Source organism: Anolis sagrei, chromosome Y (genome assembly GCF_037176765.1).
Source record: "Anolis sagrei isolate rAnoSag1 chromosome Y, rAnoSag1.mat, whole genome shotgun sequence".
In the NCBI taxonomy this organism is placed as follows: domain Eukaryota; kingdom Metazoa; phylum Chordata; class Lepidosauria; order Squamata; family Dactyloidae; genus Anolis; species Anolis sagrei.
Genome location: NC_090035.1, coordinates 69,418,067 through 69,490,155, shown reverse-complemented (window position 1 = coordinate 69,490,155; position 72,089 = coordinate 69,418,067). Strand labels below are relative to the sequence as shown.

At 42.0% G+C, this 72,089-nt stretch overlaps 2 protein-coding genes and 1 long non-coding RNA gene across 3 annotated transcripts; all 3 read right to left on the bottom strand.

Moving 5' to 3' along the window:
• Window positions 1-1,448: 1,448 nt before the first annotated feature.
• Window positions 1,449-11,475, bottom strand: LOC137095043 (uncharacterized). The gene is made up of 3 exons (XR_010908771.1): window positions 11,326-11,475; window positions 4,246-4,386; window positions 1,449-1,749 (listed from the first exon to the last, which is right to left on the bottom strand). It is a non-coding gene; the product is annotated as an uncharacterized lncRNA (long non-coding RNA).
• Window positions 11,476-29,026: 17,551 nt separating this feature from the next.
• On the bottom strand, window positions 29,027-49,003 carry LOC137095091 (phospholipase A2 inhibitor and Ly6/PLAUR domain-containing protein-like). Its single transcript, XM_067461325.1, has 6 exons — window positions 48,848-49,003; window positions 42,831-42,948; window positions 39,825-39,911; window positions 37,208-37,363; window positions 33,267-33,407; window positions 29,027-29,309 (listed from the first exon to the last, which is right to left on the bottom strand). The coding sequence occupies exons 2-6, from the start codon at window positions 42,874-42,876 to the stop codon at window positions 29,083-29,085; spliced, it is 657 nt and encodes a 218-aa protein (XP_067317426.1). The 5' UTR covers window positions 42,877-42,948; window positions 48,848-49,003; the 3' UTR covers window positions 29,027-29,082.
• An 8,888-nt stretch (window positions 49,004-57,891) lies between these two features.
• Window positions 57,892-64,265, bottom strand: LOC137095546 (phospholipase A2 inhibitor and Ly6/PLAUR domain-containing protein-like). The gene is made up of 4 exons (XM_067462328.1): window positions 64,247-64,265; window positions 61,910-62,059; window positions 59,980-60,120; window positions 57,892-58,279 (listed from the first exon to the last, which is right to left on the bottom strand). Exons 1-4 carry the CDS (start codon window positions 64,254-64,256, stop codon window positions 58,056-58,058), a joined length of 525 nt encoding a protein of 174 aa, XP_067318429.1. The 5' UTR covers window positions 64,257-64,265; the 3' UTR covers window positions 57,892-58,055.
• Between the last annotated feature and the right edge of the window lie 7,824 nt (window positions 64,266-72,089).

The window sequence follows — 72,089 nt, the reverse complement described above, 5'->3', positions numbered from 1 at the left end:
CAGTTTTGTAATGTTAGAAGTTCTCTTATATAGCTATTTTCTGCTGGTGCTGTTCCAATTGTCTTTGTAAATGACTGACAGGTGTTTTTCCTGGTAAAACATGCAGACTCCCATCTGTTGACTTTGCTTCTTAACAGATATTGGTTTCCTACATTACATCATTATTCATATATGTAAGTTAAACTGAGATGATCCTGATCCTGTTTTATTGCTCTGTTTCCATGATATCTCCTGTGACATTTATGTTCCGATCCACCTTATTGATCTATTTGCTTTTTAATCAATTTGTATGTTGGCCTCCTTCCCCCCCCCCCCTCCAAAATTTGGGTTACTGTTGTTTGATGCTTGTTATTATGGTTATGCTCTTTTGAGTCATTTTAATTTGTAACTTGCTGTTGTTTTGCTTTTAACTGTATGTTGCCTGGGCTTGGCCCCATGTAAGCTGCCCCGAGTCCCCTTGGGGAGATGGAGGCAGGGTAGAAAAATAAACTACTACTACTACTACTACTACTACTTCTTCTTCTTCCTTAATTTAACTTAAAAGAGCATTGTCTTTGATGATGTAAACATGTTGTTTTCCACCAAGTCAGCAATGTCAACAGTTAGTCATTGTCACAGTTCTCATCAGCAACTTCTGGTTACAGTTCAGCAGTGTAGTTGTTTTTCATACCTCAATATTTTAGAATTCCATTTTCAGCCCAATTAGGCCCCAATCATAGAATCATAGAATCTTAGAGTTGGATGAGACATCGTGGGACATCCAGTCCAACCCCCTGCCAAGAAGCAGGAAAACTGCATTCAAAGCACCCCCGACAGATGGCCATCTAGCCTCTGTTTAAAAGCCTCTAAAGAAAAAGCTTCCACTACACTCCGGGGCAGAGAGTTCCACTGCTCAACAGCTCTCACAGTTAGGAAGCTCTTCTTCATGTTCAGGTGGCATCCCCTTTCCTGTAGTTTGAAGCCATTGTTCCGCATCCTAGTTTTCAGGGCAGGAGAAAACAAGCTCCCTATGACTTCCCCTCACATATTTATACGTGGCCATCATGTCTCCTCTCAGCCTTCTCTTCTGCAGGCTGAACATGCCCAGGTCTTTACGCTGCTCCTCATAGGGCTTGTTCTCCAGACCCTTGATCATTTTAGTTGCCCCCCTCTGGACACATTCCAGCTTGTCAACATCTCCCTTTAATTGTGGTGCATGAAATTGGACACAGTGTGATTCCAGGTTTACCCATCAAGGCACACAGCACCACAACATACATTTACATGGCTTCTCTTCTTGTGAATCCATCCAGCATGGTTACCCCCACCCCTTACAAATTGTACCAAATGGTAAACCAAGTCTACTTCCAACCCAGCCGACACAAATTTATGCAACATACTTCATTTTCTTAATTGCAAATGTGGTACAAGATCCTTTTAATATTGAAACAGATGAGCACAATTATGTGTTTTGATTATTCTTTTTTATTTAGGTTGTTTGCCCTTCCCAGTTCTGAGGTGGAGTATCTCAACTCTTCTGGCACTGAGATCAAGAAAGGAATTTGGTGAACAAGATTCCAATCAGACTAGGCAGGAGGACGACAAAAGTGGTGCTCCCTAGACCCAGACTCGCACTATTTGAGGCCGGCTTCATGCTGATAGTATGAACCAGGAAATTGTTCCAGCTATAATAGACATAAGAACCTGGCATAAAAACAGCTACTGCAGGAGAAGCACATCCTCGAGCTGTAAAAGGCACTGGGACACCAGCTGTGAAAAAATAATAGACAAACATACATGTTATGCCACACCTGCGTTGCATCCCAACAAACAAAGGGTATATATCAAGCAGTAGAGCATCTCCATCCTATGTCCCCAGTGTCTGCAAGTGAATAGAGCCAACCTCATGTAGTGTTCCAGATTTGGATTGATTTGCTTAAATCCATATGTATACAGCCTCCCCTCATGTGAAAGGGCATGAGGAACAGGACTATGGCAGTGTCTCCCTAAGGAATGGCTTGATTCCAGGGCTGTGGATTGAAGACTCTGGTTAATTATTCGTCATTGCTCCCTTCCAGAGACAAATGCCCATTTTTAGGAGATATCTTCATTACTGGATGTATTTGGGAAATAGGATTAGACATACTGAGTAACCTGTTTACCATTTAAACTAAAACCCAGAGTAGATTCGCATTCTATTCCTATAGAAACCAGTAGCTGGCATGCGTGGAAGGCATTTGGATCCTTGGTGAAGAAAGGGAATTTTCTTGTGTGTCAGGAAACCCTGACATGGAAAATTATGGATGGAGAGGAATCTCTGCTATCCAGGATTTATTTATTTTGGTGTCAGTTATTTATTTGGGTTGTGTTTTGTGGACTTGGGATCTTAGGACATTTAATTCTCATGAGCAAGAATGATTTAACCATGTTGCTCCCCAATGTGAAAAAGACCTGTAACAAAAAGGTCATTTCATACTTTTGTGTGTGGGGTTGTGTAGGTGCTTGTAGAATGAGTCTTGCACAGAGAAGATTTCTGGGTATTGATGGAGCATGTTCAGGGGAAAGTGTTCTGGAAACCAAGCCTTACGGGGAATTGAAGAAGCCGAATATTTTAAGCCTTTGCCACAGATATCCTGGACTCCTGGCTTTTCTATTGATCTCACCACACTCATCTAAATCAGTGTCCTAGGATGCCTGCTATCACATGACAATAATAATAATAATAATAATAATAATAATAATGGATTATTTCTACCCCACCACCATCTCCCTGAAGGGACTCAGGCGGCTAAACAAATACAGCAAAGTGTATATAGACAATACATACATCTAAATGATAAAAATTATAAAATTACAATCATTCACATACATAATTACAATGTAAAACATTAAAATTAATTAAATGCAGTCATAGCAGCAGATAAAAACAAGTTGTTTCGATTGACACAGCCCAGTGCTGACATGATGCCAACAGTAAATCCTTGGACTAATCCTTTATAAATCTATGTAAGATCAAAGGCTTGCTTAAGAAGCTATGTTTTAAGCTGAAACAGAAGGCTTGAAACAAGGGGTAGCTGATCTCTCTAGGGAGGGCATTCTAGAACCAGGGAACCACCACCGAGAAGGCCCTCTCTCTCCTCCCTACCAACCGTACTTGGGATGATGGTGGGACCGAGAGAAGGGCATTCCCAGTGGATCTCAAAGCCATGCCGGTCTCGAAGACAGGTTGGATCCAAATCATATAGGACTTTATAGGTAATCACCTGCACTTTGAATTGGACCCAGAAACTTGTCGGAAGCCAATGGAGATGCTTTAGGAAGGGCATGGTATATAATAATAATAATAATAATAATAATAATAATAATAAACCTTTATTTGTACCCCGCTACCATCTCCCGAAGGATTCGGTGTGGCTTACATGAGGCCGAGCCCAAAAACAACAATAAAACAACAACAACAATAATACAGCAAAATAAAGCAAAAACAAGCAATAACATTAACAACACACAATGGCGCAGTTAAAAACAATGGCCGGCTTCATGCTGATAGTATGGTATGCTCTCTAAAGCTCACCCCAGTTAGTAATTTGGCTGCAAACTTTTGCACTAACTGCAGTTGCCGAGTCGTCTTCAAAGGCAGCCCCAAATAAAGTGCATTACAGTAGTCCATTCTGGATGAACTAAGGCGTGGACCACCATAGCCAAGACAGGCTTTTTGAGGTACGGTCGTTGCTGGGGCACAAGTTTTAATTGTGCGAAGACCCTTCCGGCCACCACCAACACCTAAGCTTCAAGCGTCAGCGATGAATTCAGAAGGACCCCGAGACTGTGGACCTGTGTCCTCAGGGGGAGTGTGACATTGAGTGATTTCTGGTGGAGGCCCCGCTCCCAACTAGGGTAGAAGCATTGTTAGATGCTTCCCTCAAAATATGGGAGTCTTCCTGTGTTGTGCTGGTTCCAATGGAGCCAGAATGGATCCTCTGCAGAAGGGTGACGCATGTGAGGGAGATGCAAGCAAGGTGACAGATTCTCCCCACTGCCCCTCTTTTCTCAGAGAAGCCTGGCCTTTGTCATGAGGCCTATTCCTCTTTTGCCATCAAGTCTCATTCTTCTTAAGAAGATGGCAAAAATTTCCCAGCAGCATAGATGCACATAAGAGAGAGGTGTATGTGAAGTTATAGAATGTGGCATCTCAAATATGTTCAGCACGGAAAGCGTCCAAGGATAAATACAGACCCTGAGTCAAGGTGTTCTATCTAGATTTACCTATGGTATTGGCTCCAGTAATATTGACGCATTGGTTCTCCGATTCAGCACATGTCATCATATTGGGCTTACAAGACGCAGGGTAGACAGCTAGACATGAAGGGCACATCGCTCTCCTAACTGTGGTGTCTTCTTTTGGCACTGTAGCATGGGAAGGTAGAATTGGTGAATAAGCAGATTTCTATGTCAAAACGTATTGTTCCTTCTCCATAAACATTCATGCAACATAGATATTGCTGGAAAACTGGGTTTGTTGTATTGTCGAAGGCTTTCATGGCCAGAATCACTGGCTTGTTGTAGGTTTTTTGGGCTGTATGGCCATGTTCTAGAAGCATTCTCTCTTGACGTTTCACCAGCATCTATGGCAGGTATCCTCAGAGAATGCCTGCCATAGATGCAGGTGAAACGTCAAGAGAGAATGCTTTTAGAACATGGCCATACAGCCCGAAAAACCTACAACAACCCACTGGGTTTGTTGTTTTCCCTACCCCATAATGCCCATCCATCATGCAAACACTTTTACTGAAATTACAAGACAAAGATATTTGTAAGCCTAATATGAAAACAGACATTACACACATTTTTTAAAGTTGTCTATTTTATTTGCTACATGGAATATAATTAGGGGCTTGGTGTGAGTTATACATGAATATTCTCCTACTTTGCAAATATCCAAAGAACCTGTATTACTTCTGGAGTTTCACAGAATTGAGACAGGAGATTCTAGGGCAGTGTTTCTCAACCTTCTGAATGCCGTGACCCCTTAATACAGTTCCTCATGTTGTGGTGACCCCCAACCATAAAATTATTTTTGTTGCTACTTCATAACTGTCATTTTGCTACTGTTATGAATCGTAATGTAAATATCTGATATGCAGGATGTATTTTCATTTACTGGACCAAATTTGGAACAAATACCCAATATACCAAAATTTGAATTATCGTGAGGTTGAGGGGAGGGGAGAGATTGATTTTGTCAATTGGGAGTTGTAGTTGCAGAGATTTGTAGTTATATAAATCAAAGAGCATTTTGAACTCCACCAACGATGGAATTGAACCAATCTTGGCACACAGAACTCCTATGACCAACAGAAAATACTGGAAGGGTTTGGTAGGCATTGGCCTTGAGTTTTGGAGTTGTAGTTCACCTACATTCAGAGAGCACTATGGACTCAAACAATGATGGATCTGGACCAAACTTGGCACAAATACTCAATATGCCCAAATGTGAACACTGGTGGAGTTTGGGGGAAATGGACCTTGAGTTTATAGTTCACCTACAATCAAAGAGGATTCTGATCCCCACCAATGATAGAATTGAACCAAACTTCCCACACAGAATGCCCATGACTTGAAGGAACTCACAGGTGTTGAGCCCCCCTCCAGCCTTGCACAATCTCCTTCAGCTGCACATGCACACCATGCTGCCATGCGCCCAGCACGCTTGCTCTCCCTTCCCCATTTGGAGTCTCAGAAACAGCCCTCTCTTTGGGTGAGAGGTCAGCCAATCACAGTGGAGGAGGGCTTTTGGTGTGAGGATTCATCTTCTGTTTGCAAAAAGGAAGAGGACAGGAGGAGAGTTCCTCTGACCATCAGAAATATATGATTTCTGATGGTCTTTGGTGACCCCTCTGAAACCCTCTCACAACCCCACAGACGTCCCAACCCCAAGATTGAGAAATGCTGTTCTAGGGGCATGGTTCAACTTTTTTACAAATCTTCCTGTGTTTGTGTGTTTCAAATGTGAATAAAAGTCAATTTTTAATTGTACAAAATGCACAAGGTTGTGGATTAACTATAATTGACATAATGCCAGGTTAACCCCATGAAATTCCATCAGTATGTAAAGTTTGTTATGTTGGGCAAGTTTGCTCTAGATCAGTGGTTCTCAAATTCCAGAAATCCTAACAGCTGGTAAACTTGCTGGGAGTTGTAGGATAACAACACCTGGAGATCCAGAAGTTGAGAACCACTGGTTTGCATGGATGTTAATCTCCAATGGATTCTGGTCAAGATTTGAAGAAGCAGAGAACTGGTAAACTATACTGATTTGTATCATTGATATGGATAAATAGAACTCTGCCCTCTAGATGTTATATCAGAGATTGCTTATAGGAAGTATGGATTGATTTTTAAAGTGTTAGAAGAAATAAAAAAGGGATATGTAATATTAAGAGGGGATTTCAATTGAGTTATGGATAGAAAACTGGATAAATCCCACCCCACAAAAGAAAAAATGGTGGAAAGGAATATAATGGTGAATGATGGTTTAACAGGGAAAATAGATGTAACATGAGGCACGCAGCAGGGATGTCCTTTCCCCAATTTTATTTGCAATTGTAATGGTACTATTAGCTGATGTAATAAGAGACAACAGTAGTATAAAAGGAAAAAGGAATAAAAGAGAAATACAAAATAAATTTGTTTGCAGATGACACCCTTTTATCAATGGAACATCCAATAAAACAATGGGAGAAAATAGAGGCTAATTTAACAGAATTTGGATTAATAACAGGGTTACAAATTAATTGGAACAAATCAGAAATGATGATATTTAATTATCAAGAAGAAGAGATAAAAAATATAAAACAGGAGGGGAAAATTAAGATTAACATTAAAGAAACAATTAAATATTTTGGACTAAATATAACTAAAAATTTAAAAACTAAGAAATAAATAACTTAACTAAGTTGAGAAAGGAAATTGATAAGAAATTACTGGAATACAGTAAGCTGAAATTATCATGGTTCGGTAGGATTTTTTTTTTTTGTCATATCAGGAGCGACCTGATAAACTGCAAGTCGCTTCTGGTGTGAGAGAATTGGCCGTCTGCAAGGACGTTGCTCAGGGGACACCCGGATGTTTTGATGTTTTGTCATCCTAGTGGGAGGCTTCTCTCATGTCCCCGCGTGAGGAGCCGGAGCTGATAGAGGGAGCTCATCTGCCTCTCCCGGGATTCAAACCTACGACCTGTTGGTCTTCAGTCCTGCCAGCACAAGGGTTTAACCCACTGCGCCACTGGGGGCTCGATTCGGTAAGATAGCATTAGTAAAAATGAAGATATTACCCAAACTAAATTTTCTATTTAGAATGCTAGCTGTAGAAATTTCAGATCAAGAAATAAAAATCTGGCAAAACATGTTAAATCTGTATTGTAATGGGAACAAAAAGTTAGAATAAATAAAAGTTTATGGTATAAATCACAGAAAGAGGGAGGTCTTGGACTACCAAACCTCAAGTTATATCATTCAAATCAAATGAATTAAAGTACACCTATGCGATGGACTTAAAGGAAAATTGGTTAAAGATGTTTCATAGGTGGTACATAACTCCAGTAAAATTAAATTGCATGTATAAGAATGTATCAAAGAATTGTTGGAAATGTAATGAACATGAAGGGACCTTTTTTCACCTATGGTGGAGTTGCAAAAAATCTCAAAAATATTGGAGAGTTATACACGACGAAATTCAAAGAATTTTTAAAAAGAATTTTCCAAGAAAAGCAGAATATTATTTGCTGGGAATAGTAGATGAGGAGATTAAATTGGATTCTAACGAGGACATTCTGTTTGTATATTTAACAACAGCTGCAAGAATGGTTTTCGCCAAGATGTGGAAACAGGAAGACATTCCAGGAAAATCCCAATGGCAAAACAAAATTAATGAAATGAAAGATATGGACATATTGACTTTTCTTTTGAAAAAGAACACAGGAAAAGTAATAAAGGAGACGAATTGGTCAATGGTTGAAGAATATTTGGATAAACTAGTATAAAAGAACACGAGGTGCAACGGAGGACAGGAAGGGGAACCCAACTCTTTCCTTTTTTTAAGAGTGGGGTTCCTGCAACCTATTTTTCTTTTAAATATACACATAAACATGACTGAAAGTTGACATCTGAGCAGAATCAGAAGGGAGTCCTCCCCCTCCTTTTTTTTTCGGACTTTTTTGGACTTTTTTGGATTTTACTTTTTTTTTGGATATTATTCGGTTCCACTTTTCCCTACCCCTTTTTATCTTTTAACTCTTTACTTTTCCCACTTTTCTATCTTCTTTTATTATTCCCCCTCTTTCGATGTATTCTATAAAACTTAATAAAGATTTAAGAAAAAAAATCAAATGAGATATATAGTAGAAAGTTTAGCAAAACAAAAAGAGTGGCTGGAAGAAGATGATAAAAAATTAGAACTGAAATTAGAATACATTTTATAGGGGTAATAGAGGAAAGGGTAAAAAGAAATGGTATAATAATTTAAACAACCCCTTTTTAAAAAAAATATTTTGGAGATTTGGGGGAGATATAAAAAAATCCTAATGCCAGGTATTTCTCCTATCATGTCAATTTTAATGACAGAAAACTTCCCAGGAAATTTGAAAAAAGAACTTGAAGTACAACTTAATAGTAGAGGTTTAATGAAAGTAAAAGACTGGGACCTGAAGATGGTAAATATGGAAAGGATAAAAGAGGAATTAAGAGACTTAGATTGTTACAAGTATATACAATTGGGTAAATGGTCAAGTGATATAAGGAAAAAGTATAATGGAGGTAGGGAACATACAAAAATAGAAAAGATGATAATTCAAAGGGAGACTAAAGAAGAGAACATAATATTAAAAAGTACAGTAAATTATATCTATCAATTATTATTAATGGACGAACAAGAACAAGATTATTTGAAGGAAGTATAGGAAGTAGATTTGGGGAGAAAAGTGAATAATCAAGAATAGGCAAACGTATGGAGTATGAGATTACTAAAAATATGTCTATAAGAATTAAGGAAAATTACTGCAAAATGATATGGAGGTGGTATTTAACTCCCATTAGATTAAATCAGATTGATAAAAATACTCAAATCAGTGCTGGAGAGGCTGTCAGGAAATAAGGACGTACCTTCATATGTGGTGGCCATGTAAAATTATACAAAAATTTCAGGAAAGTATATTTAAAGAAATAAGAGCAATAATAAAAATAGAGATTGAGATTACACCAAAATTAGCATTATTACTTATACATGATAATATAATTCCTTTACAAGAGGAGAAAGAATTGGTTTCTAATTTGATAACAGCAGCTAAATTGTTAATAGCAAAAAAAAACGGAAAGAAAAAAAGAAATTCAATTAGAAGATTGGTATAGAGAAATTTGAAATATAGCAGTAATGATAAGCTAACTTGCAATATTAAAATTAAAAGGGGAATATATAAACAAACAGACTTTTGGAAAATATGGGGAAAATGTATTCAGTATGTATTTAATGAGGGAAAGGGGTATAAGCCTGTTGTAGTAGAGTCTCCTGGTAATGCTATAACTGATAATAGGAGTAGCAGAGGAGGCAAGAGAGGTGCCCAGAGTTTGGACGAGGAGCAACAAAGAAAGAGAATTAGGAAATATTCATGTCACTTACAGACGAAGACTCTTTTGAGGGCTTTTCAGAAAGTGAAATGGAAGAGGAGGGAAATAAGAGTAGAGGTGTAAAAAGGACTACTCGCGAACAAGAGTCAGATGAGGAGTATCAGAGGAAACAGATCCATGACATACTTACTGCTCCTACTGAAGAGGAGGATTTTATGGGTTTTACAGGAAGTAATGGGTCTGGGAGTTGTGACAAGGAGGAGGATGGGTTGGATTGGACTCGTGTGCAAGAAGTCAGAGATGTATGTACACAACCTATGTCCAGTGATACCTTTGAGGGGTTTTCTGGGGATTGGCAATCTGGTAATACATGGGGAGACCTAAATCTTGATAAGAGATGGAAAAGCTGGCGGGATGGGTGTTGGCGCTCAGCTGTAGAGGCTAAAGCAGGTGACAGTGATGAGGAAAGGGCGGAGGACAGTTCATCAACAGATAATGAGTTGTAAGATAAATGTAAGCGCTGGAGCAATGAAACTTTGCAAAAGGCAAAGTGTTGGATTCGTGCCTGGGTCTTTGTCGCTGCCATTTCTCTTGTTGGTTCCTGGAACTGTATTCTCTGCGTATCGACTAGCTTGGAATATCATGAGTGCTGACTTCCCCTCTTCTTGACTTTGGATTGCTTGGACGATGGTGCTGCTTTTTGGACTTTAACATCTTCTGCTGGACTAATTTCGACTTTGGACTGCATTTGGATGACGGCTTTGCTTTTCTACACCTTGTTTGTTTGCATTTTTTGAACTCTGTGATTTTGAGGCATTTTGCTCAAACTTTTGTTTATCCCAGATTATATACCAGTTTAATCCGGATTATTTGCTAAATTGAGTTTTTACCTTGCAATTTGCTAGAGACTTTCAGTTTTGACCAGAGACACTGAAGTAACTGTCCCTGAGTCCTTTTTGTTGCCTTAATAAACTTTGTTTATAGTTTACCCCTGTGTCTGGCTCTTTAAAGGCGTCTGGATCCCGACAAAGCCAGCAAGAGAAACAATGATATTTTGGAATGGTGAAACAACATGAGTTGGTTGGTCCTAGTGAAGGGGGCACCAACTAAGGGTAAGGGGAAAAGGGGGGAAATGGTATAATAATAATTATAAAGAAATACAATATATATATAAGTGGATAAAAGATGTGTGATAGAGTTATATGTAGTATAAGTTGTAATGGAAATTTAAAAATAATGATAAGAAATAGGATTAAAGATGTTTTTGATGTTTTTTTACTGTTAGATTGTATATAATATGGCATACTCTTTTGTCTAAGATACTGTAAAAAGAGAGAAGAATGTATACTTCTACATTTTGTTGGACAATTTAATAAATAAAATAATAAAAAAATGCCTTGGGTCGGGTCAGCTTATACTCGAGTATATATGATAATCCAGTGTTCAGTATCTGACTCATTGCAGTTTAAATCCTCTATCCGTATCTCAATAAATGTTTGTTTCCATTTATATTGTTTCTGTTCCTCCAGATTCCACCTACTTTTCAGAGCAAGGTTGCCTTAGGAAGAAAAGGGCATTTCTGTAGCAGTAAAAAGGGAAGAATCATTCCTTAAATGATGGTATTGCATTTCTTTGAGCCAACAAGCAGCAAACAAAATACGTTGTAAGTTTGAAAGCATCCTTGCATGATTCACCCCATCCTTTAGCAGATTTTAATTCAACATACCTTCAGGAGGATCCGTATTGCAGTTGTCTGATTTGCAACATTTCGTATTGCTCCTCATAAAAAATCCTTCTTCTGTACTAATAGAGATGCTCCCTGTAGGGCAGTAACTACTGGCTATGCAGCCATCCTGTGTATATGTCATGCTGCTGCCTTTTTCTTGAAAGGAAAGGAATCTTATCAGTACAGTTCCAAAGGGATAGCCGTGTTACTCTGACAAATAACAATCCAGTGCTAATGTATTGTCAAAGGCTTTCATGGCTGGAATCACTGGGTTGTTGTAAGTTTTTCAGCTGTATGGCCATGTTCCAGAAACATTATCTCCTGACATTTTGCCTGCATCTATAGTAGGCACCTCACAACCTCTGAGAATGCCTTCCATAGATGCAGGCGAAACGTCAGGAGAGAATGCTTCTAGAACATGGCCATTCAGTACCAAAAACTTACAATAACCCAATCCAGTGGTACCCTAGTGTTCTTATGGTTCAAGCCTTTAGAGATAATACATGAAAATAAGTGCCACAATTAATATGTTAGTCTTTAAAGCAGTATTTCTGAACTTGGGGGCTGGGACCCCTGGGGGTTGTGAGGGGGATGTCAGAGGGGTTACCAAAGACCATCAGAAAACACATATTTCTGATAGTCTTAGGAGTCCCTTTGGCAGAGAACGTTGAAGATCTCTCCGCCTGTTCTTCTCTTCCTTTTTGGAAACAGACGGAAAATCCTCCCACCAAAAGCTCTCCTCTGCTGTGATTGGCAGACAAGGGGGGAAACCACGTGGGACTGAAAGTGGCCCAGCAGCATCAGGAGGAGGAGCAGAAGCAACTTAGATAATTTGCAATGCTAATTATTAGATAAAAAGTCTTTCTTTTTGTTTTTATTAATGCTTCCATTAGAATATGTATAAAGATGTGGATGAACTACAACTCCCAAAATGATCTGATATGCAGGATGTATTTTCATTCACTGGACCAAATTTGCCACAAATACCCAATATGCCCAAATTTGAATTTGTCATTTGAGAGTTGTAGTTTCTGGGATTTATAGTTCACCTACAGTCAAAGAGTATTCTGAACTCCACCAATGATGGAATGGAACCAAACTTGGCACACAGAACTCCCATGACCAACAAAAAATACTGGGTTTTGTGGGCACTGACCTTGAGTTTTGGACCTGTAGTTCACCTACATCTAGAGAGCACTGTGGACTCAAACAATGATGGATCTGGTCTATACTTGACACAAATACTCAATATGCCCAAATGTGAACACTGGTGGAGTTCGGGGAAAAATACCTTGACATTTGTGAGTTGCCGTTGCTGGGATTTATAGTTCACCTACAATCAAAGAGCATTCTGAACCCCACCAATGATAGAATTGGGCCAAACATCCCGCACAGAATCCCCATGACCAACAGAAAATACTGTGTTTTCTGATGGTCTTTGACAACCCCTCTGACACCCTCTGACAACCCCTTTGACAACCCCTCTGACCCCCAGGGGTCCCGATCCCCAGGTTGAAAAACACTGCAGTAGGAGAACTGTGCCACAATTGGATTGATTTAACAATGGAAGCCATGTGCCCCAAATCTGCAAAATCTGAGCAGGGCAGTTGATGGCTTGTTCTCTCAGAGGTCTCACTTGTAAAGATTTCAGACAACGCAAATTAGGATGGATAAAGGTTTCTGAAAGTTTACAGTTGTCTGATTGTCAACTCGAACTATAGGTACCTACCCATGGACACAATTACTCTTCTTGCATAGCAGGTGCTTGTATCTGTTTTGTTACAGGTACCAGACTCACAGGAACCACATTTACAGATAATACATTTTGCTGCAAAGAGAAAAGTAGAAAACACAGCATGATTTTTCTTTTCTTCTTTTTAATAATGTTATCCCACAATTTCTTTCAAGAACTTCATAAATAGTATGCATTGTTTATGACCATCCCTTTATTCTTTGAACATATGAGAGAGGGTTGATTGCAGCCATTTCCTCCAAAGGAGCTCAATGGTGACATGACTCTCCCTGCTCCACCCCCATCTTACTTCCATATAATCCACCCAACTTCATTGCTATTAGAAATCAGAAATCTTACTGCTTGAGACAGCAACTACTAGAAAATCTATTTATTTTTATTTATTTATTTCACGCATTTCTACCCCGCCCTTCTCAACCCCCGAGGGGGGACTCAGGGCGGCTTACAAAAGGCACAATTCGATGCCAACACAAACAATAAGAGAAAAACGTATCAACAGCCATTATAAAACAATTAAAACCATCAATTATCACAACCAATAAAACCAGTTTAACTCTCAACGTTCGTCAGCTCAGAATTCGAAAATTCATTCCACATTGTCAAATCCTATCCATTCCAGTCATCGTTGTCCTTTGTCTATCTGCCAGATTACCCAAAGGCCTGGTCCCACATCCATGTTTTTAGTTTTAGTTTTAGAGAGGAGGGATGTCGATGACCTAATTTCTCCGGGAAGTGAATTCCACAGGCGAGGGGCCACCACCGAGAAGGCCCTGCTCCTCGTCACCACCAATCTCACTTGTGATAGAGGTGGGGCCGAGAGCAGGGCCTCCCCAGAGGATCTCAAACTTCGAGGCGGGACATAGAAGGAGATGCGTTCGGACAGATACGCTGGGCCGGAACCGTATAGGGTTTTGTAGGTCAAAACCAGCACTTTGAATTGTGCTCGGAACTGGATCGGCAGCCAGTGGAGCTGACATAACAGAGGGGTGGTATGCTCCCTGTATGACGCTCCGGTGAGTAATCTGGCTGCCACCCGCTGGACTAGTTGAAGTCAACCCCACGTAGAGTGCGTTGCAGTAATCTATTCGGGATGTAACAAGAGTGTGGACCAGATCTGACTTCCCAAGGTACGGGCGCAACTGGCGCACAAGTTTTAATCTAGACCTTGTTAACTCCCCCCCCCCCCCCAAAGAGTTCCCCTTTCTGATCCTTATTTGTATTAATGTATGTATGTTAGACACTTCTGAAAGGTATCTCAGAAAGTTGATCAGGTAGAAAATTTTATGCAGTCTCCCTGTGTGCATTATTTTAAAGGCTAATGCCAATACAGCTGTATCCTGAACTTTGGCCACGAGAACAAGGTGGAGCATCAGGAACCACAAAAGGCCTCACATGCATCGAATGTATTCTCCTCTCCACCCACAATATATGGCAGTGTTATTCCATCCTTGTTCTACTACTAGACTTACCGGTACCTATCAATGCCACAAAAATGGAGAAGAACAGTGGATTCATGATTCTGGGAATTGTGATTATAAGTTTTGGACAAAGAGAGGAACACTCTTCTGCCAGGATCCTGGGTCCAGAGACCAGACAACTGAAATGTTAAAGACATTAGAAAACCAAGTTGGAATCAGTATAGAAATACGGAACTCTAACAACAGTACAAGCAGCAGGGATAAAACAATGAAACTGTGATGTTAACTCAGTTTATTTATCTATTACTAGCTGTACCTGCCACGCGTTGCTGTGACCATCCTTCCCTCCCTCTTTCTCTCTTTTCTTTCTCTCCTTCCTTCCGCCCTTTTTCTTTCCCTCCATCTTTCTCTCCTTTCTTCTTTCTCTACCTCCTTCCTTCCTTCCTTCCTTCCTTCCTTCCTCCTTCCTTTGCTCTTTGGTTCCATTCTTCCTTCTCTCTTTACTTCCTTCCCTCCCTCTTTCTCTCCTCCTCTCATTCCTTCCCTCTGTCTTTCCTTCCTTCTCTTTTTTTCTTTTTCTCTCCTTCCTTCTCTACCTCTTTCCTGCGTAGCCCCCTTTTTCTTTCCCTCCCTCTTTTTCCCCTTCCTTCCTTCTCTACCTCTTTCGTTTCTTCCTTCCATCTCTGTTTTTTTCCTTCCTTCCCTCTTTTCCTTCCCTCCTTCCTTCTCTCCCTCTTTCCCTCCCTCCTGCTCTCCTTTCCTTCCTTCCCCCTTTCCCTCCTTCATTCCTTCCCTCTGGACATAGGCCAGAAAAGAGTTGGGCTCCAAGGCAGCGCTTGAGAGAGGTGTGTCCCTGCTCTCTGAAGAAAAGGCACTCCACGGTTAGTAAACCTAGTAAACTGGGCATTTGTATCTGTATTGTCATTTAGATTTTGAGGGTTTTAAAGTCTTTTCTGCTGCTTTTGGGGGGTTTTATGAGTGATGGTCACTCATAAAACCAATGTGAGGTAGACCTCAGTGTTACTACTACTATTAATAACACTTTATGTATATTCCGCCCTTCTCACCCAAAGGGGACTCAGGGTGGAATACAGTACACATATATGGCAAACATTCAATGCCGTTTTGTATAGACAGTACAGAGACAGACAGAACAGAATGAGATGTGTTGTTGTTTCGACTCAATGTCCAGTTTTTTGGTGCCATGGAAGGCTGGGCTTGAATCCATGGAACGTTGGGCACAAATCCAGCCAAGAGGGTGCTGTCGCTCCATCCTCTATGATGAAGAGCCATCAGGACTTCCTCCTTCCTTTTGGTCACCCAGCATTTTCTGATCTTCTTTCTTTATGGCGTCATAAACCACCTCCCCCACTTTTAGTGGTACCTAGTTTCTCTAATTACAGCTAAAGCTGTTTTCGAAAAGGTAAACAGTAAGCTGGGCTGACAGTTGGTAGTTTACACCGACCTGGGGCTTTGAACTTGCAACCTTTTGGTTGTTAGATCTTATAATTGCTGGTGACTTACCAGCTGTGCTAAACCCCTGGCCCAAGTAGGAGAAGTTCTGGTGTGAGAAGCTTAGGTGAGAGAAGCCCCAAGTTGAAGGCCATCGTATGTGAAGGCTGCTGTGTGTAAAAAGCTACTGTGTGAAGCTCTTGTGTAACTTCAGTGTGAGCAGAGGCTCTGTGAGACTGAAGCTATTTATCTTCATAAGAAAGAAGCCCAGCGTGGAAATAAAGAAGGAAGTATAAAGAACTTTGTTTTATGGAAACCTTGTTCTTGCAAATAGTACAACCATATTATTTTGCTATGAAGAAAAGCCTCCTATGGAAGAGATAACATTGGTCTCTGTGTTTTTGTACTTTTTAACACTTTGTGCTACTGGTGCTGGGTCACGCTGCTGCTAATAAGTTACTCTGCTGTACATTTATGGGGAGAACCTTTAGTTAATAAGCCCACTCGCCCAACATATAGAATGGGACTTGAGACTCCATTGATTTTGGTATCCACAGGGGGTCTTGGAACTAAACCCCAATACTGAGTTCCAAAGTACGTACAAATTTTCCTTCATTCCTTCCTGGCCATCTGCAGTGCCATATCAAGCAATACACACACACACTGAAAGGCACCACCCACCATGGTTCCTGGTTGTCTGAACCGATTTATTGCAGAAAAACTTATCCCAATGTCTGCATAGAATCTGAATATTATATCCTTGTTTAGAAGGGAATCCCTGAAGTCTCACAAAGAGTCTTTTATGCCCTCCGACAAGTGACAGGATGACAAATGGGACACAAGTAACAAAGCAAGTTCAGAATGTAATCAAAATGGCCAAAGTTATTTGTGAAAAAGAACATACAAGGGACACCAATTCTACTGAGTATGGCAAGAGTTAGCCCTCTTCTTTCCTCTCCTTGTCCCAGATTAATGGAGAACAAACGTCTTTTGCGCTTTGAATGTAGCTTGCTGAAACCAAAGTTAGCTTAAAAACCCAGGGAAGAAGAAAGAAAACTTGTAGATGTTTGGAAAAGTGTGATGACAAAGAATTGGGACTGGACAATCAAGAAAGTTGGAAAGTAACCCTTTTTCGTATATCTTTCTCTCTGGTGTTTTTTTTTCTTCTTGATGTGCCAAGGATCAAACCTTGGACATTCTTACAAAAAAGTTTCCAGACTATTATTTATGTATTTATTTATTTGTGGTATTTATATGCCGCCCTTCTCAACCTCAAAAGGGGACTCAGGGCGGTTCACAGTGTTGGCATCAATTCAATGCCATCATTGAAAAACAGTAGAATCATAGAATGATAGAATCATAGAGTTGGAAGAGACCTCATGGCCCATCCAGTCCAACCCCCTGCTGATAAGCAAGAAAATTGCATTCAAAGCACCCCCGACAGATAGCCATCCAGCCTCTGTTTAAAAGCTTCCAAAGAAGGAGCCCCTACCACACTCCGGGGCAGAGAGTTCCACTGCTGAACAGCTCTTATAGTCAGGAAGCTCTTCCTAATGTTCAGATGGAATCTCCTTTCTTGTAGTATAAAAGATCACAATTGGCCCTCCCCTAATTAAACATTATTAATCCCATCACATACAATAACATCACATATCACACAAAGGTGTAGCTGCTGTCTGTAAAGAGTCCTGGGTCATTGCACTTTCAACTTTCTCTTTAACTTTGAATGTTCCTATGATGGGCCAAAGGCTTGGTTCCACAGCTAGGTCTTTAGCTGTTTCCTAAACGTCAGGAGGGAGGGGGCTGGCCTGATCTCACTCGGGATGGAGTTCCACAGCCATGGGGTCACCACCAAAAAAGCCCTGTCCCTTGTCCCCATCAGCCACACCTGTGAGGCCGGTGGGGCCGAGAGCAGGACCTCCCCAGAAGATCTTAATCTACGAACTGGTTCATAAAGGGAGATACGTTCAGAAGGGTAATTTGGACTGGAGCTATTTAAGGCTTTATAGGCTAAAGCCAGCACTTTGAATTATGCTCGGTGGTTAATAGGCAGCCAGTGGAGTTGCTGCAGCAGGGGATTTGTATGCTTCCTTGTGCGTCACCTCAGTTAACAATATGGCTGTGACGCGTTGGGACTATTTGCAGCTTCGAACAGTTTTCGAAGGCAACTCCATGTTAGACTATCTCTCCTGGGCAAACATTTTCTCCCACCCCAGCACATTGTCTTCTCTGAGCTTTCCTGTCCTCTCCATATGTGGCCGAGGTACTTTATCTTTGGATCTTATATCCTTCCCTCCAGTGAGCAGTCAGGCTTTATTTTCTGGAGTAAGGACTGATTGGATCTTCTTGCGGTCCCTCAGATTTTCCTCCAGCAACACAGTTCAAAAGCGTCTATCTTCCTTCGCTTCTTTATGGTCCCACTCTCGCATCCATAGGTTACTACAGGGAATACCATTGCTTACCTGTACCTATGTCTCTACTCTTCAGTATTTTATTGAGATTGGTCATTACTCTCCTCCCATGTGTGCCATGGCTAAAACCTTGGATATTCTTACAAGAAAAGGTTGCAGACTATATCTCCTGGGCAAGCATTTCCCCTCCCCCCCCCCTTCCCCAATGACTTGCTAGTTACCTTTAGGTATAGTGGATTTGTAGGAAGGCTGCGAATCAGCTCCGTTCTGTTGGCTTCCTCTCCTGCCCAACACCACTCCTTGCTCATATTTATATGGTCTCAATTAGTTGTTATATATGCAAAAAATACACTTTGACCCCATAGATTGCACAGAGGCTTGTTTTTTAATCTTTTCCCTCCCGGAAGTTGAGCTTTGTGTAACCATCTTTGGCCTGCTATCTATTAGGAAATAAATTGTGAGGAGAAATTATTCATAAGCAAATGGCTCCCCACTAGCTTTCTTTTGGTCTTGTTTGCATTCTGGGTGTGTCAAATTGTTTCTGGCTTAATCTATGGGCTTTGCCGACGATTGTCCTATCTACTCTTGTGACCACGGACTGTTGGTACCTCCAGGTTTCCTTGTTCATTGCTGTCATGTTGAATTTAAATTACGCCGAATCTAGAAAGATAGATCCTTCTAGGGTGCATCTGCGCTGTAAAACGAGTGTCATTTGGCTGCCCCAAGTCCCCTCTTGGGGGGAGAAAGGAGGAGTAAAAGTGCATGAAATAAATACATAAATTTGACACTACTGACACTGTCATGACTAAATGCTAAGCAATAGAGGTGTGCATTTTTTTTCTTTTGTCCTCATAATTCAGATTGAATTTGCTAAATTTGTATTTATGAGGTGATATCCAATACATGGGTGTTGCCCATGCCAAAAAAAAATGAAAATCGAAACTTACCCTGCCCTTTTTGGTTTTGTAAATCTCAGCAGGCTCCTAAAGTCAGTTTCATTTTCAGTGCAAGGAAGTAAAGGAAAGCCCAAGAGGATGCTTTTCCTCTGTAAATTAACAGACCTCCAGCATTAGGAGCAGATAAAAGAGGGAGCAGTGTTTTCTGGAATAGCACAGGGAGGAGCTCTATGCCTGAGAGTTCAAAACACCCAGCCCTAAATGCATCAGCATCAGAAAGCACCAACCAGGATAGTGGAGAGAGAGATTTGTCCCTCCCTAACAGCAGCCAGCCAGAGTTCCCATCTGCAAAGAGGAGGACTGACTGGTACTTCTCTAGTAAGTAAGTAAATCTCTGTGCTGGGAAGAAATCCCTACATCAGTAGTCCCCAACCTTTTACTTTCTTTCTTTCTTTCTTTCTTTCTTTCTTTTTCTTTTTTGAATAGGGGACCACTTTCTGACATTAGTACCAAAAGGGTTATGAATCGGTTTTTGGTCAATGTGAGATTCAGTTTGGTTATTTAGGGTGGTGATTCAGAAAATTGCATTGAATAGACCACATCAGCTCTAGTTTCTGACACAGAACAGATGTCATCCAGTAATGTTTGGCGTAAATCTGCCCACACAAAGCAGGTGAACATAGCATTGAACGAAACATGCAGAATAATCACAGGATGTCTTAAACCTACACCTCTTGATAAACTCTAGAACAGTATTCCACAAACTTTTTGAACAGACGGCCAGGTCACAGTCCCTCAAACTGTTGGAGGGCCAGATTATAATTTGAAAAAACCATGAATGAATTCCTAGGCACACTGCACATACCTTATTTGTAGTGCAAAAACACTTAAAACAGTACAATAATTAAAATGAATATCAACAAGTATAAACATATTCGTATTTCAATGGGAAGTGTGGGCCTGCTTTTGGCTGATGAGATAAGATTGTTGTTGTTGTGCTTTCAAGTCATTTCAGACTTAGGTTGACCCTGAGCGAGGGCCAGGTAAATGACCTTGGAGGGCCCCATCTGGCCCCCAGACCTTCGTTTGAGGACCCCTGCTCTATGCTGTCATATCAAATATCTAGAATGATTTGTATTTAGACTATCCATCTCTCTCAAATAACTAAAGATTGTAATAGCTTTTTCATTTAGAATGGCACACAACTCCTGTTTCTTTAAGACAGTGGTTCTCAACCTGGGGTCCCCAGATGTTTTTGGCCTCCAATTCCCAGAAATCCTAACAGCTGGTAAACTGGCTGGGATTTCTGGGAGTTGTAGGCCAAAAACATCTGGGGACCCCAGGTTGAGAACCACTGCTTTAAGACCTTCTGCCAAAGCTCTTCCCTCTGCGTATCTAGAGCTATAAACTAATATTTTAGGATAGATTTCTCAGGAGTGCACAACAGCTGTGAAATGTAATCATCACCCCCTCCACCTGCACCCCAAAAGAACAGATTCACTGAAAATAGATTCCATCAAGTTATTAAAGTTGGAAAATTCTAGCTAAAGTGGGATTTTCCACCTTTTCACCAGAAAAGGCTTTTAGTACATTAAAGTAATTTACATTAAGAAAAAACCCAGATTACAATATCTTTCAGAAAGTAATCTTTAGAAGGAGAGAGGAATGTATGCAAAAAGGAATAGAATGACGGCTATAATTTCAATGACAGCAAAATGAACAGGAAAGGTGAAATAGCAATACGAGGCTAATTATTATATGTCTGTGTGCTGAATCAGTCTCCACATGTCTGAGCAATGGGGGCGGAGGGAGAAAAAGGCTTGAACAGGTGGGTGCCTTGTGCTGCGACCTGGCAGGACACCTTTGAAATGTCTTTTCACATTTTCTTAGGATTTCTTTGGTGCAATTTATTTATTCATTTATCGTGTCAGTAACAACCAGACAATTGTATTACATTTTTAACATTTTTTTAACAAACAGACAAAACAGAGTTTGCAAGCTTGGTAGTTGATTAAATGTCCTTTGACCAGTATCTGGCCACTTGGAGTGCCTCTGGTGTTGCCGCAAGAAGGTCCTCCATTGTGCATGTGGCAGGGCTCAGGTTGCATTGCAGCAGGTGGTCTGTGGTTTGCTCTTCTCCGCATTCACATGCTGTGGATTCCACTTTGTAGCCCCATTTCTTGAGGTTGGCTCTGCATCTCGTGGTGCCAGAGCGCAGTCTGTTCAGCGCCTTCCAAGTTGCCCAGTTTTCTGTGTGCCCAGGGGGGAGTTTCTCATTTGATATCAGCCATTGATTGAGATTCTGGGTTTGAGCCTGCCACTTTTGGACTCTCGCTTGCTGAAGTTTTCCAGCGAGTGTCTCTGTAGATCTAAGAAAACTATTTGTTGATTTTAGTGGTTGACGTGCTGGCTGATACCCAAACAAGGGATGAGCTGGAGATGTCTCTGCCTTGGTCCTTTCACTATTGGCTGCTACTTCCTGGCGGATGTCAGGTGGTGCAATACCGGCTAGACAGTGTAATTTCTCCAGTGATGTAGGGCGCAGACATCCCGTGATAATGCGGCATGTCTCATTAAGAGCCACATCCACTGTTTTAGCATGGTGAGATGTGTTCCACACTGGGCATGCACACTCAGCAGCAGAATAGCATAGCGCAAGGGCAGGTGTCTTCACTGTATCTGTTTGTGATCCCCAGGTTGTGGCAGTCAGCTTTCGTATGATATTGTTTCTAGCACCCACATTTTGCTTGATGTTCAGCCAGTGCTTCTTGTAGGTAAGAGCATGGTCCAGAGTGACTCCCGGGTATTTGGGTGCGCTGCAATGCTCCAGTGGGATTCCTTCCCAGGTTTGGTGCAATACCTGAACTGGACATGCGAGGGAAGCAGAGACCAGGTGCGTGTTTTCCATATATTTTTTTTGTCGTGTCAGGAGCGACTTGAGAAACTGCAAGTCGCTTCTGCAAGGACTTTGCCCAGGGGACGCCCGGATGATTTGATGTTTTTATCATCCTTGTGGGAGGCTTCTCTCATGTCCCTGCACGAGGAGCTGGAGCTGATAGAGGGAGCTCATCTGCCTCTCCCCGAATTCGAACCTGCAACCTGTCGGTATTCAGTCCTGCCGGCACAGGGGTTTAAACCACTGTGCCACTGGGGGCTCTATGTTTTCCAATGTCACCATAGCTTATAGCAGTGTTTCTCTACTTTCCTAATGCCGCGACCCCTTAACACAGTTCCTCATGTTGTGGTGACCTCCAACCACAAAATTATTTTCATTCTAAATCATAACTGTAATTCTGCTACTGCTATGAATCAATGTAAGTATCTGATATGCAGGATGGATTTTCATTCACTGGACCAATTTGGCACAAATACCCAATATGCCCAAATCTGAATTTGTCATTTGAGAGTTGTAGTTTCTGGGATTTATAGTTCACCTACAGTCAGAGTATTCTGAATGCCGAAATCTGAATACTGGTGGGGTTGTGAGGGATTGATTTTGTAATTTGGGTGTTGTTGTTCCTGGGATTTATAATTAACCTACAATCAAAGAGCATTCTGAACTCCACCAATTATGGAATTTATTTATTTATTTATTATTTACAGTTTTTATTTTCTGCCCTTCTCACCCTGCAAGGGACTCAGGGTGGATTGCAATGTACATATACATGGCAAACATTCAACGTCATAGACACACAAGATATATAGACAGACACATAGAGGCTTATTCATGAGGGTATTCTGGCCACCAGGGGAGCTGTTGCTTCACCGCCCATTTGTGACACTGATGAAGTACTTCCTCATTATTTGCATGCTTGCTGGAGATTTTTATGGCATCATAAATTAGCCTCCCCGCATAAGCAGGGAGGCATAAGTGTAGAATTGAACCAAACTTGGCTTCCAGAACTCCCATGACCAATAGAAAATACTGGAAGGGTTTGGTGAGCATTGACCTTGAGTTTTGGAGTTGTAGTTCACCTACATCCAGAGAGTATTGTGGACTCAAACAATGATAGACTTGACACAAACCCCAATGTGAACACTGGTGGAGGTTGGGGAAAACAGACCCTAACATTTGGGAGTTGTAGTTGTTGGGATTTATTGTTCACCTACAATCAAAGAGCATGCCGAACCTCATCAATGACAGAATTGGGCCAAACTTCCCACACAAAACCCCCACGCCTTGAAGAGACTCAATGGCGTGAGCCTCCCTCCAACCTCGTACACTCTCCTCCACCAGCACATGTGCACCATGCTGCCATGCGCAGAGCTTGTGTGCTCTCCCCTCCCCTCTTGGAATCTCAGAAACAGCCCTCTCCTTGGTTAGAAGGCCAGCCAGTCACAGTGGAGAAGGGCTTTTGGTAGGTTGATTTGCTGTCTGTTTCCAAAAAGGAAGAGAAGGACAGGCGGAGAGATCTTTAGCCTTCTCTGCCAAAGGAGTCCCTAAGATCATCAGAAATATGTTTTCTGATGGTCTTTGGTGACTCCCAGGTTGAGAAATGCTGGCTTATAATTAATAATTGTGAAATGTTGTTACCAGTAATTGCCTGCAAGTTGACATCTACCCATAGTCACCTTATTAATGAGAAACCTCCAAGTCACTCTAGCCTTTGCCCTCTTTTCCTGTACGTTCTCTCCTAATCGCTGCACAAATGATGTACAGAAATATTTCTGGTTTTTAAAACTCCTATTTCTGATTTGGATCTGACATTTCATAACCCTTGGGTGAGTTATACTCATAGGTTGAGATCCCACATTATTTACTTTTTGAATGCTGTAGAAATACAAAGTTGTATACAGGTGGCTTTTTCATGCATCTATGGATTCAACCAAATCAGCTTCATTGGTGTCAAAAGGGCTTTCCTCTCTCTTTTTAACTGTCTTTTGCAATGTTATATTAGCAATCCTCAGTTTAAAAAAAGTCAGGATTTGACATACTGTGAGATATGAACCAAGAGCTACTAGGGGTGTGCACAACTTCATTTTAGTGTTTCAGATTCGGGGGATTTGGCTATCAAATCGTTGAAAACAAGCCTGTTGGGGGCAGCAGAAGCGATAGCCAATACAGATGGGAGGCTAATGGGGCTGAACAGCCTTCTACCTGAACTGGGGCAGCATGTGGGCTGGGCAGTCTCGCAAATCAGGCAAACTAAAGCTACACTTTGCTTTATTCTCTGTCAGGCTCCTCCATCCCTTCCTGAAGCATGCCCTGTCCCAGCACCCACTTGAGCAAATGGGAACTCACTTTCCCAGCAGCACTTTGCATGGCGTGGGCATTGAAGGAGCCTCTGTGTTCCCCTCCAGGGCATGATGGGCATTGAGGTTTCTGTGTGTGTGTGCTTCACGCTTTCTTTCTTAGCCAATCAGAGGCCTGGTTAACTGTCTCATCTCCTCCCCTTTTGTGGTGCGTTTAAGACTTCAATTCCCAGAATCCCCTCTTGTAGTTTTTTTTTAATTGTTATGGTAAAAACTTTTTAAAATTCCCAAAAATTAATGGATTAGTAAAACGTTGTGAAACTTGGCAGGCTTGCCAGTGTATATATGGCAGAGTGGGTAAAGGTGGTGGTTAATGCCAGAAGGGTAAAATTCCATCCAGCCTAAAGCAGGCTGTTACAAAACCGCTGTTGAAAAAACCATCACTGGACCCCACTCAATTAGTCAACTATCGGCCAGTTTCCAATCTTCCCTACTTGGAAAAAATCATGGAATGTGTGGTGGCCTCGCAACTCCAGGGGTTCTTGGTAGACACTGATTATCTAGATCCGGCACAGTCTGGCTTTAGGCCAGGACATGGCATTGAAACAGCCTTGGTCGCCTTAATAGATTATCTTCGCCGGGAGCGCGACAGGGGGAGTATGTCTCTGTTGGTTCTGCTGGACCTCTCAGCGGCCTTCGATACCGTTGACTACGGTATCCTTCTGGGATGCCTCGCAGAAATCAGACTTGGAGGTACCGCTCTGCAGTGGCTTCAGTCCTTCCTGGAGCATCGATCTCAGAGGGTGTTACTGGGTGACACCTGTTCGGCTCCACAGCCATTGTCTTCTGGAGTCCCTCAGGGATCAGTACTGTCCCCGATGTTATTTAACATCTACATGAAGCCTCTGGGGGAGATCATCCGGAGTTTCGGAGTAAGATGTTATCTGTATGCAGATGACGTCCAAATCTGTCACTCCTTCCCACCTGTCACTAAGGAGGCTGTCCAGACCTTGAACCGGTGCTTGGCCACTGTGTTGGACTGGATGAGGGCTAACAAATTGAAATTTAATCTAGACAAGACAGAGGTCCTCCTGGTCAGTCAAAAGGCCAAACAGGGCATAGGGTTACAGCCTGTGCTGGATGGGGTTACACTCCCCCTGAAGACGCAGGTTCGCAGCTTGGGTGTGATCCTGGATTCATCGCTGAGTCTGGAACCTCAGGTTTCGGCGATGGCCAGGGGAGCTTTTGCACAGTTAAAACTTGTGCACCACCTGCCCCGTACCTTGGGAAGACTGATCTGGCCACGGTGGTCCATGTTCTGGTTACATTCCGAATAGATTACTGCAACGCGCTCTACGTGGGGCTGCCTTTGAAGACGGTTCGGAAACTTCAGCTAGTCCAACGGGCGGCAGCCAGATTACTAACTGGGGCGGCATACAGGGAGCACACCACCCCCTTGTTATGCCAGCTCCACTGGCTGCCGGTCCATCTCCGAGCCCAATTCAAAGCGCTGGTTTTGATCTATAAAGCTCTATACGGTTCTGACCCAGCTTACTTGTCCGAACGCATCTGCCCCTATGTCCCACCTCGTAATCTAAGATCATCCGGGGAGACCCTGCTCTCGCTCCCGTCAACAGTGCAAATGAAGGGCCTTCTCGGCTATAGCCTATGGAACACTCTCCCAAATGAGGTAAGATCCGCTCCCTCCCTCCTGGCTTTTAGGAAGAAATTAAAAACATGGTTTTGGGACCAGGCCTTCGGGCAGTAGAAACAAATCTATGCAGCATTTCGGAAAGACAATGACTGGAACGGCGATTCGACGGATGAGACTGTTTTACTGTTTTAATGATTGTCCTACTGTTTATGGGTGTATTTTAATTTGATTTATGTCTAACTGTAATTGTATAATTGTAATTGTTTGTGCTGGCATTGAATTTTGCCCTTACCTATGTGGAAACCGCTTTGAGTCCACTTCGGGGTGAGAAAAGCGGTATACAAATGCTGTAAATAAATAAATAAATAAATAAATAAATAGATGACCTACAAGTGAGGTGAGTCTTCTCAGTGGATTAGTGGAACAATATATCAAAGAAAAATGATTTCCAATGTCATGAAATCTTTTGATTGCATTTTAGTGAGAGGGTATATCAGAGAAACTTTTACACAGAGAAAGAAGGTAAACATGAAAGGGTCTTTGAGTGAAATTTGCAAATGCTAAACAAGGGGCTTTGAATGAAATTAACAGCAAAAGAGAAACGTACCCTTTCTCTGTAGAAAAAGAGCAACACGGAAGAAAATGTTTTTAAGAAACAAGATGTGACATGTAGAGGTCGGAAGTTGTGTTCAAAGGTTGTGGTTAAGCGCAGAGTCTGCGGGTACAAGAAGGTACTGTCCATCAAAAGGTCAAGGGAGGGAGCTGGAAAGAGAGTACTTTCCATGACAAAAAAGGTTCTTGTTTACTTGAGGTTATATATCGGTGGTCAAAAGCCAAGGGGACGCAGCAGTCACTTGAAGGGTAGCATCTGCGTATGGTGCCAGGCTGTCTGTCTTCTTCATGAACTAAAATAAACCTTGTTTTTTGATCTTTTTTTGGGACTGTCTCCTTCCTTTCGTGCTCCCGTGATGTGGACCTAAGAAGACCCAATTTAGGGTCTCTAACAGACATACAGACTATCTAAACTACATTGGTTAACAGACAAACAAAGGGGATTCCACATCAACTCAACATTCACACTACACATACACATTCACCCTTCACATGCATACATCACCATCTTGCCCTATCTCCTGGAGAAGAACACCTGCACTTAGGCCAGTATGCTTTCCTGCAAATCTGACACTTTTTCAATACTTCTTCAAAACACACTCCTTCCCTCCCAACCTGAGAAGGAGGCAGATGATCAGAGCTAGAAACTTGGATGTTCAATAGATAATTTTGCCCCCCCCCCCTTCCGGTGCCATAATTTAATATCTGGTTCCTGCACTTTACCATTGCCCCTGCCCTTTAGGTGTACTGCACAAATTGACTTGGCCTGTTTAGCCCATACTTATCTCCTGGCTTCTGCATTTTTCTATCAGCCCTGTCCCTGCAACTGTTTTGCACAAGCCCCTGCCTCACCCCTCAGCTCAGTATATGGCCTCTAGTTACGCTATTGGTTGTTTTAATGGTTTGATTGTTGATTATTATGTTTTTATAATGTTTTGTATTTGAATTTTACTGTGTTGTATTTTAATTTCTGTTTGACCGAGCTTGGTCCCCATGTAAGCTGCCCAAAGTCCCTTCAGGGAGATGGTGGTGGGATACAAAGATTGTTGTTGTTGTTGTTGTTGTTGTTGTTATCCACTTTCCATGCAGATCAGACACCCTGAAAATACACCACTCCTGTCCTTCCCATGGAGCAGAGCAAGGCAGGTGACCAAATCAAATGTCTGCCACAATTTTGGAATATTAGAAGTTCTCTTATATAGCAATTTTCTGCTGATACTGTTCCAATTGTCTTTGTAAATGACTGACAGGTGTTTTTCCAGGCAAAACATGCAGCCTCCCATCTGTTCCAGAGAAATGTTGACTTTGCTTCCTAACAGATATTGGTTTTCTTAATTTAACTCAAGAGAGCAGTGTCTCTGACAATGTAAACATGTTGTTTTACACCAAGAGTTCATCATGTCAGCAATGTCAACAGTTAGTCGTTGTCACAATTCTCTTCAGAAACTTCTAGTTACATTTCAACAGTGTAGTTATTTTCCATACCTCAATATTTTGAATTCTATTTTCATCCCAATTAGGCCCCAATCATAGAAACGTAGAGTCATAGAATCATAGAATCTTAGAGTTGGAGGAGACATTGTGGGACATCCAGTCCAACCCCCTGCCAAGAAGCAGGAAAACTGCATTCAAAGCACCCCGATAGATGGCCATCTAGCCTCTGTTTAAATGCATCCAAAGAAAGAGCTTCCACCACACTCCAGGGCAGAGAGTTCCACTGCTCAACAGCTCTCACAGTTAGGAAGCTCTTCTTCATGTTCAGGTGGCATCCCCTTTCCTGTAGTTTGAAGCCATTGTTTCGCATCCTAGTCTCCAGGGCAGGAGAAAACAAGCTTTCTCCCTCCTCCCTATGACTTCCCCTCACATATTTATACATGGCCATCGTGTCTCCTCTCAGCCTTCTCTTCTGCAGGCTGAACATGCCCAGCTCTTTAAGCCGCTCCTCATAGGGCTTGTTCTCCAGACCCTTGATCATTTTAGTCACCCCCCTCTGGACACATTCCAGCTTGTCAACATCTCCCTTTAATTGTGGTGCATGAAATTGGACACAGTGTGATTCCAGGTTTACCCATCAAGGCACACAGCACCACAACATACATTTACATGGCTTCTCTTCTTGTGAATCCATCAAGCATGGCTCCCCCCACCCCTTACAAATTGTACCAAATGGTAAACCAAGTCTACTTCCAACCCAGCCTACACAAATGTATGCAACATACTTCATTCCCTTAATTGCAAATGTGGTACAAGATCCCTTTAATATTGAAACAGATGAGCACAGTTATGTGTTTTGATTATTCTTTTTTATTAAGATTGTTTGCCCTTCCCAGTTCTGAGCTGGAGTATCTCAACTCTTCTGGCACTGAGATCAAGAAAGGAATTTGGTGAACAAGATTCCAATCAGACTAGGCAGGAGGACGGCAAAAGTGGTGCTCTCTAGACCCAGACTCGCACTATTTATGCTTGAGGCCGGCTTCATGCTGATAGTATGAACGTGGTAAGTGTAGTAACTATAATACGCAAAAGAACCTGGCTTCAGAACAGCTACTGCAGGGGAAGCACATCCTCGAGCTGTAAAGGGCACTGGGACATCAGCTGTGAAAAAATCATAGACAAACATACATGTTATGCCACACCTGCATTGCATCCCAACAAACAAAGGTTACATATCAAGCAGTAGAGCATCTCCATCCTATGTCCCCAGTGTCTGCAAGGGAATAGAGCCAACCACATGTAGTGTTCCAGATCTGGACTGATTTGCTTAAATCCATATGTATTCAGCCTCCCCTCATATGAAAGGGCATGAGGAACAGGACTATGGCAGTGTCTCCCTAAGGAATGGCTTGATTCCAGGGCTGTGAAGACTTGGTTAATCATTCATCAGTGCTCCCTTCCAGAGACAAATGCCCATTTTTAGGAGATATCTACATTAATGAATGTATTTGGGAAATAGGATTAGACTACTGGGTAACCCATTTACAATTTGAACTAAAACCCCAGAGTAAATTCGCATTCTACTCCCATAGAAACCAGTAGCTGGCACTGCATGGAAGGCAATGCCACTAATATTTGAATCCCTGGTGAAGAAAGGGAATTTTCTTGTGTGTCAGGAAACCCTGACATGGAAAATTATGGATGGAGAGGAATCTCTGCTATCCAGGATTTATTTATTTTGGTGTCAGTTATTTATTTGGGTTGTGTTTTGTGGACTTGGGAACTTAGGACATTTCATTCTCAAGAGCAAGAACAATTTAACCATGTTTCTCCCCAATGTGAAAAAGACCTGTAACAAAAAAAGTCATTTCATACTTTTGTTTGTGTATGTGGTGTTGTAGGTGTTTGTAGAATGAGTCTTGCACGGAGGGGATTTATGGGTATTGATGGAACATGTCCAGAGGAAAGTGATCAAGTTGTCTCCAGGTTCTGGAAACGAAGCCTTGTGGGGAGTTTGCCAGAGATACCCTGGACCACTGGCTTTTCTATTGATCTCATCATACTCATCTAAATCAGTGTCCTAGGATGCCAGCCATCACATAACATTATTATTAATAATAATAATAATAATAATTATTATTATTATTATTATTATTATTGTGTGGTTTTCTGGCATTGTATATTTCTGCTGCTTCTGTAATTGTTATTTATTATTTATTTATTTATTTATTATTTGCTGCATTTACTAACCGCCGCTCTCAGCCGCTCTCATTTGTATTTTGATTCTGTAGCCCACTTGTTGATGGATGTCCAAAATCAGCAGCATCCACCATGGTCCTTCTTATCTACCGAGCAAGTATAGAATTCGTTTTGATTTACTTCTCCATAATGCTAATGGGTTAGGTGCTTTTGGTTCCACTCCTCTGGTTTGGTTGGACCTACTGGTAGTTACACTACCACCAGCACAGCTCTCAGCATCCTTGGAGCAGTTAAGCCCCCCACCACGACAAGGTGGCACCCATCGGGGGGGGGGGGAGGGGGCAAGCCATCAGAACCAATGCAATTAAGGCCAGGATTGAAAAATCAGCTGATGACCAAAAATACAGACTGTGCAAGGAAGCTGATGAAACAAAGGCACAACACTGTGGCCCAAATGATTCACTGGAATTTATGTCACAAGTACCACCTACCAGCAGTAAAGGATTGGTGGGATCATAAACCTGCAAAGGTAGTGGAAAATGAACACGCAAAAATACTGTGGTACTTTCGAATCCAGACTGACAAAGTTTTGGAATACAATATGCCAGACATCATGATTGTGGAAAAGAAAAAGTCTGGATTATTGATGTCTCCATACCAGGTGACAGCTGCATTGAAGAAAAACGACAGGAAAAACTCAGCCGTTATCAGGATCTCAAAATCGAACTGCAAAGGCTTTGGCATAAACCAGTACAGGTGGTCCCAGTGGTCATCGGCACACTAGGAGCCGTTCCAAAAGATCCAGCATAGAGATCTCATTAGCTGTGACATACTGTGGTTTTGTGTCAGTAAAATAATAATAATAATAATAATAATAATAATAATAATAATATTTCTACCCCACCACAATCTCACTGAAGGGACTCGGGCAGCTAACAAAATACAGCAAAGTGTATATAGACAATAGGCTTGGTTGATCAAGAAAAAAAATGGTTCTAAACTCATTTCGTATATAGGGGATGCTGGCGTTTTGATTTTAAAATTATTTCTTGAAAAAAGGATCGGAAATAGCAAAAATCTGAATAGCTTCGTTTACTTTGTTAATGGAAGGTGCCCCTCCCCCCTATTAGTTTAAAATCTCGCAGTTTCCCTGGCCTCCCTGGCGACAAGCGGCGATGCGGTTTCCCCCAGTGGCCGTCAAGAAGAGCTGGGCATAGCCATGCCCACCTCATTCCCCTGCCATCCATCGCCATTCGCAGTCACCCACGGAAGGGAAACTGCAAGATTAGTTTTAAAATCTCGCAGTTTCCCTTCCCTGGGTGACTGCGAACGGCGATGGATGGCAAGGGAATGAGGTGGGAGTGGCTACGCCCAGCTCTTCTTGACGGCCACGTAGCCTTCAGGGCGTGGCCTTCAGGAAGAGCTAGATGTAGCCACGGCCACCTCACCCTTCCGCATGGCCGCTTGTCACCAGGGAGGCCAGGGAAACTGCGAGATTGTAAACCTTGACCAGACATCCAAAAATAATTCCGAAAAATGGGTAAATTGTTTCAATTCGCAATTACTCCTCACACTATTCCAGCATGGCTCGAAATTGTTTCAAAAGTCATTTTAATACGAATTCATTCCGATTTTAGATGCTTCCGAACAAGATCAACCAAGTCTAATAGACAATACATACATCTAAAATGATAAAATCATAGAATTACAATCACACACATACATAATTACAATGTAAAACATTAAAATTAATAAAATGCAGTCAAAGCAGCAGATAAAAACAAGTTGTTTCGATTGACACAGCCCAGTGCTGACGTGATGCCAACAGTAAGTCCTTGGACTAATCCTTTATAAATCTATGTAAGATCAAAGGCTTGCTTAAAAAGCCATGTTTTTAAGCTGGAACAGAAGGCTTGAAACAAGGGGTAGCTGATCTCTCTAGGAAGAGCATTCCAGAGGCAGGGAACCACCACTGAGAAGGCCCTCTCTCTCGTCCCTACCAACCGTACTTGGGATGATGGTGGGACTGAGAGAAGGGCATTCCCAGCGGATCTCAAAGCCATGCCGGTCTCAAAGATAAGTTGGATCCAAAACATATAGGACTTTTTAGGTAATCACCTGCACTTTGAATTGCACCCAGAAACTTGTTGAACGTCAATGGAGATGCTTTAGGAGGGGCATGGTATGCTCTCTAAAGCTTACCCCAGTTAGTAATTTGGCTGCCAACATTTGCACTAACTGCAGTTGCCAAGTCGTCTTCAATGGCAGCCCCACATAAAATGCATTACAGTCATCCATTCTGGATGTAACTAAGGCATGGACCACCATGGCCAAGACAGGCTTTTTGAGTTACAGTCATAGCTGACACACAAGTTTGTATTGTGCGAAGACCCTTCCGGCCACCACCGACACCTAAGCTTCAAGCGTCAGCGATGAATTCAGAAGGCTTCCCAGACTGTGGACCTGTGTCCTCAGGGGAAGTGTGACACTGTGGGTTTTCTGGCGGAGGCCCCGCTCCCAACTAGAGTAGAAGCATTGTTAGATGCTTCCTCAAAACATGGGAGTCTTCCTGTGTTGTGCTGGTTCCAATGGAGCCAGAATGAATCCTCTGCAGAAGGATGATGCTTCCCACATGTGATGGGAGAAGTGTCATCGACAGAGAGCTGCAAGCAGGGTGACAGATTTGCCCTGCTGCCCCTCTTTTCTGAGAGAAGCCTGGCCTTTGTCATGAGGCCTATTTCTCTTTTGCCATCAAGTCTCATTCTTCTTAAGAAGATGGCAAAATTTCCCAGCAGCATAGATGTACATAAGGGAAAGGTGTATGTGAAGTTAAAGAATGTGGCATCTCAAATATGTTCAGCACGGAAAGCGTCCAAAGATAAACACAGACCCTGAGTCAAGTTATTGTTCTAGATTTACCTATGGTATTGGCTCCAGTAATATCGACACATTGGTTCTCCGACTGAGCACATGTCATCATATTGGGCTCACAAGAGTCAGGGTAGACAGCTAGGCATGAAGGGCACATCAATCTGCTGACTGTGGTGTCTTTTTCTGGCGCTGCAGCATGGGAAGGTAGAATTGGTGAATAAGCAGACTTCTATGTCAAAATGTATTGCTCCTTTCCCATAAGCATTCATGCATCATAGATATTGCTGGAAAAGTGGGTTTGTTATATTGTCGAAGGCTTTCATGGCCAGAATCACTGGGTTGTTGTCGTTTTTTCGGGCTCTATGGCCATGTTCTAGAAGCATTTTCTCTTGATGTTTCGTCTGCATCTATGGCAGGTATCCTCATTTTTTTTTCAAATTATAATCCGGCCCTCCAACAGTTTGAGGGACTGTGACCTGGCCCTCTGTTTAAAAAGTTTGGGGATCCTGTTCTAGAAGCATTCTCTCTTAACATTTTGCCTGCATCTATGGCAGGTATCCTCAGAGGATGCAGGTGAAACATCAAGAGAGAATGCTTCTAGAACATGGCCATACAGCCCGAAAAACCTGCAACAACCCATTGTGTTTGTTGTTTTCCCTCTGGTCCCTACCTCATAATCCCCATCCATCATGCAAACACTTTTACTGAAATTATAAGAAAAAGATATTTGTAAGCCCAATATGAAAACAGTCTCATGTGCCAATCATTACACACATTTTTATACACACACACCTCTCTTTTTTCTTAAGTCATCCTAATTTGTTTGCTGCTTGGAATATAACTAGAGGTTTGGTATCAGTTATACATAATAGGGCTGGGCGGTTTCGTTCGTTAATTTTGTAATTCGTTATTAATTCGTATTTAAATTAGCTTACGATCCGATATTGAGCCATGCAGGAATAGTGTGAGGAGTAAATTAGATTCAAAACAATTTTTTCAATTTATTTCGTAATTATTTCGTAATTTTTTCGTAATTATTTCGTAATTATTTCGTAATTATTTTCGCATGTATGGTGAAAGTTTTATAGTTGTTGTTTGTTTTATCACACCAACAGTCAACAACAGAGGGAGAGGGAAGCTTCAGAAGTTCCCCCTGTCCCATTTGGAGGTTTTTTTAGCATATTGCGCAATCGCGTCCGCCATTAACGAATCGATTCAAAATTAACTAAATTTCGTAAATAACGAAACTTTGAAATCTCAAATTTCGGAAGTCTTTAGAATTTAGAAACGTTAGCGCTCCCTGGAAACGAATCGAGTTTAGAAACAAATTTTTCCGTGGTTACCCAGCCGTAATACATAAATATTCTCCTTTTTGCAAAAGTCTAATGAACCTGTATCAGCTCTGGAATTTCACAGATTTGAGACAGGAGATTCTAGGGGCATGGTTCAACTTTTTTAATAATAATAATAATAATAATAATAATAATAATGGTTCCTGTATTTCAAAGGTGAATAACTGGAGAGCAGTGGCACAAGGTTCAGTATTGTGTTATGACAGCAAATCTGAGAGGCAAGTTGATAGGTATAGGATTAAGCAGAAACCTCTTGTGTCCTGTGGGCTATGTCAAGGGATAACAATGGATTGGATATATTATGGATATCAGTTTCCAGAAGTCTCAGCCAGGATTCTGGGACCTGGAATTCAAATACCCACAGGACATAGGTTTGAGAACTACTGAGCTCCCCTTCTTCCATTAGCAGCTCTCGTTGTTTAGAATAGTTCCATTTTCCATATCTTTTTAAAATCCATCTGTATTTATTACTAGCTTGGGTATCCACCATTGCCTGGATTATTTAAAAAAGTCAATTTTTAATTGTACAAAATGCACAAGGTTGTGGATTAACTATAATTGACATAATGCCAGGTTAACTCCATGAAATGAACCTCTGAGGATGCTTACCATAGATGCAGGAAAAACGTCAGGAGAGAATGCTTCTAGAACATGGCCATACAGCTTGAAAAAACTACAACAACCCATTTTCAGTATTGTGTTTCTCTAGTCCTAATATGTTTAATTTTTTTAATTAAGTTACTGTATTGACTCTAGCATAAGCCAAGTTTTTCAGTCCTTTTTTGAGGCTTATACTCAAGTTAATGTTATTTACTATTTTACCTTGTTTTTCTTCTTATTTTTATTACATTTATTATTTTACTCTGTTTATTATTATTATTATTACATTTATTATTTTACTCTTTTTATTGTTATTATTACAAGCATTATTTTACTCTATTATTATTATTGCATTTATTATTTTACTCTGTTATTACTGTTATTATTACATTTCCATTATTTTACTCTATTATTATTATTATTGTTGTTTGAAACACAACATCATGAGTCCACAGCAGACACTCTGCTGGCTGTAGTATTTGATCACACGTCGGACATTTCCATTATTTTACTATATTATTATTATTATTATTATTATTATTATTATTATTTGAAACACAACAAGATGAGTCCACAGCAGACACTCTGCCGGCTGTTGTATTGGATCACACGTCGGACATTTCCATTATTTAACTCTATTATTATTATTATTATTATTATTACATTCATTATTTTACTTTTTATTATTATTGGAAAGATATATAAGCACATTTACATTGAAGAAGGTTAGAATAATGGTTTTATCAGAGTTGGACAGTCTTCTCTTAAATTACAGTTTTATGTAAATATTCAAAAACATTTAACCAACTGATACCTTAATTAATGTAATTTTATTGATAACTATTTTGATTGTGAAATTTACCAGTAGCTGGTTGTGCTGGTACAGCTGTACCAGAAGCTCCCACTTTATTTGCCTTGTATTAAGTGTTTGCTTGCAGCCCAAGGCTTGGGATTCTGCAGAAGGGTGGCTTCCTGTTAAAGTTTGCAGTTATAGGGCAGGCCCCCTGTCCATCATCGTTAAGTTTGGTTCCGCCCCCTGTTCAGGACAATTGAGAAGGGAAGGGAGCCATTTTCAGTCAGTCTCAGCAAAGAAAGTCAATGTACAGGACGTGTACAAACTTTCTCCTGTACAAAGGCTTCGACCCTTAAGACCTCCCGGGGGAGAACAGTCTTAAGAGCATCTAAAGATTCCCAAAGGTTCCCAGGGAAACAGCCTTACAGCCCTGAGGAATTCTGGAGAGAATAACAGCTTTAAACATCAAGAACTCCAGCTAAGTGACTACAGGCCTACTGGTAGGTCCACTCGGTTTTGAGACGCAGTTCAACCCTGTAGTGGATCCACATCAGTTAGGTTTAGGAGCACAGTTAGCCTGGGAGAAGTTTGGAAATGGATTTTCCTTTAGAGTAAAGCAACAGTTAGAAGCCACCAGTTGCACAAAGCCTGGAAGCATTTGTTTAACCTTTTGAAGACAAAAGAAGTTTCTGTTGATTGTTCACCAATAAAAAAACTTTTTTGTATTTTACAAGCCCTCTAGAGACTGTGAAAATCCTTATGAATTTCTCTTCGGGCCCCCTGGCTTCCCGCCGGGCTAAAGTTGCACGCCCTGTTTTAAAAGCAATTCGTTTCAAACCCAGCACGCACACTGCTGCATTTCCCACCCTCAGCTTATACTCGAGTCAATATGTTTTCCCAGGTTTTTTTTTTGTGGCAAAATTAGGTGCTTTGACTTATTTTTGGGTCAGCTTATACTCAAGTATATACAGTAATCCAGTGTTCAATATCTGACTCATTGCAGTTTAAATCCTCTTTCCGTATCTCAATCTATGTTTGTTTCAGTTTATATTGTTTCCGTTCCTCCAGATTCTACCTCCAGATTTCAGGACAAGGTTACCCAAGGAAGAAAGGGGCATTTCTGTAGCAGTAAAAATAGAAGAACCGTTCCTTAAATGCTGGTATTGCATTTCTTTGATCCAACACGTTTGAAAGCATTGTTGCATGATTTACCCCATCCTTTAGCAGATTTTAATTCAACATACCTTCAAGAATATCCGTATTGCAATTGTCTGATGTGCAACATTTAGTATTGCTCCTCAAAAAAAATCCTTCTCCTGTAGTGATAGAGATGCTCCCATTGGGACATAAATCACTGGCTATGCAGCCAACCTGTGAGTATTGAAAGGAGCTGTATTTTTCTTTAAAGGAAAGAAATCGTATCATTACTGTTCCAAAGGGCTAGCTGTGTTACTCTGGCAAATAACAGTCAAGAATCCAGTGGTACCTTAGTGTCCTTACTGTTCAAGCTTTCAGTGATAGTGCATGAAAATATGTGCCATGATCAATATGTTAGTCTTTAAAGTGTCATGGGACCCTGCTATTGTTATTATTATACATTTGAGATTATTAACAAACATTTGGAAAAGGGAATTAGTCGGAAAAAAATCTTTTAAAATCTCAAGTTTTTTTTTCTCAGATTGGAATAGGTGATAAGTCAGGCATGGGCAGACTTTCTAACTTTGGGGAGGGGGTGCATGTTAGCACTCCCTGCTAAGAAGGCTGGCTTCCCAAGGACGGAAGGAAGGAAGGAAGAGAGGATGAAAGAGAGGGAGGGAAGGATGGATGGAGAAAAAGGAAGAGAGGGAAGGAAGGGGGGAAAGGAAGGAAGGATGAAAGGGAGGAAGGGAAGGATGGAAGGAGAAAGAGGGAGAGAGGGAAGGAAGGAAAAACAAAAGGAAAGGAAGGAGGGATGAATGGGAGGAAGGGAAGGATGGAAGGAGAAAAAGGGAGAGAGGGAAGGAAGGAAAAACAAAAGGAAGGAGGGATGAAAGGGAGGAAGGGAAGGATGGAAGGAGAGAGGGAGGGAAGGGGGGAAAGGAAAGGAAGGAAGGATAAAGGGAGGATGAAAGAGAGGGAGGGAAGGATGGAAAGAGAAAAAGGAAGAGATGGAAGGAAGGGGGGAAAGGAAAGGAAGGAAGGATGAAAGGGAGGAAGGGAAGGATGGAAGGAGAAAAAAGGGAGAGAGGGAAGGAAGGAAAAAAATGGGAAGGATGAAAGGGAGGAAGGGAAGGATGGAAGGAGAAAAAAGGAGAGAGGGAAGGAAGGAAAAGCAAAATGAAAGGGAGGAAGGGAAGGATGGAAGGAGAAAAAGGGAGAGGGGGAGGAAGGAAAGACAAAAGAAATGAAGGAAGGATGAAATGGTGGAAGAAAAGGGTGGAAGGAAGAAAGGGAAGGAGAAAGGAAAAAGATGAAGGGAGAAATGGGGAAAGAGAATGATGGAAGGGAGGGAAGGAAGGTGGAAGGAAAGGGAGAAGAAAGGAAGGATGAAAGGAAAAGAAGGGAAGAATGGAAGGAGAAAGGGAGAGAGGGAAGGAAGGAAAAACAAATGGAAAGGGAGGGAAGGATAGAAAGAGAAATAGGGAGAGAGGGAAGGAAGGAAAAATGGTGGAAGGAAAGGGTGAAAGGAAGGAAGGGAAGGAGAAAAGAAAAAGAAGGAGGAAGAAAGGGAGAAAGAGAATGATGGAAGGAAGGGAAGGATAAAGGAAAGTCAAAAGGGAAGGAAGGAAGGAAGGAAGGAAGGAAGGAAGGAAGGAAGGAAGGAAGGTGAAAGAGGGAGGGAAGGATGAAAGGGTGGAAGGATGGAAGGAAAAAGAGGGAAGAAAGGGAGGGAGTTAAGAAGGAAGGAAAAGGAACAGAGGCCTGGGTATTGAGCTACAGAGAACTGAAGCCTGGGTATTGTCTGGTAAACCTAGGCCGAAGCAATAAAAAACAGGCATCCTTAGCACCTGCATTCAGCTGTATTCTTATACCAGCAATCCCAGTGATAACAGAAACTTTTGACCAGCTTAAGCTTCACAAGAAAGAAGATTGAGACAGCTTATAAGCAACAGCTTGTAAACCATCGCTTTGCACCAGAGGCCGAAGACTACAGCCAGCAAAGGCTCCTTTTGTAATGTACTGTTTTAAGTTACCTTATAATAGGGTGGAGTTAAACCTTTATTCATCTAGATTTCAGGAAAATAATTTTCGTTATCTTTTCGCCTGGCCTAAATTGCCTCTTTGTGTTAATGGTCCCAATCTTAACAGAAGGTATACAGATAGCCCCCGAGTAAAGCCAGACACTATAGTTTTTCCAAAAGGCTCCGAGAGCAAATCAAGTCTGAAGTTCTCGCAGAAATGAAAAAAATGGCCTATTGTACTTTGCCCTCATCATATCAACATGACTCATTAGAAAATATGATTTTTTTTTTATGAGGACAGTGGCAATAGCAAAAGAGGAAGACCCAATTGTAGGTGGATAAACCCAAACAATGGAGACATAGCCCTGGATTTTCATGACCCAAGTTGATGACATTTGAGGAAGAAAGAAGACTAAACTCAGGCTATTATATTTCGGACATGTCATGAACTTATCCACAGGAAAAGACTATTATGCTCATTAATGTAAAAGGCAGTAAGAGAACTGTGCCACAATTTGGGTTGATTTAATAATGGAAGCCATGTGCCCCAAAATGCAAAATCTGACCAGGGCAGTTAATGGCCAGTTCTTTCAGAAGTCTCACTGGTAAAGATCTCAGACAGCATAAATTAGGATGGATAAAAGGTTCTGAACGTTCATTTACAGTTGTCTGATTATCAACTTGAACTATAGGTACCTACCCACTGACAGTATTACTGTTCTTGTATAGCAGGATCCTGTAGTGTTGCAGGAATCATTGGAACGATATTTACAGATAATACCATTTGCTATGAAGAGAAAAGTGGAACACAGCATGATTATTCTTTTCTTCTTTTGATAATATTATCCCAGAATTACCTCAAAGAACCTCATAAATGGTATGCATTGTTTACAACTTCCCTGTTATTCTTAGAAAAGTCATACGAGAGAGGGTTAATGATTGTCGCAACTTGCTCCAAAGGAACTCAGTGTAGTGATATGATTCTCTCTGCCCCTCCTCCATCTTACTTCCATGTAATCCACCCAACTTCATTGCTATTAGAAATCAGAAATCTTATTTCTTAGGACCAAAAGACCAGTGTTTCTCAACTTGGGGGTCGGGAACCCTGGGAGGGTCATGAGGGGGTTTCCGAGGAGTCACCAAAGATAATCGGAAAACATATTTCTGATGGTCTTAGGAACTCCTTTGGCAGACAAGGCAAAAGATCTCTCCACCTGTCCTTCTCTTCCTTTTTGGAAACAGATGGTGAATCCACCCATCTAAAGCACTCCTCCACTGTGATTGGCCGGCCTCTCAGCCAAGGGGGCGGGGCTGTTTCTGAGACTCCAAGTGGGGAGGGGAGAGCAGGCGTGCTCCACACATGGCAGCATGGTGCGCATGCGCAGGCAAGGGAGAGCACACGATGCTGGAGGGAGGCTCATGCCAGCGAGTCCCTTCAAGGCATGGGGGTTCTGTGTGGGGATTTTGTCCTAATTCTGTCGTTGGTGGAGTTCACAATTCTCTTTGATTGTAGGTGAACAATAAATCCCAGCAACTACAACTCCCAAATGTCAAGGTCTATTTTCCCCAAACTCCACCAGTGTTCACATTTGGGCATAAGTTTGGACCAGATCTATCATTGTTTGAGTCGATAGTGCTCTCTGGATATTGGTGAACTACAACTCCAAAACTCAAGGTCAATGTCCACCAAACCCTTCCAGAATTTTCTGTTGTTCGTGGGAGTTCTGTGTGTCAAGTTTGGTTCAGTTCCATCGTTGGTGGAGTTAAGAATGCTCTTTGATTGTAGTTGAACTATAAATCCCAGCAGCTTCAACCCCCAAATGACAAAATCAATCAGTATTCAAATTTGGGAATATCGGGTATTTGTGCCAAATTTGGTCCAATGAAGGAAAATGCATTCTGCATATCAGATATTTACATTACAATTCATAATAGTAGCAAAATTGCTGTTATGAAATAGCAATGAAAATAATTTTATGACTGGGGGTCAGCACATGAGGAACTGTATTGAGGTTGAGAAACACTGATCTAGACCTTGTTAACCAACCCACTCCCCATTCTCCTTTCTGCTCCTTGTTTGTATTGATGTATGACAGTGAATACACACCTGGCTGGAATAATACAGGGTTAGTCAAAATGAATAGGCCAATAAGAAAATTAATTTTAGACGAATGTATGTTTATTGTAACCAAACTACAGCTACGTATCGACAGATAAATTATCAAAGTTTTGTCTCACCTTCAGAGATGTTCGATATGGGCGCCCCGTGTGACACGGCAGACGTCCAAGCGATAGTCCAGTTCATTCCACATCCGTTGCAGCACATCCGACGTAATGGCATTGAATGCAGCATATATGCGCTGTTTTAAGTCGTCCAAGGTCAGCGGTAATGGAGGTCGGAACACAGTGTCTTTCACATACCCCCAGAGAGAAAAGTCGCATGGTGTGAGGTCGGGGGACCTGGAGGGCCACAGGAGGAATGGAAGATCAGTCACTCCAGCACGGCCAATCCAACGTCTGGGAAGGTGTTCGTTGAGGTACTCGCGTACACTGTTGTGCCAATGCGGAGGGGCACCGTCCTGTTGGAATACGAAATCGGGCACTTTCTCTTCTAACTGTGGCATCAACCATTCAGACAACATGTCAGCGTACACTATGCCTGTTACGGTTTTCTCCGCGAAAAAGAATGGGCCAAACACGTGACGGTTGGTTATTGCACAGAAAACGTTTACCTTCGGCGAATCCCTTACATGTTCCAAGACGGCATGAGGATTTTCAGATCCCCAAAAGCGGAGATTATGCCTATTGACCTTCCCGCACAGGTGAAACGTTGCCTCGTCACTGAAGACCAGTCTGTTGGCAAAGCCTTCCTCCTCTAGTCTTTGCTGCATTGATTCGCAAAAATCGTGTCATTTTGAATAGTCACCTTTTTTCAAAGCCTGCACCATTTGCAATTTATACGGCTTGAACTGCAAACATTTGCGTAACACGCGCCACACAGTTTTTTGCGGAACGTTCAATTCCATGGAAACACGATTTGTCGACTTCTGGGGACTTTGTTGAAAGGATGCACTAATGGATTCCACTGTGTCTTCGGAGACACGCGGTCGTCCTGTGGTTTTACCCTTGCATAAGCAGCCCGTCTCCTCAAATTGCTTTACCCACCTCGCAATGGAATGTCGATGAGGTGGTTCCTTGCCATACTTGGCTCGAAATTCTCGCTGGACCGTAATTACTGACATTGTTTTAGCAAATGTCATCACACAAAACGCCTTCTCTTTGCCTGATTCCGCCATTTTGAAAACAGCGACTCCTAGCGACGCCTAGTGGCATTAACGTACATGTGTGTTGCTCAAAAAAAACTTTGATAGTTTATCTGTCGCTACGTAGCTGTGGTTTGGTTACAGTAAACATACATTCGGGTACAATTAATTTTCTTATTGGCCTATTCATTTTGACTAACCCTGTATATGGCATTATTTCTGATGCTCACTGAGGGCCCTTCCACACAGCCATGTAACCCAGAATATCAATGCTGAAAATCCCACAATATCTGCTTTGAACTGGGTTATTTGAATCCACACTACCATATATTCCAGTTCAAAGCAGAAAATGTGGGATTTCATTCAGCTGTGTGGAAAGATCCTGTGTACATTTAAAAGGCAGTGCCTGTATTATTAAATCCTTGTTCTACTACTAGACTTACCTGTACCTATTAATGCCACAAAAATGCAGAAGAACAGTCGATTCATGATTCTGGGAATTGCGATGATAAGTTTTGGACAAAGAGAGGAACACTCTACCAGGATCCTGGTTCCAGAGAACTGAAATATTAAAGACATTAGAAAACCAAGTTGGACTCGGTATGGAAGTCTAAAGACAGTACAAGCAGCAGGGACAAAACAATGGAGCTGTGGCGTGGACTCAGTTTACTGATCTATTACTTGGGAAGCTTTCTTGACAACATATTCTTTGCCGCACAAAATACCACCTTAAGTCAATTTGATTAATCCCAGCAGGAATGGGCCCAAGGAGTCAATTACTGGATTGTGGTTACACATAGGAAATCCCATTGATTTAGCCGGTATTGCACCACCTGAGATCCGCCGGGAAGTAGCAGCCAATAGTGAAAGGACCAAGGCAGAGACATCTCCAGCTCATCCCCTGTTTGGGTATCAGCCAGCACGTCAACGACTTAAATCAAGACATAGTTTTCTTAGATTTACAGAACACCCCAGCAAGCGAGAGTCCAAAAGTGGCAGGCCCAAACCCAGCACCTCAATCCATGGGTGATACCAGATGAGAGACTCCCCCCTGGGCACACAGAAGACTGGACAACTTGGAAGGCGCTGAACAGACTGCGCTCTGGCACCACGAGATGCAGAGCCAATCTAAAGAAATGGGACTACAGGGTGGAATCCTCGGCATGCGAGTGTGGAGAAGAACAAACCACTGACCACCTGCTGCAATGCAACCTGAGCCCTGCCACATGCACAGTGGAGGACCTTCTTACGGCAACACCAGAGGCACTCCAAGTAGCCAGATACTGGTCAAAGGACATTTAACCAACTACCAAGTTGCAAAATCTTTTCTTTTCTTTTTAATCTGTGTGTTTGTTTTGTTCTGTTAGAATTGAAATACAATGGTATGGTTGCTGATGACATGATAAATAAAATAAAGGACCCCTTCACATGCACTGACTGAATCACTGAGTGTCGCCACAGATCGCTGTGACTTTGGTGGAGTACCATATTGTCCTGGCTTCCCTTTTCTTCATCAAACGGGGAAAGCCTCAGTTACCTGGCTCAACCCATCTTTCCCTATAGAAAGATGGGAAGCCTTCCATCGTGTGCCGCTGGCTATTTTTTTGGTGGCACCAGGAATTTTTGTCTGTTTCGCCACGGAGCACCCCAGAAGTACTTCTCCTGGGGTTGATGCAAACCATTGGACTTAATAATGATAAAATGATGTATATAAATAAAAATGTAATGGTCATTTGTGGAATTAACATAACTCAAAAACCACTGGAGGAATTGACACCAAATTTGGACACAATACACCTATCAGGCCCACAAGTGACCATCACTCATAAAAACACTGAAAAACATAACGGATAGGAATTAAAAAGGCAAAAAAGCAAAAAAGATGCTACAGCACATGCACAAAAATGACTCCCCCTGGCAAACAAAACACACAATAGCATATCCACACTCTCTTCCAGATTACAGCTCCCAGCATCCCCTAGACCAGGCCCTTTAGGAGAGGTTGTTGTTGTTCAGTCATTTCTGAATCTTCGTGACCTCATGGATCAGCCCACGCCAGAGCTCCCTGTCGGCCATCACCACCCCCAGCTCCTTCAAGGTCAATCCAGTCAACTCAAGGATCCCATCCATCCATCTTGCCCTTGGTCGGCCCCTCTTCCTTTTTCCTTCCATTTTCCCCAGCATAATTGTCTTCTCTAAGCTTTCCTTTTTCTCATGTTGTGGCCAAAGTACTTCATCTTGGCCTCCAATATCCTTCCCTCCGATGACCAGTTGGGCTTTATTTCCTGAAGTATGGACTGGTTGGATCTTCTCGCAGTCCAGGGCACTCTCAGAACTTTCCTCCAGCACCACAGTTCAAAAGCATCTATCTTCTGGGGGGAGGAGCATGCTCTTTTGCTGAACGGACCTGCTGCAGAGCCTCTCCGTGAAAAAACTGAGTTAAATATAACTTACCCAAGGTCGTAAGATCTGGAAATAACTTGAACTATAGCTAGAAGAACCACAGAACAGACTGGTGTACTTTCATGCCAAATCTGCAATATCAGAGGCTTTAAAAAAGCATTTAAAAGCGTCAAACTCCCGAACGCTTTCCAAGATAGCAAACACTGCAAACACTGCCGCCAGGAGCTGCCAGGAGCTGTTTGAGATAAACCACCTGGTGGATCTCTGTTGCCAGTGTGATGTCTCTACTCTTCACTATTTTACCGAGATTGGACATTGCTCTCCTCCCAAGAAGTAAGTGTCTCCTGATTTCTTGGCTGCAGTCTGCGTCTGCAGTCATCTTTGCACCTAGAAATACAAAGTCTATCACTGCCTCCACGTTTTCTCCCTCTATTTCCCATTTGTCAGTCATTCTTGTTACCATAATCTTTGTTTTTTTTATGTTTAACTGCAACCCAGCTTTTGTGCTTTTTTTCTTTCACCTTGATTAGAAGGCTCCTTAGGTCCTCCTTGCTTTGGCCATCAAAGTGATGTCATCTGCATATCTAAGGATGTTAATCTAAGGATGTTAAGGACAGAGATCCTATGGCTGGGTCAACCGGGCAATGGGGATATTCAGCTGCCTACCCTGGATGGCGAGGCGCTATGCCTGTCATCATTGGTAAAAAGTCTGGGAGTCCTTTTGGACCCTCTGCTGACGATGGAGGCCCAGGTCTCCGCCGTTAGCAGAACCACCTTTTTTCATCTACGGCAGGCTAGAGAGCTGGCCCCCTATCTGTCCAGGGATGACCTAGCTACGGTGATCCAGGCTACGGTCATCTCAAGACTGGACTACTGTAAGGGCCTCTACATTGGCCTTCCTTTGTCGGTGATCTGGAAGCTCAAGTTGGTACAAAATGCAGTTGCTCGGCTTTTTGCGGGAATTCCGATGAGATGCCACATAACACCAATCTTACTGCAGCTGCACTGGTTTCCAAATGAGCACTGGATCACTTTCAAAGTGATGGTACTCACCTTTAAGGCCTTGAATAGTCCGGTACCTGAGGGACCATCTCACCCCCTACCAACCCCAGAGATCCCTCCATTCTGAAAACCAAGATTTGTTGGAAGTCCCCAGTGTCAAGACCTTGCGTCTAACAGCAACCAGATGCAGAGCCTTTACAGCAGTGGCACCATCACTGGAATACTCTGCCACCTGAAGTCCGTGCCTTGCGGGACTTATCTGCTTTCCGCAGGGCATGTAAGGCATATCTGTTTCAACGGGCCTTTGACCTTTGATTGCTGTTTTTAAATTGTTTTAAATTGTTTTTAAATTGTGTTCAATTTTAGCCTGTTCTTGTAAGCCGCTCCGAGCCCCAGGGGAGTGGCGGCATATAAGTTCAATTAATTAATTAATTAATTAATTAATAATGTTTCTTCCAGCAATTTTTATGATGTGTGTTAAGCCCTGCACATCGCATGATGTCTTCTGCATACAAGTTGAATAGGTTGGGTGAGAGTATACAACCCTGCCGTACGCCTTTAGGAGAGGGGGATGATCCAAATGCACTGCTTCCAAACTGCAAGCTTTCTTCTCCTTGGATTTCTTTGAGAGCATTCCAGTCCCTGATTATTTCCAATTTTCTATTCCTGGACTGCAACTCCCAGCAAAACTCCAGATAGGTAGATTAGATAGAGATAGGTAGGCAGGTATGTAGGTAGGTAGATAGATAGATCAGGAGTACTGCAGTCCAAGAATAGGTAGAGAAAGAAAAAGGGGGGGGGGGAAGGAAGGGAAAGAAAATTTGGGGGATGTAAGGGAAGAAGAAGAGGAAGGTGAGAGAGAGAGAAAGGAAGGAGGAAAGGGAAGGAAGGAAGGAAGGAAGGAAGGAAGGAAGGAAGGAGAGAAAGAAAGAAAGAAAAAAAGAAAGAAGGAAGGAAGGAAGGAAGGAAGGAAGAGAAAGAAGAGAAAGAGGGAGGGAAGGTTGGCCACAACAATGCGTGACGGGTACAGCTAGTAATAATAATAAAAATAAAACTTTATTCTGTCCTATCTCCTTGAGGGGACTCAGGGCGAATTTCAACATAACAATGGCAAAACATTCAATGCCTAGATAAAACACATGATACTAACATAAAATCCCAGGAAAACCCCACATATAAAAGTAGCATTAAAACCTAACATCAAATTAAAAAACCTAACATCAGTAAATTAAACCTGACATCAATAAATTAAGCTACACGTAGTCAGACAAAATTCGAAAATAACATAAATCTAAACAAAACATCCACATTAGCATACAAGAGCCAGCAGGGGTTCACAAAACGGTGTGGGTTGGTTGTGTAGTCAAATGAAATCATTGGGCTGGTGTGGATCAGGAAGACCAAATACAAATCGTTCTCAACCAGAGGCCCGGCAATGATCTCTCAACTATCAAGTCCTCCTCCTCTCCATATGCTAGTGAGCAAAAGTAGGTCTTCGGTTGTTTTTTAAAGGAGGGAGGGGGTCCAGCTTTATTTCTTTGGGGAAGGAGTTCCAGAGGTGGGGGGTGACCATGAAAAGGCCCTCTCTCTCGTTCCCACCAGCCATGCTTGGGATGGGGGTGAGACCGAGAACAGGGCCTTCTCTGATTATTGCAGTGCCTAGGCTGGTTTGTAAGGGGAGATGCAATCGATCAAATAACCTGGACCCGAGCCATTTAGGGCTTTAAAGGTAATGATCAGCACTTTGTATTTAGCCCAGAAACAGACCAGCAGCCAATGGAGCTGCCACAACATGAGAGTCACTTCTGACTCTTCATGACCTCATGGACCAGCCCACGCCAGAGCTCCATATCAGTCGTGGCCACCCCCAGTTCCTTCAAAGTCAAGCCAGTCACTTCAATGATACCATCCATCCATTTTGCCCTTGGTCTGTGCAATTCCTTTTTCCTTCCATCTTCCCAAGCACATTGTCTTCTCTGAGCTTTCCTGTCTTCTTCCTATGTGGCCAAAGTACTTCATCTTTGGATCTAATATCCTTCCCTCCAGCGAGCAGTCAGGCTTTATTTTCTGGAGTATGGACTGATTGAATCTTCTTGCGGTCCACGGCACTCTCGGATTGTACTCCAACACCACAGTTCAAAAGCATCTATCTCCCTTTGCTTCCTTATGGTCCCACTCTCGCATCCATAGGTTACTACAGGGAATACCACTGCTTACCTGTACCTATGTCTCTACTCTTCACTATTTTATTGAGATTGGTCATTGCTCTCCTCCCATGTGTGCCATGGCTCAAACCTTGGATATTCTGACAAGAAAAGGTTGCAGACTATATCTCCTGGACAAGCATGTCCCCCCCACCCCAATGACTTGCTAGTTACCTTTAGGTATAGTGGATTTGTAGGAAGGCTGCGAGTCAGCTCTGTTCTGTTGGCTTCCTCTCCTGCCCAACACCACTCCTTGCTCATATTTATATGGTCTCAATTAGTTGTTATATATGCAAAAAAATACACTTTGACCTCATAGATTGCACAGAGGCTTGTTTTTTAATCTTTTCCCTCCCGGAAGTTGAGCTTTGTGTAACCATCTTTGGCCTGCTATCTATTAGGAAATAAATTGTGAGGAGAAATTATTCATAAGCAAATGGCTCCCCACTAACTTTCTTTTGGTCTTGTTTGCATTCTGGGTGTGTCAAATTGTTTCTGGCTTAATCTATGGGCTTTGCCGACAATTGTCCTACCAACTCCAGGGACTGTTGGTACCTCCGATGTCAATAAAGGAATGGATTTGCTCCAGGTTTCCTTGTTCATTGCTGTCATGTTGAATTTAATTTATGCTGAATCTAGAAAGAGAGATCCTCCTAGGGTGCATCTAAGCTGTAGAATGAGTGACATTTGACACTACTGACACTGTCATGACTCAAGGCTAGGCAACAGAGGTGTGCATTTTTTTCTTTTGTCCTCATAATTCAGATCAAATTTGCTAAATTCGTATTTAAGAGGTGATATCCAATACATGGGCGTGGCCCATGCCAAAAAAGTTGAAAATCGAAACTTACCCCATGCTTTTTTGTTTTGGTTTTGTAAATCTCAGCAGGCTCCTAAAGTCAGTTTCATTTTCTGTGCAAAGAAGCAAAGCAAAGCCCAAAAGGATGCTTTTCCTCTGTAAATTAATGGACCTTCAGCATTAGGAGCAGATAAAAGAGGGAGCAGTGTTTTCTGGAATAGCACAGGGAGGGGCTCTATGCCTGAGAGTTCAAAACACCCAGCCCTAAATGCATCAGCATCAGAAAGCACCAACCAGGATAGTGGAGAGAGAGATTTGTCCCTCCCTAACAGCAGCCAGCCAGAGTTCCCATCTGCAAAGAGGAGGACTGACTGGTACTTCTCTAGTAAGTAAGTAAATCTCTGTGCTGGGGAGAAATCCCTAAATTAGTAGGGACCACTTTCCAACATTAGTACCAAAAGGGTTATGAATCGGTTTTTGGTCAATGTTAGATTCAGTTTGGTTATTTAGGGTGGTGATTCAGAAAATTGCATTGAATAGACCACATCAGCTCTAGTTTCAAACACAGAACAGATGTCATCCAGTGGTCGTATGTTTGGCATAAGTCTACCCACACAAAGCAGGTGAACATACTGTGATGAAGCATTGATTTTTAACTGTAAGTTAAGCGTAGTTATGTATATGTGTCTCTGCAGTTAAATATGATTGCATGTATATGCCTATATATATATAAGGTAAAGGTAGTCCCCTGACATTAAGTCCAGTCATTAGGCCTGGGTAACAACGCAAAAATTTGTTTCTAAAATCGATTTGTATTTGGGGTTTTTTTTTGTTTCGATATTTAAAATAATTACAAAATTTTCCTTTTAAAAAGTTCGATATTTACTGTACACTGTCTTTTTGTTGCTGTTCACCGCCCCGAGTCGCCCCCGGGCTGAGAGGGGCGGTCAATAAATGCAAGAAATAAATAAATAAATAAATAAATATTTACGAAATTTCGTAAATGGTAAAAAATTAACGAATCGATTTCCGAAACAATAACGAATCGATTCGTTAATGGCGGACGCGACCGTGAAATACGCTAAAAAACCTCCAAAAACTTCTGAAGCTTCCCTCTCCCTCTGTTCTTGACTGTTGGTGTGATGTTATAATTTTTTTCACTAATTAAACCATAAAACTGGCCCAGACATGCGGAAATAATAACGAAACGACCTCTGAACAATAACGAAACGAATACAATAACGAAATACGAAGCATTTACAAAACGTGTTTAAAAATTCGTTTTTTTAATGATTGCTCCAGAATGGTTCGTTATCGTTTTGTAATTGGAAAAATTAACGAATTATTAACGAATTACGAATTAACAAAATGAAACCGCCCAGGCCTACCAGTCATGTCTGACTCTGGGGTGTGGTGCTCATCTCCATTTCTAAGCCGAAGAGCCAGCGTTGTCCGTAGACACCTCCAAGGTCATGTGGCCAGCATAACTGCATGGAGTGCCGTTACCTTCCCACCGGAGCAGTACCTATTGATCTACTCACATTTGCATGTTTTCGAACTGCTAGGTTGGCAGAAGCTAGGGCTGACAGCAGAAGCTCACGCCGCTCCCCAGAATCGAACCTGCGACCTTTCGATCAACAAGCTCAGCAGCTCAGTGCTTTAAACCACTGCACCACCGGGGGCTCCCCTATATATATATATATATATATATATATATATGCTTAGATGGTTGAATATTATTATATGTATGTGTTCAGGAGGTAAAAGACAGTTATGGATGTACATAAAGGGTTGACCATTTAGAAATGGCAGAAATAGAGGGCCTGGGAGCAAGCTCAGCACTCTGAGTTGGGTTGCCATGGAGAAAGGAGTGGAGCCAACTGCACTTACCAGAAGCAGACATTTTGAGGCTTCAGTCCTTTGGTCATCGAGCCAAAGAGAAGGTGGTTCAAACGTGTGGTGAACCAAACTAAGGGAAAGCTTTTAACCTGAGTGATTTAAATAAGTCAAAGGGGACTTATTTAGGTTGTGGTTTAGCTGTGTGCTAATAGGAGAAGAAATCCCACTGGGAATCTTTACTTCAGCAGGAAGTTGAAGGGAGACAAGGTCATTAGCTGACCTTAGATAATCTGTCAAATAAGGAAACATATTTAGAAGTGTAACAACTAAAGAACTAGTTGGTGAAGTAAAAGACACCCTAAAGTTATATTAAGATTTGTTGAAACTAACTCGTGAAGCTTTATACCTCAGGAGAAGAGAACTCTGAAACCATTAAGACCCTTCCATACTCCAAATAAACTTCTTGTTGTTTTAGTGACTCAAGCCTCAGTGTACTATCTCAAAGGGGAAAAAAAACCCTCACTACACACCAAAAGAAACACTACAGAGTGGTAGCAATGAATCTATTTGAAAATAGGGGAATCCATTAATAAACTGAATAGGAAACCCTTATTAATTGGTGGCAGCATAGCTTAGTGCCTCACAGATGGTGGCAGCATACTAGATTGAATAGAATATCAGACAACGAAGAAGAAGCCTTTACACATAGCATTGAATGAAACATGCAGAATAATCACAGGATGTCTTAAACCTACACCTGTTGATAAACTCTACAACAGGGGTCCACAAACCTTTTAAACAGAGGGCCAGGTCACAGTCCCTCAAATTCTTGGAGGGCCAGATTATAATTTGAAAAAACCATGAATGAATTCCTAGGCACATTGCACATATCTTATTTGTAGTGCAAAAAAACACTTAAAAACAATACAATAATTAAAATGAATAACAATTTTAAGAAATATAATTTAACTGATTTACGAGGCCATAAAAATCTCCAGGAAGTATGCAAAGAATGAGGAAGTAATTCATCAATGTCACAAACGGCTGGTGAAGCGACAGCTCCCCTGGTGGCCAGAAGCTGGAATGTTAAATAACCGTGTCTGTCTATATATGTTATGTGTCTATGGCATTGAATGTTTGCCATGTATATGTACCTTGTAAATCCGCCCTGAGTCCCCTGCGGGGTGAGAAGGGTGGAATATAAATACTGTAAATAAATAACAAATAAATAATAAATAAACTTATTAGTATTTCAATGGGAAATGTGGGCCTACTTTTGACTGATGAGATAGGATTGTTGTTGTGTGCTTTCAAGTCATTTCAGATTTAGGTTGACCCTGAGCGAGGGCCATGTAAATGACCTTAGAGGGCCATAAATGGCCCCCAGGTTTAGTTGAGGACCCCTGTCTACAAGCTAGCTGGCATTACCCGCCCCCCTGATGTGCAATGGGAAGTTGCTGCTAAATGTGAGAGAAATAAGGTTGAACACTGTGAAAGCCATCCACTCCATGGCTACCAGCCTCCTCCCAGTAGACTCAAATCAAAAGCTTTATGAGAACTACCACTCCTCTTGGTGTCTTCCCAGCAACAGCAAGGGTATCCCCGGGCAGCTAAACCAGGAAATCCCAACTGGATGCCTCCCTACGAGGGTCTTCTTCCAGGGGCAAACCAAGAATAGGCAACTTGGAAATTCCTGAACAGACTCAGAAATGGAGTGGACAGATCAAAAGACAACCTGGCAAAATGGCACCATCTAGAAGAATCTCATACCTTGTGTGACTGTGGAGCAGAATAGACAACTCCGCATCTGTATGCTTGTCCACTATGCCCTACCTCATGTAGAGAGGAAGAATTGTTGGAGGCTACAGACAATGCCGTTGCTGTTGCCCATTTATGGTCAAAAGATATTTAGCCACCTGTGCTCCATTTTTTTCAGTTTTATTCTAATTTATGCAATGCTTTTGATATGAAATAATAATAATCCAGTAATCACCATCTGCTCACCCACAGAAAACCATATTTAATAATCTAGAGCTGATGTAGTCTATCCAAGGGGTCGGGGCTGGTCAGTGACAGGGAAGGAGTGTCAGGCAGCGCAAAAGGAAGGAGTGTCAAGCAGCCCAAATAAAATAAATAAAATATAAAGAGGAAAGAGGCTTGTGGACCAGATTTTCATCCTCGCAGCCCACTGGTGGTCCACAGCCCACAGGTTAAGAACCACTGCCCTAAATAGATGGCCCTTGGGGGCCCCTTCCAATTCAATAGGGGAAGTATATTAATTCATTGAGATTGGGGATGTCATGGTGCCCTTCTGCTTGGAAGAAAGGGGTTGGTCAAGATGGCCCTTGATGGTGTATTTACTATGATTTTTCTTCCTGGGTTACAAATGTCATTTCCTAATTGGTTCTATCGTAGAAATGTGGAGAAAGTTTATTAAACTGCAAAAACTTGTGCTTTAGTACATTTATATTTATTTATTTATTTATTTATTTATTTATAGTATCTTGTTGACTCTCCACCAATTTAATGAAGTGTGTGCCATAAAAACAAAGTTCATGGAGTAGAACAACTACTTTCAAAGTAAGAATTACACCATTAAACAGTAAATAACACTTTCAAACCAGGAACAGATTTTCTTTATTATTAAAAAAATGTTGTTTATAAAAACTTTGAAAATTCACCAAAAATCCATGGATAAATTAAACCTTCTGAAATTTGGTGTGCTAACAGTGATAAATGTGTTCTACCATTGTAGCACATTTCAGCCCAATATCTATAAAATGAGGGAGAAAGCAGCCCCTGAAGTTTCCTCAATTATAGTAATTTCATCAGACACAATTGCTATAATGAAATAGTAACTTGCAGTAAATTTTGTTACTCTTGTTGTAGTAATTAATTTTTACTAATTATATTTTAGAAACACTTTAGAAATTTTGTAATTACTTTTGAAACATTTTTTATTGAGTGTACATCCCTACTAAGCAACTATGGGACCCGTTGTTTTACCAGGTTTTTAGCCTTCTCTGAGTTCTGGTGCCTCAGAACTCCGAACAGTCAGGCTTTATTTCCTGGAGTATGGACTGGTTGGATCTTCTTGCGGTCCAAGGCACTCTCAGAATTTTCCTCCAGCACCACAGTTTTAATACATGCATTTTATAGAATGCTTTTAGATGATTATGTGTTTTTAGCAATGTTGTTACCCACCTTGAGCCACGAGGAGAGGTGGGTAAGAAATAAAATGGTGATGATAATTATGACAAAAATTAATTTTAAGAAATTAAAGTGAATGACATTCTGTTTGTTCTATGAAAGGGTTACTGACAATAAAATACTTTTGAAAGGCATAATTTGGAGATGATGATGACGACAGGTTGAGTTTGTGTTACCCAAAATGCTTGGGGTCATAAGAAGGGTTTCTGGATTTCAGATTTTTTCAAATTATGGAATAATTGAATTTGCATATATATAGAAAAACAAAATATATATGCAAATTCAATTATTCCAAAATGGTATAAAAAAGTGTTGTGACTGTGTTGGAAGTGTCTTTCATTGTTGGTGGGCTTGTGACAAGATCAAAATTTTTTGGAAGGAATTACACATCATCACAAATAAAATCCTGAACATAAAGAAAGAGATGAAGGCGGAATACTTTCTCCTGGGCATTTTTGATTTTGCACTAGAGGAAAACAAGGACAGACTCCTTTTTCACATGATGACGGTGGCAAGGATAGTGGTGGCCAAAAATGGAAGAACAGTGAAACCCCAACGGTTGACGATTGGATTTGTAAACTTCTAGACATAATGAACATGGACTGTTTAACAGAACACTTGAAAGACATGCAAAAAACGGCAAAAACTAAAGTCGACTGGTCCCTAGTAAAAAATTACCTTCATACCAACTAACTGTGGAATAAGGAGAAGCTTGCGAAGAAAACCATGCCAGCATTTATACTAATAAGCGCAACGGGCTATAATCATTAGATAATATTGCTAACTCTCTTTCTCTCCATCCTCCACCCTCCCCGCACACTCTTTCTTTACCATACCACACACCCTTCCCAATTCTCCCAGCCCCTATCTACACCCTCACGTCCTCTTCCTCCCTACACACCCCCACTGCTTTATTTTATTCTTTGATATGTCGATGATTGACACTCTCTCGATGTACTCTTTTAGAAACCCTTAATAATAATAATAATAATAATAATAATAATAATAATGAATTTGCATACACACACACACACACTGAAATTGGATCTACATCTAAACATGAAAAGCATGAAAAGCCCTAAACAGTTCCGGCCCAGCTTACCTGTCCGAACGTATCTCTTCCTATGAACCATCCAGGTCTTTAAGATCATCTGGGGAGGCCCTGCTCTCGGTCCCGCCTCCCTCACAGATGCTATTGGTGGGAACGAAAGACAGGGCCTTCTCAGCGGTGACTCCTCAGCTATGGAACACCCTTCCTAGGGATGTTAGATCAGCCCCCTCCCTCCTAACATTTTGAAAAAGACTTAAAACCTAGCTTTTTTTAGTAAGCATTTGCAAATGCAGTGTAACAGGCTAATTTAGATCCACGGAACAACAGGACAATGCTTACTGGAAAATTATTTTAGTAACAAGACACTGAGGACTTATGTTTTATTGTTTTTTATTGTTCCTATTGTTTTTATATGTTTATATTATATGTTAAAGTTTTTAATTATATTTTATGTTGCTGAGGGCATTGAATTATGCTGATTGTAAACCACCTTGAGTCGCTTTTGGGCTGAGAAAGGTGGTATATAAATATGGTAAATAAATAGATGTTTCCTATATGCCTCATAAATATAGCCGAGGACATTTTTTAATAATTTTGTGCACGAAACCAAGTTTGGATCTGGGGATGTCTGTTGCAGGGACCCAAACAGAGAGTAATCTCTGACATAGTTCTGCTTCAGTCCACTGATGGGAAATGTCTGTTCATCGTTGCCTTTCTTATTTCCTCCCGGTATCCACTTGCTATGTGTTGTAGAATCATAGAATCAAAGAGTTGGAAGAGACCTCATGGGCCATCCAGTCCAACCCCCTGCCAAGAAGCAGGAATATTGCATTCAAATAACCCCTGACAGATGGCCACCCAGCCTCTGTTTAAAAGCTTCCAAAGAAGGAGCCTCCACCACACTCCGGGGCAGAGAGTTCCACTGCTGAATGGCTCTCACTGTCAGGAAGTTCTTCCTCATGTTCAGATGGAATCTCCTCTCTTGTAGTTTGAAGCCATTGTTCCGCGTCTTAGTCTCCAGGGAAGCAGAAAACAAGCTTGCTCCCTCCTCCCTGTGGCTTCCTCTCACATATTTATACATGGCTATCATATCTCCTCTCAGCCCTCTCTTCTTCAGGCTAAACATGCCCAGCTAGAGGGGTAGCATTACTTCCCTAGATCTAGACCAGTGGTTCTCAACCTTCCTAATGCCACGACCCCTTAGTACATTTTGTGGTGACCCCCAACCATAAAATTATTTTTGTTGCTCCTTCATATCTGCATTTTGCTACTGTTATGAATCATAATGTAAATAATATCTGATATGCTGGATGTATTTTCATTCACTGGACCAAATTTGGCACAAATACCAAATACGCCCAAATTTGAATTTGGTGGGGTTGAGGGCAAATTGATTTTGTCATCTGGGAGTTGTAGTTCCTGGGAATTATAGTTCACCTACAATCAAAGAGCATTCTGAACTCCACCAACAACGGAATTGAACCACACTTGGCCCACAGAACTCTCATGACCAACAGAAAATACTAGAAGGTTTTGGTGGGCATTGACCTTGAGTTTTGGAGTTGTAGTTCACCTACATCCACTCAAACAATGACAAATCTGAACCGAACTGAGCACAATCACTCAATATGCCCACCTGCAAACACTGGTGGAGTTTGGGAAAAATAAGCGTTGTCATTTGGGAGTTGTTGTTGCTGGAATTTATAGTTTACCTACAATCAACCCAACCAGTGATAGAGTTGGGCCAAACTTCCCACACAGAGCCCCCATAATCAATAGAAAATACTGGAGGGATTTGGGAGGAATTGACAGTGATTTAGGGGAGATGTAGTTCACCTACCTCCAGAGAGCACTGTGTTCCAAAGACCATCAGAAATATGTGTTTTCTGATGGTCTTTGGTGACCCCTCTGACACCCCCTCGCGACCCCCTCAGGGGTCCTGACCCCCAGGTTGAGAAACGCTGATCTAGACACTATGCTCCTATTGATGCAGGCCAAAATCCCATTGGGTTTTTTTGCTGCCACATCACATTGTTGGCTCATCTTTAACTTGTCCACAAGGATTCCAAGATCTTTTTCACACGTACTGCTCTTGAGCCAGGCATTGTCCCCCATTCTGTAACTTTGCATTTCGTTTTTTCTGCCTAAGTAGAGTATCTTGCATTTGTCCCCGTTGAACAGGCATGTGGCCGGGGGGGGGGGGGGGGGGGCGCTCGGGGGGCTTCAGCCCCCCCCCCCCCCCGAAATTCCCATGGTGATTCGTGAAAAGGCCTTACTGGTGCATTACTTAAACTGTTATGTTTATTCATATCATGATCTGATCACCATACTCAATATATCCCATATGCATGGGGGTATTGGGGTAATGATACCAAAGGTTTGCTAGGCTAGACCCTCTTTCACTCAGACTCAGCCCCCCCCCGAAATTCACCCCCCCCCCAAAATCCCCCTTTAAAAAATTCAGCCCCCCCCGTCCGTCCCCCCCCCCCAAAACGAAATCCTGGCTACGGGCCTGCCGTTGAACTTCATTTTGTTAGTTTTGGCCCATCTCTCTAATCTGTCAAGATCATTTTGAATCTTGCTCCTGTCCTCTGGAGTATTGGCTATCCCTCCCTGTGATCAGTAAATTCTCATCTCGCTATATATGTGTTCTGCTTCGCCCCAATGATCAGTGAGCTTTGGTTGTCAGAGAGGCTGGAGAGCTGTGGAAGTGGCTGGGGACTGTGAGACCTCATAGCCCTTTCAGCTTCACCCCCATCTCTCCTATCATGACACACAGCACCACAACACATTAACATGCAAACCCATCACATATGGCTCCCCCCCCCCCCCCCCCCCCCCGCGATTACAAATTGTACCCAAATGACAAATCCAGTCTACTTCCTCAACTGGGTTGAGGAAGCCTACAAAAGTTTATGCAACGTACTTGGTTCTCTTAATTGCAGATGTGCTAGAAGACCCCTTTTGATATCAATACAGATGAGCACGGCTACGTATTTTTATTATTCATTTTTATTGAGATGTCTTGCCTGTTCCAGTTTTGCAAACAGTTCTGAAGTGGATGATCTCAACTTCTCACGTCAACATCACCTTTCCTTGTAGGTTGCCTCTCTCCAGTTTGAGGAGGCAAGTTTTTTGGAAGTAAGCAGAAGCGCTGAGTTCAAGAAAGGAATTTGGTGAATGAGATTCCAATCAGACTGGACAGGAGGATGGCAAAAGTGCTGCTCCCTGGAGCCAGACCGGCACTGTTTGAGGGCGTCTTAAGGCTGATGGTGTGAGCCATGTAAACAGTGTTACCAGAAATGAGACCCAAAAGTGGTTGAATGTTGGCGGCCGAAGGTGAAGCACACCCTCGAGCCGAAAAAGGTATTTGGACTCTTGATGCTGTGAAAGAATCATAGATAATATTATACCACACTGGAATTCCACAGAAGAGACCAAAGGCCCTATATCTCAGACAACAAAGCCCCCCTCCCCTCATTCTATATTTTCAGGGTCTGCAGGGCAGTAGGACCACTCATTTGTAGTGCAATAAGCTGGACTTGTTTGGTTTTTTTTTTTAAAAAAACCCTGTGTATCCTGTTTCCTTTTATGCACTGATCAAGGGGCATGAGGAACAGATGGTACATGGTAGTGTATTGATGAGAGATATGAACCTGTGGATTTTTCAAAAGAAGAATGTATTAATTTAGGGTTGTGGCTAGCACAGCAGATTAACCACCAGCTACACAAGATCTTGCTGACCTTAAGGTTGGCAGTTCAAGTCGTAGATGGGGTGAGCTCCCGCTGTCAGCCTATATTCTGCCTATCTAGTAGTTTGAAAACAGCAATGTGAATAGATATATAGGTACCACTTTTAGCAGGGAGAAAAAAGGTGCCTCTGAAAAACATGTCAACAGTCCAATCAGGAAGGTGTCTATGAACGACAGAGCTTCTCGTCATGGAAGAATGGAGCAACAGCACCTCCTCATGGCAGAGTTGTGCACAGCCTTCCAATGTCAGAGATGGAAAAAAGAGGGAAGCCTGCCTCTGTTTATGTACTGTCCTGTCTTTGTCAATTGTACTGAATGTTTGCCATATATGTATGTGTAATCTGCTCTGAGTCCCCTTGGGGAGATAGAGCGGAATGTAAATAAAGTATATTATTGTTATAGTTGATCATTCATCACTGACCCATTTCAGAGTTAAATATCCACGTTCTGCTTTTAGACCAGTGGTTTTCAACCTGTGGGCCGTGGCTCACCAGTGGGCCATGAGAATGAAAATCCGGTCCTTGAACCTCCTTCCTCTTTATGTTGGAGAGTGGTCCCTGGTCAGAGTGGTCCCTGGTCAAAGTGGTCCCCAGTCAAAGTGGGTCCCAGTCAAAGTGGGCCCCAGTCAAAGTGGGCCCTGGTCAAGTGGGCCCCAGTCAAAGTGGGCCCTGGTCAAAGTGTGCCCCAGTCAAAGTGGGCCCTGGTCAAGTGGTCTCTGGTCAAGAAAAGGTTGGGAACCACTAATTTAGACACTGAGGGCATCTGTATTGGGTTTTATCCTTTCAAGGAGGGAGAGAATTTGAAACTTTCAATAACTATTTTACAATCTGGTCTAAAACCCCCGAGTGGATTCCCATTCTACTCCCATGGAAGTCAGCAGATGGCACTGCATATAAGGCAAAGCCAGTTGCAGCATGGCCTACTTTGTATTTATCAAAATTTCTCTAAGAATAGAAAAAAATATTGATAAACATTTGAATTCCTTAATGAAAAAAAAGGGTTTCTTGGGTATCAGAAAATTTCAATGAAGAAAATCCTAGAAAATCCTAGAGGGACACGAATCCTTGTTGCAGAGATTCTTAGGAAGGGTATTGGTGGAACATATCTGGAGGAAGGAAACCATGTTCTGGCCAAGATTCTGTAAACCAAGTACTATACAGCATGGTTGAGGAAGCTGGATATGTTTAACCTTTGGCACAGGTGCCCCGGATCCCTGCCTTTTCTATCCCTACTTTGCCAGTTGGCTCTTAGTCTCAATATATATAAGCAGGAAGTGTATATGAAATGAATAAATATGGCACCTGAATCCATGCTCATTACAGTACAGCTTACCTACGATATTAGCGCCAGTAATGTTGATGCATTGGTTCTCTGACTGAGCGCAGGTCATCATTGTAGGCTCGCAGGAGGCAGGATAGAGACCAAAACATGAAGGGCATTCCACTTTGCTGACTGCTGTGTCTTCTTTTGGCACTGAAGCATGGGAAGGTAGAATTGGTGAATAAACCTGTTTCAATATATGTCACATTCCTTCTCTATAAACATTTGGCAACTGAATCTCTTACTTTGGTCATACATCATGGATATTGCTGGACAATTCAATGACTTCCTTTGGTCCTTACCACATAATTCCCATCCATTATGTAAATATGTCTGCTAAACTTGTAAGCCAAAAGACTTTGTAAGACAAATACGACGAGAGTTTCATGTGCCAAACATTATGCACATTTTTAGACACACACCCAGCTCTCTTTCTTCTGAATTCTTCCTCTTTTGTTTCTTGTATGAAATATAACTAGGGACTGTGTGTCAATTATGTTTGAATATTCTTCTATGTACACTTCAGACTGAGCATAGTATGGTAATTAATATTAATAAGAATATAATTTCTCTAGATCAGCGTTTTCAACCTGGGGATCGGGACCCCGGGGGGGGGGGGGGGATCATGAGGGGGTGTCAGAGGGGTCGCCAAAGACAAACAGAAAACACAGTATTTTCTATTAGTCATGCATGGGGGTTCCGTGTGGGAAGTTTGGCCCAATTCTATCATTGCTGAGGTCCAGAATGCTCTTTAATTGTAGGTGAACTATAAATCCCAGCAACTACAACTCCCAAATGTCAAGATCTATTTTTCCCAAACACCACCAGTGTTCACATTTGGGCATATTGAGTATTCTCCCAAGTTTGGTCCAGATCCATAATTGTTTGAGTCCACAGTGCTCTCTGGATGTAGGTAAACTGCAACTCCAAAACTCAAGGTCAATGCCCACCAAACCATTCCAGTATTTTCTGTTGGGATTGTGGTGCAGCTGGCTGAATGTCAGCTGCATTAAGATCACTCTGACCAAAAGGTCATGAGTTCAAAGCCAGCCCGGGTTGGAGTGGGTTTCCAACCAATTGTGTGTAGCCTGTTGTCGACCTTTGCAACCCAAAAGACAGTTGCATCTGTCAAGTAGGAAAATTAGGTACCACCTTAAAGTGTGGGGAGGTTAAATTAACTAATTTATGAGGCCATAAAGAAGACTCCAACAGAGCATTCCAGCGGAGAAGCATGTGGGGAATGTGGAAGTACTTCATCAGCATCGCACATGGACGATGAAAGTGACAGCTCCCCTGGCGGCCAGAAAAAGTTAAATAGCCTCTGTGTATGTCTGTATATGTTTGTATGTCAAAATTGGCATTGAATGTTTGCTATATATGTGTACACTGTAATCCACCCTGAGTCCCCTGTGGGGTGAGAGGGGCGGAATATAAAAGCTGTAAATAAATAAATAAAATAAATTGGTCATGGGAGTTCTGTGTGCCAAGTTTGGCTCAATTCCATCATTGGTGGGGTTCAGAATGCTCTTTGATTGTAAGTGAACTATAAATCCCAGCAGCTACAACTCCCAAATGACAAAATCAACACACACACACACCTGCACCAACCCCACCAGTATTCAAATTTGGGGTGTATTGGGTATTTGTGCCAAATTTGGTCCAGCGAATGAAAATACAGCCTGCATGTCAGATGTTTACATTATGATTCATATCTGTAGCAAAATTACAGTTAAGCAGTAGCAACAAAAATAATTTTATGGATGGGGATCACCACAACATGAGGGAATGTATTAAAGGTTCGTGGCATTCTGAAGGTTGAGAACCATTGCCTTAAATGCTATTATTGCATTTCTCTAAGTTAACAAGCAATAAAGTAAATATGTTGTGAGTTTGAAAACATTTTTGTGGTTCCATCTTATCCTTAAATGTTGAGTCAACATACCTTCAGGGACTGTATTGCAGTTGTCTGTTGTGCAACACCTAGTATTGGTCCTCATATAAATTCCTTTTCCCACCGTTACACTAACGCTCCCATCTTTACAGTCAGAACTAGGCATACAGCCCTTCTCTATATATGTTGTGGGGGAGCTTCCTGTTTGAAGGGAAGGAAAGAATCAGTACAGTTACGAAATGGGTAGCAGGCAGCTATGTTGTTCTGTTTAGGCATTAACAATCAAAAAATTCCATGGCACCTTAATAATAACTTTATTATTTTTCAAGCTTTCAGGGATAATACATGAAAATGTGTGCCGTGATCAATTGTTAGTCTTTAAGGTATCATAGGCCCCTGTAATAATCATTGTCCAATAATTATTGATATAGTTTTGGAAGAGGGACAGCAGTCAATGTTTTCTGCCAATTTTTGAAAGCTTTCACCCTCTGTCTTGAATAGATAACACTTGAATGTTTTCAAAATTACTAAAAATCAACTGAAATCAACCTGATCTAGTTCAATGGAACAACTCTTTATGGCATTTTGCAACAATCTGATACAATGTATTGTTATTGAAGACTTTCATGGCTGGAATCACTGGGTTGTTGTAGGTTCTTCGGGTTATATGGACATGTTCTAGAAGCATTCTCTCCTGATGTTTCGCCTGCATCTATGGCAGGCATCCTCAGAGACTTCACAACCTCTGGGGACACCCTCCATAGATGCAGGCAAAATGTCAGAAGAGAATGTTTCTAGAACATGGCCACATAGCCCGAAAAACCTACAAGAACCCAATCTGATACAAAATGATCCAATTACAGATAGAATCATAGAATCATAGAATCAAAGAGTTGGAAGAGACCTCATGGGCCATCCAGTCCAACCCCCTGCCAAGAAGCAGGAATATTGCATTCAAATCACCCCTGACAGATGGCCATCCAGCCTCTGCTTAAAAGCTTCCAAAGAAGGAGCCTCCACCACACTCCGGGGCAGAGAGTTCCACTGCTGAACGGCTCTCACAGTCAGGAAGTTCTTCCTAATGTTCAGATGGAATCTCCTCTCTTGTAGTTTGAAGCCATTGTTCCGCGTCCTAGTCTCCAAGGAAGCAGAAAACAAGCTTGCTCCCTCCTCCCTGTGGCTTCCTCTCACATATTTATACATGGCTATCATATCTCCTCTCAGCCTTCTCTCCTCTCAGATAGTTAGACTACACCAAAGAAGCCACAGCCCTATATTTTCATGACCAGAGCGGGCTATTAATGGGTGTTAATGAAGTTAAGATGACTAAACCGAGGCTATCATATTTTGGACATGTCATGAAATGACTCAAAAAAATTAGCTTTCCACCCCCGCTAGTTGGAGTCAGAGTGCTAATTGCTCACCTCCAACAATAGAGATTGGTGGAAAATAGTCCCTGCCAGGACTAGCTCCTAGAGTTCACTTGAGATCTAGCACTGGACCAAGACAACAGCAATCTGAACTCCTGTACATAGGGAAGAGGGGGGGTGGGTTTGACCTTGGTTGCTTTCCCACCCACTCTCTGCCCCTGGGGATACCGGGCATGTGGGGGGGGCTTTATTTTGCCCATTTGCCCCCTCCCCTCCCCCAGTGTTTAGAAGTTTTAGGAACTTCAGTTCCCAACGGCTCTGTTTTCTACTGTATTGGGGCTCTACAGATCAGGGAGAGTGTTTGCATCCAGGTTTTTCTATTCCCCTTCTCAGTGAGCCCCCCTCCTTTTACTAACATGGGAGCCATGATTTCAGGTGACTCAGCTCAGCTGCTTTCTGGTGGGGGCAGCTGTGGCACCTCCCAGTCTGCACTTTTATCTTTCATTGTGCCGTCGTGCCTGGGGACTATTATTCTTAATGAAGGAGGGATGAACGTGGCATCTTCCTCCCAAGGGATTGCTTCTTGCCCTCCTTTAGGAAACTGGAACTCTCAAAAACCCAAAACACTGTAAATAACTCAAAATAAGTTTTATTGATCACAAAGAGTTATTTCTTAAAGCAATGAGCTGGAAACTTCAGAGGGGTGAAGGAAAATATACGTTACAGTCTCAATTAGTCCTGGGTCCAAGGTGTTTGAAGCTGAGAAGCCTTTCCAAGTTTCCTCTTTCCCCAATGGCTGTGAATGCTGGAGCAAACCACAACCCCAGTTCAGATGGCGTATGTTTTGAAGACTCAGAATCTTCCTTTGGTGCCAAAAGAACCGGTTTGAAGGCGCTTGAGACTTCCAACGTCGTTCAGGTTGGTCTGAACATGAAGCACAAGTCTCAAGGGTAAAAAACCTCAGAACTCATGCTAAGAGGTAACTTAAATCAGGGTGTTTTAGAGTCAAGTCTCTTACTCATGTCCATCTGGTACAAACTCTGATGGCATAATGAAAAGAAAAAGGAAGCACTCCCCCCCCCCTGCAGGAAGAGGTGGAGCCAAACAGTACTGATTGACAGCTATAAGTAACCAATCCATCCAACTATACATAAGCAGGGTAAAAAGGCAGGATTAAGCATGATACAACAGTTTAAATCTTGCAACTAACAGTTCTACACATAGGTGGTGCCACTCGCACCGTCACATTCATCCTCACCGGGCAACTGGCGGCTTCACCCTCATTACAAGGGGTCACTGGGTGGCCAGACTTGAGGGGGAATGGTCTCCGTTTTCATATAGAGGGACAGCCCTTGCCACCTGGCTACCATTTCCATGGCAATTTGTTAGAGCTACGGCCTGGCCTGGTAGCAGTGTGCCCCTTCCCTGGCCTCAACCAAGCATTGACGCACACCACTTGTTCTTCCTTCAGCTGCCAGCCAGCTGTGCAACCAGATGGCTCATGCAGCCGTCCTGCCCCCTCCACTCCCCATAGCAACCAGGAAGGGGTGATGTCAAAAGGCTCAATGGAACCAGAAAAAGAGTCAATCAAGCAATTTACAAGACCTTAAGCAATGGTCTGGGATCTTTCATACCTCATCACAAAATAACTCATGACAGGAAAGATTTCTTCTGAGCAGATGGCATCGACCTCTCAGACTTAGTTAACCAACAATTTCTTTGTGACCTGCAAGGGAGCATCAGGGCTGTTTTGGAAGGCTTGGTGGGGGGTGGGGGCAAAGTAGATGCTTGCTCCTAATCTGTGTCGGGAAAAGGGATGGATTCACATCTCAGTGTACATCTAAGACACCCCTTTGTGATGTAGGCCAAGAACAGGAACCCTCACCTGCGGTTTAAACAACCAAGGTGAAAGCCAAGGAAATGGCCTTGGGGCAGGAAGAATTTTGGTCTCAAGAAATCCTCTGGACTTGGGACAGTATTATCTGTGCCATTTCCCTGAACCAGAGCATTTTTATTACATTTGGGAACCCGGGTGTCTCACCCATATTAGCTGAGAGGTAGGTCTTGGATTACCACTGCCTCAGCTTTTTCCACACCAAGTTAAAACCCTTTAAAAATTGGTTTGGAGGTCACAGAAAAGTTAAATAGGCAACATTGATAAAGGTTGCCCAGAGTTATTCCATATTGTTGTGTTATCTCGTTATTTTGGTGGTTTGGGGGCAAAAGGTTATTATGTATGAAGTAAGAGGCAATAGCTCTATACTACAAATGGACTGAGTCAATAAAGGAAGCCACGTGCCCCAAATTTGCAAGATCTGAGCAGGGTAGTTGATGCTCAGTTCTTTCAGTGGTCTCTCATTTAGATGGCACAAACTAGGAAGGAAAAAAGAGCATCAAAGTAAATTTAAAGCTGTCTGAAGAGCTTCTTGAAGCTATAAGGACTTACCTAGGCTGTGTGCTACTGCTACTCCATAGCAGGATCCTGTAGTTTCACAGGTAGTAGCAGTACCACAGTTAGTACATTCACAGGTTAAACAGCTTGCTATGAAGAGAAAAGCAAAAAATATGGCATGATTCATTGGAAATAGCAACCTTCCAAGCAACCATTAACTGTTTGTAAATGTGTATAATTGTTAACCTATATTGCACGTACATTTTGGTTTGCCAGTTTGGCTCTACTTCTCTGGTGTGGGAGGGACTTCAGACAGAGGACTCCGTTTTTGTATTCAGTCTGCTTATCATCCCATTGGAGCTGGATGTGTTTGCATCAGACCTCAGTGGAGGTGGATTCATGTTGCTTTTTGGACTTTAGTAGAGAAGTATGACTTACGGACTTCAGTGAGTACAGCTATACTTGGTAATAGTATGAAAGCTAGGTTCAGAAGCTCTGAGCATTACGCTGTTCCCGCTTTGCTCCTTCGGGAGCTCTGTTTGCGCAACGCAGAACAGAACACAGATATTATAGAAGGAATTAAGAGTTCTTTGATGGTAAAATCCTAACCCTTACCTGAACCCTTACCCTAATCCTAACCCAAACCCTTATCCTAACCTTAACCCAAACCCTAAACTTTACCCTAACTCTAACCCCTAACCCTAATCTAACCCATACCCTACCCCAAACCCTAAGCCTTACCCTAAACCTTATCCTAACTATCCCCTCCTTTCTATCCTTCCACCAAATGCAACTACAAAGTATTTTTCCGCCCTCAGTGTGCCGCTCTCCCCTTCCCTTATTCACAACCGCCATTGCGGAATGTGCATAAAGCTTGGAGCTTCCAGACCCAGCTATCATACTATCACCCTATACTTAAAGATAATGAACTATGGACTAGTATGCTGAATATATACAAGAAGTTTGTTAGTGAACCTGAGATGTTATTTTTAAAGATGACTACTTCGTTTTTGTCTCTTGGGTACATTCAAAGAAACAACCATCCTCTGCTAACCAAATACATTTTGTAGTGGCATGTCTTTATCCTTGGAAGTTTAAAGACATGGTTCTTCAGTTTAACAGCTGAGATACCTGTGTGCCATTACATGAATGCACATGAATATCACTTGTTCAAAGGGTTGACTTCTAACAAGGTCATGCTTTACTTGACTAGTGGTTTTCAAAAAGTGGTTTCCACATGTTCATGGAGATTCACATTTGCTAAACGGAATTAAGAAATCTCTTATATATTTGATACATCTATAATCAAGGGTCTGGAGAACAAGCCCTATGAGGAGCGGCTTAAGGAGCTGGGCATGTTTAGCCTGAAGAAGAGAAGGCTGAGAGGAGATATGATAGCCATGTATAAATATGTGAGAGGAAGCCACAGGGAGGAGGGAGCAAGCTTGTTTTCTGCTTCCATGGAGACTAGGATGCGGAACAATGGCTTCAAACTATAAGAGAGGAGATTCCATCTGAACATGAGGAAGAACTTCTTGACTGTGAGAGCCGTTCAGCAGTGGAACTCTCTGCCCCGGAGTGTGGTGGAGGCTCCTTCTTTGGAAGCTTTTAAACAGAGGCTGGGTGGCCATCTGTCAGGGGTGATTTGAATGCAATATTCCTGCTTCTTGGCAGAATGGGGTTGGACTGGATGGTCCATGAGGTCTCTTCCGACTCTTTGATTCTATGATTCTATGATTCTATTGCCGAAAATGGGCAATCTTTCACAACCAGGAATATCCTGTAGAAGATGCCAGTGCTTTTTTTATAATTTGGGTGATGTGTTTGGAGTAGTGTGAGTAGTCTTGAGTCCAAATGATTTGATTTTTGGTAGATTTGGAATATTCTTTCAGTAAGGTGGTTCTATCTATTTTGTCAACTTTATCTAATGCTTTTCTTATGACATTTCTTAATTCATACTGACTTAACATTACACCCAAAAGTATCTTGAGAGGCCACTACCCCTGTGGACATTGTAAATGCTGCTCACAATCTTGGAAGACCAAGGAGGTCTATAACTATAGAAACAAAGTGGGCACTACACTTAACATTTCTCCACTTGCAACAGTAGCAATGTCATTTACCTCTTGACATGTGATTGTGATCTGTAGTATGTTGGCAAAACGACTAGACCCCTAAGAATCAGAATCTCTGAACATAAATCCAGAATTAAATGTCTTTCTACTGAATCCTCTTTATATTTACACTTTGCACAATGTAATCACTTACCTAATTCTTTTAAATTTTGTGCTCTGGAATGTATTACTCCAAAACCTCATATGGACTTGAAAAAACTATTACCCCAAAGGGAAATGTACTGGATCTTTAAGTATAAAACCTTTTCTCCCCAGGGAATTAAAGAGTCACTTCACAAGTCACTTAACTTTCGCTGTTTCCTTTAAGTTCCTCTATACTCTATATAAGCTTATGGAAGGATCTTTAACATTACTCGCAATCTGAATCACCTTTAACAGAGTCACTCTATGTAAAGCTTCAGGCATTATATAAGTAACTATCTTTTTAATGGGTTATCTTCACTTTTTTTTAATTTGCTGGTAATTACTTGTTATTCTCTGTTTTGTTATAGACATGAGCCAATATCACTGGGTTTAATAACTCCTGAAGAAGGGGGATTTGTCCCCGAAATAGGGTATATAATATTACCTGGGCATCCCTGTAGGATTTTCCCTATGAAGATTTCTCTTGAGAGCTAAGCTCCATCATCATTTGGATACTACTGCAATTTGAACTCTCTTCTGGATTGTGGACTTTATAACTCGTTGTCTTCTCACCTTATTTGAAAAGAGTTTGTATTGCATATGCTTCCCTGAAACCTGTATGTATAGGGATCTTACAACTGTAATGTCTGAGAGCAGTTGCTCCTTTATAATTTATAATATACTAGCTGTACCCGCCATGCGTTGCTGTAGCCAACTTCCCCTCCCTCTTTCTCTGCTCCTTTCTTTCTCTCCTTCCTTCCCTCCCTCTTTCCTTTCTTCCCTCTTTTTCTTTCCCTTCTTCTTTTTTCCTTCTCTACCTGTTTCTTTTCTCGCTTCCTTTGCTCTTTGGTCCCATCCTTCTTTGTCTCTTTCCTTTCTTCATTCCCTCTCTCTTTCTTTTGTTCCTTCTCTCCTTCCCTCCCTCTTTCACTTTTTTATTTCCTTCCTTCCTTCTCTACCTTTCTTTCCTTCTCTCCTTTTTTTTCTTTCTCTCCCTCCTTCTCTCCTTCCTTCCTTCCTTCCCCCTTTCTGTGTATGTTTTGTGTGTGCATATTTGTGTGTGTATATTTCTGTATATATTTGTGCATATGTGTATATATGTGGTGTCAATTCATCCAACGGTTTTTGAGTTTTGTTAATCCCACAAACTAACATTACACTTTTATTTATATAGATGTTTGTATTACAATTATTATATTTGAGAGCAGTTGCTCCTTTTCATTTCACTCTATATGAATACATTGAATTACACTGAACTATATACTGAATATCATATATTTTATGCTCCTTGAGTATTTTTTTCCTGACATAGATCAGAAGACCTCTATTCTGCTCTGGTTAGACCACACCTGGAATATTGTGTCCAGTTCTGGGCACCACAATTCAAGAGAGATATTGACAAGCTGGAATGTGTCCAGAGGAGAGCGACTAAAATGATAAAAGGTCTGGAGAACAAGCCCTATGAGGAGCGGCTTAAGGAGCTGGGCATGTTTAGCCTGAAGAAGAGAAGGCTGAGAGGGGATATGATAGCCATGTATAAATATGTGAGAGGAAGCCACAGGGAGGAGGGAGCTAACTTGTTTTCTGCTTCCCTGGAGACTAGGACGCAGAACAATGGCTTCAAACTACAAGAGAGGAGATTCCATCTGAACATGAGGAAGAACTTCCTGACTGTGAGAGCCATTCAGCAGTGGAACTCTCTGCCCTGGAGTGTGGTGGAGGCTCCTTCTTTGGAAGCTTTTAAACAGAGGCTGGATGGCCATCTGTCAGGGGTGATTTGAATGCAATATTCCTGCTTCTTGGCAGAATGGGGTTGGACTGGATGGCCCATGAGGTCTCTTCCAACTCTTTGATTCTGTGATTCTATGATTCTATGATTTTGTGTGTGTTGCCTACAACTCCCAGAAATCCCAGCCAGTTTACCAGCTGTTAGGATTTCTGGGAGTTAAAGGCCAAAACACTTGGGGACCCACAGGCTAAGAACCACTGATGTAAGGGCTCACTTGCAGCCAATGGGTTGTATTATGTTCTCCTTTCTTACCACAACATGAGTAATGGCCAGTGAGCATATTGAAAGGGCAGTGCCTTTGCTGTTCCATTATTCCACTCCTGGACTTACCTGTGCCTATCAATGTCACAAAAAGGTAGAAGAACAGTGGATTCATGATTCTGAGAATTGGGAGGATATGTTTTGGATGAAGAGGAATATTCCACCAGGCTCCCGGGTCCAGAGAACTGAAATGTTAAAGACATTAAAACACCCAGTTGGATTCGGTATAAAAATCTGGAAGTCAAAACATAGCACAAGCTATGGAGCTTTGACATGAATTCCATTTACTTATCTATTTAAGGAACCCCCAGTGGCATAGCAGGTTACACCACTGAGCCCCTGAACTTGCTGATCGAAAGGTTGGCAGTTTGAATCAGGGGAGAGGGGGGAGCTTCCGCTGTTAGCCCCAGCTTCTGCCAAGCTAGCAGTTTGAAAACATACAAATGTGAGTAGACCAATAGGTACCACTCTGGCAGGAAGGTAACGGCTCTCTATGCAGTCATGGTGGCCACATGACCCTGGAGGCGTCTATGGACAATAACAGCTCTTCGGTTTAGAAATGGAAATGAGCACCACCCCTCAGAGTTGGATACAACTAGACTTAGGCCCCTTCCACACAGCTGTATAAAATCCCACATTGTCTGCTTTGAACTGGAATATATGGCAGTGTGGACTCAAATAACCCAGTTCAAAGCAGATATTGAGGATTATCTGCCTTGATATTCTGGGTTATATGGCTGTGTGGAAGGGCCCTGAATGTCAAGGGGAAACCTTTACCTTTACTATCTATCTATATTAAATAGGAATTTTTCTTCTGTCCTTAACAGAATATTATTTTGTTGTTATGGTCCATCAAGTTGACTCCAATTTAGGCCCCTTCTACACTGCTATATAAAATCCAGATTATGTGATTTGAATTGGATTATATGGCAATGTAGACTCATAATCTAATTCAAAGCAGATAATGTGGTTTATCTGCTTTCAAAATCTGGATGTAAAGCAGTGTCAAAGGGGCCATAAGGTAAACCTACTCTGGATTTTTCAGGGCAAGAATTCTTCAAAGGACATTTGCCAGTACCTTCCTTCAAATATAGCATGTTGGTGGTGCAATGGGTTAAACCATTATTCTGGCAGGACTGCTGACCAATAGGTCAGCGGTTTGAATCCAGGGAGAGCGGGTTGGGCTCCCTATGTCAGCTCCAGCTTCCCACCATGCAGGGACATGAGAGAAGCCTCCCAGAAGGATGGTAGAACATCAAATGTCCGGGTGTCCACTGGGCAACGTCCTTGCAGATGGCCAATTCTCTCATACCAGAAGCGACTTGCAGTTTCTTAAGTCACTTCTGTCATGGGGGAAAAATGGTATGCTTTCCAAGTACAAACCAGACTTGGCTCTCCTTAGATTTTGAGATCAGACAGGAATGGATAAAACAAATATAATTTCAAAATAAATCAAATTAGTTCATCCCAATGGGAATAGACTTAAAAAAAAACAATGGTCAGTAACACATAGGACCCTTCCACACAACCCAATATCCCAAAATATCCAGGCAGGAAATCCCACATTATCTGAGTGTGGACTCAGGGCCCTTCCATACAGCCATATAACCCAGAATATCCAGACAGAAAATCCTACAATATCTGCTTTGAACTGGGTTATCTGAGTCCACACTGCCATATATTCCGGTTCAAAGCAGAAAATGTAGGATTTTATTCAGTAGAGTGGAAGGCGCCTGTGTCACAGGGTGACAGTTGAAACTTATGTAACAAAGCAAGTTCAAAATGGCCAAATTAATGAAGAACATGCAAACTGGGAGACATGGCACCAATTCTACGGAGAATGGCAAGATTCGACTCTCCTCTCTCCTTTCCCTATCTCAAGTGAAGTGAGAGCAAGCTACTTTGAATTTAATTTGCTGCAACTGAAGAAAACTAAAAACCAAAGGATGAAAGGGGAAGAAGAGAAGGAAACCAGAAGATTTTTAAAGAAAGCATTTGAAAAAGTGGGATGACAGAGGATTAATTGGGACTGCTCAATTCAAGAAAGGTGGAAAGTACCCCCTTTTCTGATAACCTTTTCTCCAGTGCTTTTTCCCCATGATGTGCCATGAATCAAACCTGGAATTTGATTGCAAAAAAGGCTGCAGATACAGACTATCTT

Bases quoted from the DNA above. Each gene is read 5' to 3' on its own strand.
- LOC137095546 (XM_067462328.1), bottom strand. The intron at 60,121-61,909 runs GTATGTTGACTC...CCCATGCTTCAG, and splicing joins CTGCAATACAGTCCCTGAAG to TGCCAAAAGAAGACACAGCA. The intron at 58,280-59,979 runs GTAAGCTGTACT...ATTCTTTCACAG, and splicing joins TACTGGCGCTAATATCGTAG to CATCAAGAGTCCAAATACCT.
- LOC137095091 (XM_067461325.1), bottom strand. From the start codon at position 42,876: ATGAATCGACTGTTCTTCTGCATTTTTGTGGCATTAATAGGTACAG. The intron at 37,364-39,824 runs GTAGGTACCTAT...TTTCCTTTAAAG, and splicing joins AACAGTAATACTGTCAGTGG to AAAAATACAGCTCCTTTCAA. The intron at 33,408-37,207 runs GTATGTTGAATT...CCCATGCTGCAG, and splicing joins CAATACGGATATTCTTGAAG to CGCCAGAAAAAGACACCACA.